This window comes from Rhipicephalus sanguineus, chromosome 1 (assembly GCF_013339695.2).
Source record: "Rhipicephalus sanguineus isolate Rsan-2018 chromosome 1, BIME_Rsan_1.4, whole genome shotgun sequence".
In the NCBI taxonomy this organism is placed as follows: Eukaryota; Metazoa; Arthropoda; class Arachnida; order Ixodida; family Ixodidae; genus Rhipicephalus; species Rhipicephalus sanguineus.
In genome coordinates, this window is record NC_051176.1 from 229,641,250 (window position 1) to 229,713,338 (window position 72,089).

Genomic DNA, 72,089 nt, shown 5'->3' on the forward strand with positions numbered 1-72,089 from the left:
CGGGGGCCCGACTTGCTCTTCCACATTACTCTCTCACTATATATATATATATATATATATATATATATATATATATATATATATATATATATATATATATATATATAGAGAGAGAGAGAGAGAGGAGAGAGAGAGAGAGAGAGAGGAGTCCAACTTCCAAATTAAAGAATCTAATGTAACTTTAGTCTCTTAGGTGCCCGCGATATCATAATGAAGATATGTAAGTGGAAGACCCTAGATTTATTTTTCAGTTTACACAAAGACATCGATCGTACCTCGTAACTCCTGGCTCGAAGCGAAAAAGGTCGCGTGAGCGACCTTTTTCGTTGACTCGTTGACTGCGTCGCATAAAATCGATTCACGAAATGCGTCGGCTTAGGCTTTACTTTGTTAAAACATGCGCCACACAGGAGAGAGTAGGCTAACGCTATCACGGGAAGCTTTAATTATATGCCAGTGAGTTCAATTCAAGATGGCCGAAAGTAATTCTGAGATGGTAGCAAATACCATTTGCTACCACTACACCTTGTGCGAAGCTGCGGTTATGAATCTGGACGAGTAATGGAGTTGCTCATTGGTGGCCGAACTTTTAGTAACACCCTTTTCTGGTAAATCAAAACTGCGTACAATCTTTTTCTCGGCACTTTTATAAGCAGGCATGTCGAAGGGTACCAATATGTAGGCAACCAAGAAATTACCCGTTTTTTTTATTGGCGAGTAAGTTTGTGCGAAAGCGTTCACTGACTGACTCTGTCGGGATTGCTTTGTATTCTCAGTATCATTTTTGTGTTCTCAAAACCATTCACTACGGGGTTAAAGACAATTATAGCGCAGCTCTTAGGCGTTCCTGCGTTGAGCGGCATCGCCGTTGGCTTCGGCGGCGTAACCGATAGCGCGAACGAGGACGAAAGTGAGCGAACGCGGAGTCTGTCGATATCACGAGATACTGGCCTCTAACCTCGCTTTCTTCCTCTGTCGCTCGTGCGCATGCAGGGCTGGCACGTGCACTGCGGCTGGCTTCGCTTATCGTAACGGGGCGGCGGCGTTTCACTTGGTTCGCGACAGCTGCAATGCACAGAGTACAGTGTGCGTAGCACTCGAGCGCTGGCAGTTTCTGTGGCAATATGTAACGAATGTTACATTGCTACAACTGCGGATAGTCAAAACACAGCTGGTGTTGCCCGAACACGAGGCTGCGCTCAGCGAATTAGGCAGTATCGTAATCGCCGGTGAATTTTTTAATTTGTCATAGCTTAAGTTGTCGCTTCAGTTGTTCATCAACACAACATATTCTGCACGCAAAAATCCGTTTGAGGGGCATTTTTCCATTGAATGTTTGACTTGTCACTGGCCCATGTGCCGAACTTTAAATGGCTGAAATGAAAAAGATGCGGGAATAAACAGCCTCCTGTGAAATAGTTGCCAGACAGGACGACCCGGGGACCTAAGCCAAGCTCTTAAAAAGTATCCTGGGCCGGCGCCAGGGGGGCTCTGCCCCCCCATGAGGCAGTCCGGTGGGGGGGGGGGGGCAAGCCCCCCAGCCCCCCCGTACTCTCCGCCTATGCGGACATATATATGCGTGGTATACTGTAGTACACCGCGCAATCATTCTTCGCACGCGACAAGGAGTGGCCGGCCACCATTTCATCAACCGACACCCTCTTGCATGTATGGCTAGTAAAAAAAAAAACAAAGCAACAAAAGAGGTTGGTAACCGTTGTACCTGTAGGAGAACTGAGAACAAAAAAGAAATGTATCTGTCGCTTTTGTTTGACGCAGAAATGAGGGAACAGTGGTTAGATGAGAGATTTTTTCCTTCACAGCTCCACGACGCCAGCTGCGTGAAGATACCTGACCTGGAGCGGGGAGCGTCCCGATAAATGAACTTCCGCTCTCGGGTCGTCATTCCGCGCTCGCCACCCGCACCCCTCCCAACCCACACCCCCGAGTTCCGAAGTTTTATTATTTCATGCTCTGGTCGTGAAAAAGTGCACCTGCGGCGCAGAAGCAACAGTTATTGTCTTTCGAAAACTTGCCCTCCGCACCTTCGTCCTCGGGGGGTCCTGCAGAGGGACGAGGAACAAAGAGGCGCTTAATTAAAACAGCACTCGTTCGTTTCTTTTGTCGGAGACGTGAGCTAAGTATATACGCTTGTGTGTGCGCCTGTGTGTGTGTATACATTTGGTATTTTTGCCGCGAACCGTGGCTGGAAAACTGCCGCAATCGGTGTGGGAGAGTCGCCGCTCAAGGACTCTGTTTTCTTTTTGTCTCATTGTTACGGGGCAGAAAAAACAAACAAACAAGAAACTAAACATTCTATTGTGCCTGCTTTCGCCTGTTGGAGTGAGGCGCCCGTCTTCCTCAGTTTAAGGAAGCCCACCGCAGCATGCAAGGTCGCGCGGGTATGAGCAGCGCAGTTTAAGATATTTAGCGACAACGTATAGCTAACCAGTAATCATGCTGATGCAACTGTGACATTCGCTGGTGGAGTATACGTGCACGATATACTTTAATGAGCAGCTTGCCCGCCTCTGCAGCTCATATTAAAGAAGTACGTTAAGTAACCTCAGGGAGTAAAATCTATTCCACAATCACCCAGTACACACGACATGCCTTGAGATCGTGGGTTAAGCGAAACCGTATAGTATACTTTCTTCTTAACAGCGGAGCTGTTTAAGCTCGGAGAAGCCCCGTTAGTCACGAACAGAAAGCTATCATAATCATGAACCGACACGCGCTCTCTTCGTCCTCTTCTGCTTCCCTCCCAGAACACGTGCGCCGGTCTGTCCGGAGTGAAATGCAATAACTTTGATGGGCGAGAGAACGAGTACAGAGACAGAAAGAAATAGAAAAATAGAGAGAACGAAAGAAAGATAAAGGGAGAAATTCTTGTCGAGGCGGGATTCGAACCCGCGTAGGCACGCTAGCCGAGCGTAGCATAGCCTTGTATAGTATAGCAAGGGGTTGGGAAAGGGAAGTGAGGGCAAGGAGGAGAGAAACGAGGAGGGGCACGCCACCAGCTCCGGCGTTACCTCAGCCTTCGCACATCTGGTGCCTATCTACCCCACTTCCTTTCTTTAACGCGCAGCGCGTTCACGGTTTAAATTTAGAGTAAACCTAAAACAAAACGAGAAGAGAGACGGAGTTGTGAAGTGTGTGGAACTTAATGCAAGCTTATAAAAAAAAAAAACGTTTGTATACCGCATCTTCGTGTTCGTCCGCCTTCGAGAAAGAGATGAAGGTCTGAAAGAACGACGCGTGTAAATACTACCGCACTTCCGAGGGCGTTCCTCGTTCTCCACGGCGGTGTGCAGCCCGTGCCTACTCCCGGGCTGCTATACGCCCGCCGCGAGAGTGTTTTCATTAGCGAGCTGCCTTAGCGTGGCCTAATGAACGGCGCCCTTAGCGACACCTGTCGCGGAGCCACTGCAAATAGGCGTCCACGCACCTCCGACAGCTCGGTACGCAGCCAGTGAGCGCTGTGTACATATAGTATGGGCACGCACGCACACTTGCTCTGCACTGGGCCAACTATGCGCTCGCCGCGGTCCGGCCAAAGCGGGCCTGCGTTCTCTCTTTTCGCGGCGACAGGGCGTGATTTACGGCGGGGCGAAAATACTTCGAGCGATACGAAAGTTTGCGAGCGTGGGCCCAGCGTGCACGAACAACGCGGCCCGTTCGAGCGCCGACGAATAGCCACGCTAAACTTTGCCGCCTCGATTATCGAGCCAGCGATGAGCTTGGCTGAAGCGGCGCTCGGTGGTGGCAGCTGTTGTGAGCGCAGGCACGTAGTATACACCCGAGCAGCTATATATCGAAGAGGCCTGCGCGATCGCGTTGCCCAAACGCTTGCGTGGAAAACTCCGGAGCCCAGTCCGAATTAAGACCGAGGACCTGCGCGAAAAGAGAGTGCGCGTCATTGTACGACGGCTGATACTTCGACAAAATCGCTCCAGAACCTTCTCGTCGTCCGAGTTCACCTATGTCCATTTACTGACTTTACATCCCTTTGCGTTCTCTCAGGTACTTCTTTTGAAACGTTATACACCAAATTGTATCTGTTTTATTTGATAACTGCTGCATTTATTACAGCCCGTATGCAAAACATATACTTAAGTCTCAATAGCCACTTCTACAGCGGACGGTCAAATCACTCCAGAATATACCAGCCCAGAATTCTTGTTCTTATTTTTTTTTTCATTCATTCTACGGTGTGCGACTTAATGAACGGGGATGGCAGTGAATTACAGATCTCCCCGTATCGCGGGAGGAATGCGAAAGACGAGTACTATTCGGCTTATTTGCCATATACCTTATCTGACATCATTATCTGTTTCTTCGTTAACCTATATACGGCTGAATGTGACAAACAAAAGTTGAATCCCTCAGTTATGTATATTCTTGTAGTCGCTAGCTGCACTTCTAGTAACGGTCGTGGGCAGTCGCTTTCACTGCAGTTATACAGCCCCCCCCCCCCCCCCCCATTTTTTTTTATTTTTTAGACACTGCAGAATTTTAAAACAAAAAGCCTATGACAGTCAGGCTCCTGTCGTTTGCACGCACAAACATGACGTCCAGGCGGAAATACTTTGCCGCAGCTAACTAATAAAAACTCAATAATTAACTTTTCAATTATTGTCTTGAGCGCAGTTCTTGTATTAGAAAGTTGTAGTATGTGACGATTTATGGCATATTCTTTTTTTTTTTTTTTGAAATCACAGAAGTTGCACTTCGTTTGGGATAATCATAACTGAAGTTTAATGGCGATATGGAAAATGACCGCTCCCGGCGCGCAGGGAACGCGGTTACTCTGTTACGCCAGAAAGCAACGTCCTGTGAGAAGGAAGTGACGAAATTTGAATCATGGCCAATCGAAGCATATTCTGGTCAGGAAAAACGGCGACTAGTCTGAAATAGACAAGTAGATCGCTTATTCTTTGCATGCGGTGTGTGGTACTTATCTGTTCTTTTCTTAAACTGTGCAAACGGATGCGAAAGCTCTTTCGCCTGATTGCGAGAACAAACGCCGCAACTGCTGCCCCTGAGTGTTATGCTGTACGGAGAGAGACAACGTGAATGTTGCAATTTTTTTTTTTTTTTTGCGCAGAGCCATAAAAAAACAGATAATCACCAAACATCACACGTAAAGGTAAGGTGACCCGCTGGTGCAAGTGAGATGACTTGAAGCCTTCAACGATAAGATACTGTCGCAACGCACCTTCATTCAAACAAAGCCAGGAACGCCACGAATGTCGCTTGATTGATGCATTTGGACAAGGGAGCTTGTCCTTGTCTAAACGTTTGCTCAAACTACGTACCTTCTTTGACAACTGTTGATCACTTTGTCTCCATCTTCCGATGAATCTGTTGTAAAAAGTGCTGCCATATACGTGATAGCCGACCGAAGGTTGAGCCGGATAGCTGGATTTACTCAAATGAATATCCAAAAAAATCTACTAAAATGAATATCGATTATGGGTCTCGCTCTGCTAAGAAGTTAGTACGAAGTTAGTGACGGACGGAGCCAACAAATGCAGCATGTTATGCATCGTTATAATTTTTATTTAAAGACTATACTCATGATTGTTTAGTAAATGTAAGGCGTGATTAAAAGTGTCCTGCAGCGACGCTCAATGTGGCATCGACGGGCCCGGCATATTACGTTTACGCACAGTAGACTGTTCCTTGAAGTTTGCTGCTCAGCGCGCCAAAACGCAATACTGCACGGTGAATGCTGAGGCAATCACCTTATAGTGTCAAAACTACGTTACGTTGGGCTCGTGTGCATGTTCCTGTGCGTCGTCTCGCTATAACGAGGCCAGGCATTTTGTGCACTTGGAATGAGCCGTTGCTTGCTCGCGCTGAACGTGTGATTATATCGGCTTCACGGCCATGCGTGGAACGACGGTGTTTTCAAGCTCATCGGTCATGCATGCGCCTGGATGGGCGACAGATTACGAGCTGTTTTTGCAGATAGATTATATCGACGCCCGTGTTCCTTGAATTCGGGCTGTACCTTCGGGAACAAACATAATGTGGCACTTCGGAACTTTCCGCATACCACCGGCATGTTGAATCACGCCTCGCCTTGCTGCCGCCGCTGTCGGTCTTTGTACGCAGAAAGCGCAGAGCTCATTTTCTTCCTTTATCATTACTTTAACGAGGCAAGATATCAGTGGTGATCTTCTCCTGCCGCTTGAGAATTTAATAGCGGATGCTTCGTGCATTCTAAGCGCGATGATGTCCACATACTTGTTATTGAGGCGCGCGTCGCTTTACAAGTGCCGCGAATAACAAAAGGGAGAAGACGTGTTATCAAGGAAGAAAAATGAGGGGAAAGAAAGTTGCGCGTGGAAGAAAGCAGCGAGACTTCCTCGAAAGTAAACCTGGTAAAGGCATCAACACCGTGACAGTGGCGCTTACGTAAAGGCTGCCTGGCAAGAATGAAATAAAAAGCGGATGAAAAGAAACAAAGGAAGCGGCGGCGGCGGCGGAGAGATTGAACAGGAGGGAGCCAACATAACAAGACGGCGTGGGCATGGGCGCGCGAGGGGGCGCAGGGGGTTAGACGGCGCAGCGTGGGAAACCCGAGCGTCATTCATCTTGTCGCGGGGGCCTCAAGGAGAAGGCTGGGCGAGCACGTAACGTGGCCCTTTGGGGCATCAGCAGGCTCCGGATGTCGCCGAGCGAGCAAGGCCATCGTCGTCGACAAGGCGCCGCGCTGGGGGCCCCGGCATGGCAGACGACGTGCCCACATCGCTGGGCTCACTCGCGTCGGCCTTGTTGGCTCGCGCTGTCCATGCTCGCTGCAGAGACCGTGCATGACGCGTCCGCCATGGGTTGCTTTATGTGGTTATAGTTTGTGCGGCTGCCTGTTGACTGAAACGAAGGATCGAACGTTGGTGGAAATGGCGACAAGGAAGGTCCATTGCTGTCCCTTCTTCTCCTTGCCTTTTTCTTTTTGTGTGCGTATGTCCAACGCTGAGATTATTCTCAGCTTGAAAATTGGCGTCAGAGCGAGTGAAGTAAGCATAACCGGATAGCTAGAGCCTGTAGCCCCTTTTTCTCAATGTAGGTATGGTAAGAGTTCAAGTGGGAACACGTGCCGCTTATTGCAGCATTGTTTTACCTGTCATGCCGCAATTATTAGTGCAACATTTGTACGGTACATACATAATGTGCTGTCTTTCTGGAGTGGCTCTGGTATAGCCGGTCATTTAACAGACTTTTGCGTTCTCTAGTACTCAAGTCACAAACTGTGCTAAATTTGTCCCGCGCAGCTCGCACGAAGTATGCTGAACACCTCGTTCAGCATTTTCGCTTGTTTCGCTTGGCAATAATTTTCGATAAATAACATGGTGCACGCTATAATTGCAGCTGACTGTTCCCAAGCACTGTAGAAAGATTAAGGCTATCTCTTTCTCCAATAACACGCACACCTATATCGCAGTCTTTGGATCGAACGTTTTTTGGTCAGGCTTTTGTGGTCTCGTCTGAACGCCCAACTTTCGTAAGGTTGCTTTTAGCGGTTTAACTTAATCTCGGTTACCTTCCACAACAGTTACGTTACGTCGCACTGATAAACCGACTACAGTTTCACCGTTGACTATCGCAAATGTCTACATACTAAGAATTTGAAACAGCGCAAGAGACGAGAGACCAGTAAACGAAGGACGCCGACAACAGCGCTGTTGTTCTGTCCTTTTTTTGCTGGTCTCTCGTCTCTTGCGCTGTTCTAAGTTCCATGTATATGTCGTACGAACTCGCTCAAGCATCCGCTTTAGAAATGTATACACGTAGTTGCGAGTTACATTTCCTTTGTAACTGCACGTACCTTCGCTCACGTCAAGCGCAGTTTAACTGCACAGAATTCCCGTGTAAGCGGGGATGTAAGACAAGCAGGAGCGTCGTTTCCTTTCACCGGCGAGAAACAGGTCAACCGGAGCTGCAATTTTCGTGACCCTGCTGTAAGGAGCGCTCTTGCCGACCGCGCTTTAAAAGAGGGGTGATGCCAACTATCTGAGCGTGCCACCGAGCAGAGCTTCACTTGCGCGGCTGTTGGTTGTGCGCCGAGACAGGTGGCCGCGGTGAGAAGCCGTCCTTCCCAGCGGCGGCAAGGGCGCATTGTGCGCGCCCCGCCAACCACGAGAGTGGCCCAAGGTCGGCTCGGAGAAACGCGTCGTTGCTGTGACCCTGATCCGACACGAAGTGATCGCCTGGGAAGGTTGCGCGCAGCAAGGACTGCCTCATGGCTGTGGCCGCCATAGCGCCGTTGCACGCGCCCGATGTGTACCCAGCGCATACACGCCCTGTGTCGTGAAGCGAATGCAGCGGTATGCCTAACGCGTATTCAATGTCGCTTTACAGACCCGCAACCTATTCCGCTAAGCGCACACTACTTCACTGCCAGACTAGTATATAGGTGCGACCTACATAAGCAAATGTTGGAGCCCTCGTGTTTTATTTCGGGCCTGGCACTTTCTAATACGCGGTGGGCTATTTGCATTGGCACTTCACTCCGTCATTGCATCTGCGGGCGTCGAAGTGCGCAGCCTATGTTCATGCATGAACGTGGCTTCCGAGCCAACTCTACGGTACGCCCATTGTATCACAAGGATGGCCACAACGAATGCATCATTTCGGGGGGGTCAGAGTTCGTGACGCGAGCCAACACCAAGCGGGGACGTCTTCCTCGTCACGGCCTTGGCAAAGACAAGGACGCTTGCAGCTCTCGAGGTCGGAGAGATGCGAGCGCTTGAGCGGAATGGGCGCTCACAGATGGAGGCGCGCGCGACATCAAGTATACGCTGGGCCAAGAAGGCTAGCGGCTGTGACAAATGTGCCGTGGCGGGTGGAAAAACAGCCTGCGCAAGTTGCAAAAGAGTTCGCCCGCACAGCTTTTGGCTGAGTTTATTCCCAATCTTCGCCCTTGCGACAGACATCGAAATGCGTGCGCATACTCGCGAGGTGATCATGGTGTTACACTGGCAGTTCTATCTGAGGAGCAACCGACGCGGCACTGTTTCAACAAAGAGTACATAAGTCACAACTTCGCGTCATCGAAGCCACTGATAATGGCCCATAACGCGCGCACGTGGAGGTAGATAGCGGCATCGGACAGCGGTATACCGTCTACATAAAGAAACAAAACTGCCGACGGAACTGAGCCGATCGCACAAAGAAGCGCGCGCAGTACTTGGCTCCTTGTGAGGCGAACTGAACCGGGCCAAAAGACGCTGACCTTGGAGCCGCCAGCGGTCCCACCCGTTCCCATGCGTAACGGTACATAAAGAGAGACCGTGCGAAGGAGAAGCGGTCTTTACATAACCCCGGTGGGCCTGCGCGGGACGCACTTGGCTCGCCCCCGTTTGCTCCGGCTTTTCTCCACTCGCTCCCTCCGCCTTGGGAGCGCTGTCATTTGAGACTACGCGCCGAGACGCTGAAGGGCAAAGAGGAAACGTGCATGAGGGGGGCTACAATGGTGCGCTTCTTTATCTGTCGTCAAAGGGCTGCGCGGCCTGCAAAAAGGCGACGCACGAAAACGCGTGCTCTGACCTCGCAACTCATCCGGACGTATCGCCTGTCCTTTTGGCTCGCGCGCCAGATATCCTCAAGACCGTCGCACTTTCTGTCATGCCGCCGTTTATGCCATCATATCGCTCAGGGAATATTACGGGCCTGTGCCCAAACAAGCAGCAACGACACTTTGCCAGAAGGGTGCTTTGAATGATACGCTTGTTGCACGCACGCGCGCGTATGGATCTCTGTATCAGTAAGAGCATGGCGAAGCCGTAAATTAGTAGAATGAAGCAACCAAACTGCAAATCGCTGAGAGAATACCCGTATTGTATATTGATTTCACAATATTTGTCGTTTCCTTCAGATCAATATCCATCCGATTCTTTTAGCACAAGAAACGTGTAGAAGGAAGAGGTGTCTATCGTCCGGGGAGACTTGCCTCGTCCACGTGTTCTCCTTGAACATTCTATGTGGACGACGTGGTGCGCCACGTCCGCATCGACGAGGGCGACGTCTGGCGGGGAGTGCCCTACGAAGGTCCCCATGGCTTCCGCCGAGCTTGGCATTGAGCGGGCGCGGCAACTTGATTCACGTTTGGCATGCGTACAACGGGCGCGCCGGCAGCGCGGGCCGAGGCTTGTGTGGGCGTCGCACGTCCTCCGCTCCCGACGCTGTTGACGTCCACGTGAGCAAGCTAAACGCTATGCGGCTTTCCGGCTTTCTCGAGGCGTTCACACATGACCACTCCGGCCGATGACGAAGCTGCGTGCGCGTTGCAAAGCCTTGGGCAAGTGACGAGGTCAGACGGTGTCGTGGCACCCTGCGCGGGGCTCAGCACGCAACTCCGTCATTGCCGCTTTTAAAAGATCAGCCGGACACTCAACCTCGCTCAAGAGTGCGTAGGCGTAGAAACGAAGCAGGTCAGTGGCGCTGCATATATATATATATATATATATATATATATATATATATATATATATATCGTTTCGAAAACGCAACAAAGTCGTGTAACCCGGTATTCCAGCTATACGAGCATAATCTGGCTCTAACCGTAACTGTCCGTCTTTAATTTTCGCATAGAAGCCTCGCAACCAAGCATATTTGATGCTTCACACGACCTTTGTGACACGTCCACGGTGCTCTGGAACGGCAGTTTCGAGCATATCGGGCAAGCCGCAACATCGAAACGCTGGAAGCGATCGAGAACATTGGTAAAGCGAAAGACTAGCATGAAGCGAGAAACTTAGCAAACATTTTCCCTACTAAGTAGCTGCTTGCAACTGGATGAGGCGCTTCGGTAAAGGTCTGTTCAACTCCGCACTTAGCAGGCATCTTCTATTGTGCGAGCAGCTACAGCGTGATAACCTTTCTGTGTGAATTCTGGCCCTGTATAGACTTCCTTTGGCTCTGAAGTATATGTGTCGGCTTCACTGAAGGGGCCTTACAAAGTGATTGTCTCTGCTGTGCCCATTACGAGGCATAGCTTGCCGGTTTAAGGAGTGCAGATTTCATTTATGATTGCCAGCACACGTCCACAAGATTGTCAAATTGTACTGTTGACGTAAGCTGTGTGACAGCAGTTGCGAATGTGTATATACCTTGTCAATGACAGAATATGCAGGAGTGTCGCGAAGCAGTCAAATACACGCTTTAGAGTGCGACGCCAAGTCACTGGGTAGATATGATAACAAAAAAGGGGGTGTGGGGAGGGGGTTGACAGGGCGGAAGCACGCTGGTACTACCAGCAGCCGTAACAAAGTGAAAACTATTCACAGTTTGGTTCACTGCAACTTTTATTGTCTTTTAGTACCACCGCAACGCGTGTAATGCGCGCGAGATGACGCACCTACCTGCAATCGCTTTCCTGAACCGTGTATGCCATTGGAGCTTTGACAAGTTAAGGTGTCCTTGACGCAAAATGTGCCCGAATAAGCCTAGACATTCTTTTTTTTTTTTTTTTTCTGGCTGACCACGTGGGCTATGACGGCTGCTGGCTGAAAGAGTGCTGCCTGCCCGGCAGGGAATGTGCGGTCACAGCTCAGCCTGCAGCATCGCAAAACCCCCGTCGCCAACGTCTCGCCGCGTGCAAGGCGTCTCACCGCCTCCTTGGCATCGTGAACGCTGGCATGCACGCTCTCGGCATGACATGCATGGCTGGCAGGATCTTATAGAGGTGGCATACGGGATGACTATAAGGCACGTCCATGCATCCCGTGCGCACAGCGACTCTCGCGCACGGCCCATGACTCGGTCTCGGATACCTAAGAAAAAATAAATGAACAGAAAGGAAGCAGACATATGCCGTCATTGTCGAATAAAGACAATAAAGAAGAGTGTATAAACAAAACAAATATGGATACGCACAGAGGTTACTATACACTGTGACCATATTTCTAAATATTTTCGATTGCTATATCTCCAGTACAAATGCAACAAAGGCAAGGCATTCTGGTCCGCCGCTTCGGGAGTAGCAGAAGCAGATGCTATACGCGGTCTGTGTACTCACTCACTCCGCCACATGTTCAACGAGCCTGGCATGCACACGAATAAAGCGAGATTGCTATACGTTTTATACCGACCGTTTTGATACAAAACAGGTGGCTATGAGCCACACGTAGAATGGGCAGGGAGGGAGAAGAAACGATGCGATGCTCTCTTGTGTAATACATTTCAGTCGCAACGAAAGTGCCGTGCGCAAACCACGTGACATGACTGTCAGTGATTCTCCGACAAATAAAGCTAGCGGATATACTCGGAGTCGTCGCGCTGCGCAGTGTATGCGCTCCATAAGCCCCGAGCGCTCTTTAACGTCTCTCGCACTGCAGGCGCGCAGCTGCGTTCCTCTTGATCAAGCATCATCTCTCACACGCGCCAAACACACACGTGCAGCGTATATGTGCACACAGCCCGTAGGTTCTCTTTTTTTTTCTTTTTTTTTTTCGTGACAAAGTTATGGGAGCGCTGTACAAAGCGTGAGTTGCGTGCTCGTGTGCCCTACTAACGTAATGCAAAAATACGACGCAAAGGCTATACCTACGAAACACGAAACCTCCATAAAACATTTTATAGAGGTTTATAGAGGTTTTAAACGTTTTAAAGAAGTTTTATAGGGGTTTTGTGTTTCGTGGGTTCCGCGATGGATCACCATCGCGGCGAAATTCCACGATGCTGGGCCGCTGCTGCGCGAAAGGACTTCGTCGCTCCGAAGCCGTCCGTTATCTGTCAAGATACGCCGCATGGCGCTCGAGGTTGTATACACACAGCGCGGCGTCTGCGGGAATAACACGAATATCTCATGGGCGCTTGCGTATAAAAGTACGCGCTTCGCGATACTATAGATAGGTCAAAACAGGGGTGGAATTTAACTTGCGCCTTACAGGCTGCGCCTAACACGTCAGGACTAAACGTTCAAGGTGTGTCAGAGCTGATACTGGAGAACATAACGATACCCGACTTACTCGCGCAGACGATGCTGTTTCACGCGCCATCAAAACAGAAAAAAAGAAACAATACTGCTGAAGCTAGTGTTGGACACATAAATAAGTCACGGTTTATGCTTCGCTGAAAACAGCGTTTCGAGGGAACGTTTGAACAGCCGAGCAGGAGGCACGCTAATATAAAACTAGACAGTTCTGCCTTAAATGTCACCGTAATAGTTATCTGTGTCTCCATAGCCATTTGTTTCGTGCAACGTACTTTTCGATGAGATTGAATTGAATGTCACGCATGATCTCTGCAACACTTGAACAAGCCTTCTTTGTTTCTTTCTCTTGTTTCCTTTTTGCAATATGGTTAAAAAAGAAAAGAAAGCACCAGCTGTGTCGACGGCTCGTGCTTCGTCGCGCATCTCTTTTCGGACTTGAATCCGAGGCTTTATAACAAGGACAGAGAAAGAAGCACACAGGCTTTATAACACCCGCGTTTCTTACCTGAACCAACGTATTTGTGTTTTGTTAGACACGCATGAGTGGTGACCTTACTGGTACACTCACTTCAGTCTTTTATTTACCCCAGCTGCCTTCAGCGCGCCGAAGGCACGGTATGGTCGAGCGCTGAAAGCAGCGACTAAACAATGGCCGAGACGTTGCTGCAGGAATCTGCAAGCTCAACTGGAGGCATGCGCAAACATTCCGAGGTAGCGGGTGCCAAATAACTGAGCCAACGGCGAGAACGGCTCATTTCTCCATATATAACGTTCGCGTCGTTACGTGCGCAGGAGGCATGCCGTGGTGGGGTCGATGTTTGTACAGCGCGGCCGATTCACTCAGCGGGCGGCCGCAAAAGCCAAGGACTGCTGGTCGCCCAAACACCTCCACCTCTGTCATCACTCAAAAGTACCCGCATGCACGCGTGCTCGCCGCGGACGGCGCAGCATTTTAGCTTCCGCCCGCGCACGCGTGTCCCACGGAGTCGGCGACTCGCTCCTTTGTTCTGGGCTGCCGGAGTCATTTGTTAGACGCCCCGGGCCAAGGCAGCCCGTTTCGAAGGCGCGGCACGTGCTCTGGTCGGCATGTCCACGAGCCGGACCAAGGCCGGCCCACGACGAGGCGGAAACCAGTCGGCTCTCGCCGTTTCCCGTGTATGTATGCCCGGGGCTGCGGAAGAACTGGTTCGTGTGGTACGTGCTTGCCGATCAGATGAGGTCGGACGGAGCCCACCCGTGTGATGGAAGCCCGCGATCGTTGCCAAAGCCGTATAGTGCGCGCGATTGAACAGTCGTCTTTCTTTTTCCTGTCCTACATCTCAAAGGGAGAAAGCCGGCGTTCGGGTGGGCACGTGGAGCGGGAGGTGCGAGCCACGCGCTGCGCACGAATCGAGCGCTCTCCCCTCACGAATGGCACCATTCACCCTGCGCTTGCGAGAAATTTGCGGAGAATTGGGTGAAATGCTGTGCACAGTCAATGAAATGGAATGTGAAATTTTACATTTCTTATGTATAAGCAGCGTCGTATACGGCAAGCTCCTCTCAACTTGAGGGGCATGCATCGCGTTCAAAGCCTCCCAAATGTCGCGCACAGATTGCCGCTCTGGCGCCTGATGTCAGCGGACTTTCACAATGGGCCGGGACACGGAAAGATCACGGGTGGAACGGAGAGCGACGCCGTGCATTCTTCGTTGCTCGCGAGAAGCGGACGCACACCTGCATGCCACATACGCGCAGCTGCCGAACGTATGTACAGGCACAGCAGCATGCGCGGCTCGTCGTCTGTGCACGGCGAGATGAGCGAGGAAAAACAGCAAAAATCATGCGACATCGTCGGAGGGATAAATAATGGCGACGCACAATGATGTATCTACGCAACGAAGAATCGACAGGTTGCCGTATCTCGGGGCAGCGAGCGTGCCGCTGTGCTTTCAGCCTCTGTAATGCAAGCGGTGCTGGCGCTGCCTCCCCCCCACCTCCTTTTTATTTTCTCTTCAATCTTCGTGAACGCGCTTTGTATATCAACGGAAGGTACGACGCAAGCTGCAGTATACGAGCAGGGGTTGTTGCATAACGCACGGCAACGTTGCTACTAGCAGTAAAGGTTGTATGACAGCCGCACCGAGACAGCACAAAAGTGCGGCAAAAGGGGATCAGTTTCAAAAATTCAGATGCGTTCAGTTTGGAAACAAAAAATAAGGGAAAGACAAGCTTGCCCTGCTTCCTCGGTATAGCTATCAAGCGACCGCTAAGACGGAAGTATCCCATCCTAAAGCAGGAGATCATGACAATATTTAGTTCTCGCGCGCGACGCAGAGGAAAGATGGGCGCTTATGGCCGAGGCCAGCCGACGCTTTGCTGTCTATATAAAGACGCAGCCGCTAGGTGTAAATACGCATCTCCGCCAAAGAGAATACCGCTAGGGGCACCTAAGAAAAAGTTTTGCTTCCTATCCCTCGTTCCCAAGCACTGCCAATAGCAGTGCTCGAGCACTGCCATTGTGCGCGGTAAGTGACACCAATGAACTATAGTACAATTAAATAAAATCAGGTCCCTTCAAAATGTTTGACGTCGTCAAACAGATTAAACAGATTGTCGCTCACGGTACTCATTGACCATCGGACACAAAACAATATAATTAAGTCTTTATCGGAGGCGCACCTTCCACTTCTGCATCGAGATACGGCTCTTTAAATTGCGGCATGGTTATGAATTAAATTGCGGCATGGCCAAGGAGAACCGGAGGTATAGACATCAGCAGAAAGGTGGACACCGGCCGGACAAAGCAATCCTTCCACAAGATGGCGCGTATGGTTCCAAGAGCTGCACGCTTTTGACGGGAGCAAACGACGTGCAGTCTTCGTTAGCAGAAAGGGTGACTGCACAACTAACACCCCGTCTCCGTTCACTGTGTGCGCCGATCAATATAAAGCGAAGCGTGAGGGAAATCAGCGGCTAAAAAGGGAGGCCTACGCTGACGCTATCGGTTTCTGCACACCTTTATATATGCCGGAGGAGCTGAGGCGTCTACACGCTATATAGCGAGCCTCATTGGCGCCAGAGGCGGTGTTTTTGACAGCGTCGGAGACGGGCTGTTTCGAGTGCGTCATCTGCTCGCACCTGCAGGCGGCGGGTAAGTTGGGCGCTATCAGCAGGCGCTAAGTTTTGCAGCGACGGTTTGCGTTCGATTACTCGCAGGGGGTGGGGGGGGGCACATTCACGACAGTGAACTCTGTCCTCCGCCTCTGTTCGTCCACCCTGCGCTGCTGCGAAAATACGAAACCCACTTGGTGCCCACACAACCACTGTCATTCATTAAACGGGTTGCCACGTCGGCGAGCGATCGAGATGTGCATGGCTCCACCTTTCGCAGTTTTCATTACACGTTGTGCTCGCTGCAATTTTAAGCAATTGACATTCCCTGTCCTGCAGGGCAGAAATGTCAACACCGGAATCGCACTGCCACGGCATGCAATGGCGTATGCGCCGCTCAGGATCGGGGGCCATGCAATTACGTCGTGAAACTTATTTGCGTTTAGATTTAAAGAGAGATAGAGAGAAAAGGAGAGCTAAAAAATTCAAGTAAACTTACGCGTATACTTCCTTTAGGTTTTCTGAGATCATATGGCTGACAAATGAACCCTTTACATAAAGAATCGTCGATAAAAACCTGTCTACTGCAGCCAACTACATCCGGGTAAGGTACTATAGCAAGTATCATGTTCAAGTAAGAACACTTAATGGTCCCCTGTTACATTCGGTACTCAGATAATCAGTTAGTGAGGCACTGTTACTATATATACTTAGTCGCATCGTGTCTAAACAGCGCAAAGCCGGCAACTATTGCATCCAAAGAAGACGCCAGTGTGAGCCGTCTGATATATGACCCGCAAAAGCAAGGCGCTGTCACGACCGTCGCACGAAGACATCGTCGGATTTTTGTAGCTCTTTATATCCGTGACGTGTCGCGAAATTCGGCGTCGATGCAGTACAAAGCGAACTATGTATATAGCTCCGCCTGCAGAGTGCTACCATGCACGCAGCACTAAATTGAAATTGCGTGGTGTAGTCACGTTGAGATAATGCAGTGCGGCCGTTGCGTTCACGGTTATGCCCGGCAAGGTGAAGCCGTATGTTAGGCCATATAACGCCGGTTTACATATGCGACCCGAGGCAAGCCGCCCTCAACCTAATCGCCGGCATTTTGGAATATGTACGGCTGTAAAAGTGCAATGCTTGCGCGCGGAAGCCTTCCGAATACGTATACGTGCGCCTTCTTAGCTTCTGATGTTACGCACAGCATTCAGTCGACAGAACTTGCAGTCTAATGAACTTTCAGTCACGGAAACGCGAAACGTGGATGATGATGAAAACATTCCTTTATTAAAGTTCAAAGAAAACGGGGAGTGTCCCTATTCCGGAACTCCTATGGCAACCTCTGCGATAGCCCGGGCCCGCTGGACGAGCGCCCGACAGACCTCGGGGGCGCCTTCGCGAAGGATGCCTTCCCACTGCTCTGGGGTATACGAACGTGGAAACGCGACAAAAGAGAAAGCATGTCGGAAAAATGCAGTGGGTGTTTTTCTGCAATAATTAGTTTTCTGTCTTTTTTTTTCTCTCTTTGTGCGCGTTTTTCTTCCTCTTTTATTTTACGCACGTCATAAACTTCTACACGGATATCTGTCCACGTGCAAGAACCACTCCTCAACCATGGACGAGAGAGAGAAATGTTTTAATGAAAGGCTATTCGCCTGACATGCACGCTACTCCAGGTGCTGGGTGATGATTACGATATATACACTGATAACCACATGGACGAAGCGCATGTGATGTCCTATACGATATCTCTCGTGGCAGGCGAGATGCCTTGGTTGCTGCTCTGCGGCAACCATAACAACCGCCGCATATAGAAAGTACCAAGTGCCGCCCGTAGAACGGCTTTCTGGTAACGCGTCAGAGATTAAAGCAGGATCGATGACTGCGCACGTGAACGGAGAGACCATGTTTTGTATCGCGCATCGGCTGTTGCGCGAGTTGCGGCAACAGAGAACTACAAGCTCTTTCTGACATTTTGCATTAGTTTTGCTACAGAATCCTGAAATGCTCATTGATCTCAAGACGCAACGGTCAACTTTTAATATCCGAATCAGGAACTACAGAACAGTTTAACTTTGCGCTAATAGACGATGCTATCGTTGTTCGCGTTTGTGCTGATCAAAACAGAAAATTAATATGAATATTTAAGCGGTCGCTTACTTCTGTGTACCTTGCATTGCATAACTGAACTGAAATTGTGGACATATGTGCACCTTACCTATGCGCGACACGACCAAGACAGGCCAAAACGAATCTGGGTCCCCGGCTGTATTCTCTCATGAAATGCACCGAAACCGCGTCTAATTCACCTGTCGTGTGCGAGATCGATAGCCTTGGCTGCGGTTCCTGATAGTTTGGGCTTCGCGGATCGCTTTACTGCTGTCACAAGTTGTCCCGCGCTTATACTATACGTGAGCATCGTCACTAGCAGTAATTTAGTGGTCCCACCAAGATAATATTGACGAAAACACCGAGTCAGGCTCCGATGCGCGCCTTGTGTTCGTTTGTGGCGACCGCAGGAGTGGCCCGCCTCAGTTCTTTATTTTAATTATTATGGTTTTCTTCGTGGGATTTCTTTTCAGACGTGAAAAGAGAGGTCTGTTGAAGGTACAGCACCACGAGAATTTAAGCTAATCTTTAGTGTAAAAAGAAAAAAAAAATACTTGGAAGACCTCGTATGGACATTTAAAACATGTATTTATTAAGTCGTAGTTGGTAACCCACATAAATAGTTCATTACGAAGAGTTCATGCAAAATTTAAAACCTCTTCAGGTGGCTGCTAAAAAAAAAAAAGAAAAAGCAGAAGTTGCTCTCTTTCGATCTCTTACACTTGGAATACATTAAATAGGACACCCTGTATATGACCAAAAGGCGTTTGCTTTACGCTTCTTTAGTGACTCCATAAGAAGCACTTAATCTCGGAATTAAATGGCAACTGAAAATGTAGCTTTAATGCGACGAAAGTTTTCGCCTACTGCCGCTCTAGCGTTACGGTTACTGTCCTGGTAAGGTTCTCGCTGGACGCACGCTAGCTCTACCGTGTCCCGTATGAGCGGCTGGCACCTGAAAGGGGCAGTGCTATAGTCACCTTTGAGCAGTAACGCCAAGTGAATACGCCCTTTTACTCCAATTCGCCGTCCGTGAACGATTCTGTCGCGTTGAGCTGGGCACTTAGCGCACGCTGATAAGTTGGCGCGCCGAAGTAGAGCCTTGAGCAACGCCAGCTTTAGCTTCGTAAGTTAATAGAATACCTCGAAACCTGAAGCGCCACTGTAAATGCTTAGCATGTCGCGAGAAACGTATAGGAAATGCCGAGCTTGTGCTCTCTCTGCTCAGTACCGCGAAGCGAGCTTCACTGCATAATGACGTTTGTGAAGGGGAAGCATCAAATTTTACGTGTTCTTCGCTTCAGTCAGATGTTTGATTTCGCCACGAAGAAGGAGAGCTAAGGCAAGCGCGTGAAACCGTTTGAACGATCATCTGAACATCCGGGGCCGACGGAACACCGTCGTTTTTCAGTGTGATCCATGTCAGAAAACCTGCCATGCACGGATACTACGAGTAGAAAACTGCTTGGCTTTCGCGGCTCATTCGTGAAGTTAATGCTGAGCGGAGCCAAGTATTTATCTTTATACGTTGTCAGTGGTGTTGTAGTGGCAATGCAAGCTTACTGGCGTTTATTTTAGCCACGGTGGGCAGAAATTAATGCCATAGGCAGGCTGTACCAGCGACAAGTAGTTAATGCTTCTCTAATGGAGGCGTGAAGAAGCGGGATTTCCCCATTCTCACTTCCCGGTCATTTTTTTTTTCCCTTCAGGTATTGACACTCTGTACATGCTGAAATTGACTCGATGCTATTCTGCACTGAAAAAAATAAATTAAGAACCTAACTTACGTGGTTTGTAAATATATATGTCCACAAAATGAAGCGTTCACGCCAGCTAAACTGGATTCTCCTTGTACGCCCATTAAGGAAGACAGCTATCCCGAGAGCAGGCGAACACTGCGTCAGGCACGTTCGCAAGCGCTCGGCCTTTCGAAGCTTTTGTGGAAGAAGCGCGCGTTGGCCGGCTTCATGCTGATGCGTGGCCTGCGACGATTTCGAGATGCGAAAAAGAAACGCCGACTGAAACTGGCGCCCTGTAAAGGGATACGGAAGGCCAGAGATAGCGCTATCACGGCGCTATCTCTGGCCTTCTATACATTCTTCCCTTGCGCGTTACACTCAAGAAGTTTTAACGCATATTTTCCACCAATCACTACTAGGCCGGAGAGAACACGCGCTGTGCGGGCACCTTTGAAGTTGCGTTCCAGAGATGCCTGCTCCCGGCCGCTACGCGTTTTATAATGTCTGCATAGTACGGTCACACCTAATTGTTAAGCCTTACAGGCTCGTTATTTTAGGGGGATGCTTTGCTTAATGATGCACTTGCAGATGATACTGAAACCTTGGCATCTTAGGTCAGGAAACAAAATAGCTAGGATAAGTCGTGTGGTTCCACCCCTCAGTGACGAGCACGCAAGAACTGTCGATGCATATAGTGATAAACGAAACGTTCATTCATTACTTTCCATTACGTTCCAGCGACAAAAAAAAAATGATATTGAGAATCTTGAAAGAATTTAGATGTAGTGCCTTGAGGAAAAGATCGACGTTGAGCCTTACTTCCTCTCTTAACTCTCACATCGAAGGAAACATAAATATGTTAAATTTTTATTGGTGCCATATTCTCCCTCAGCTTCCACATAGCTGTCCTATTTCTATGGGATGGTTTCGAATTTTGTGAGCCACTTCAACCGTGTTCATCATTAGGCCATTATTTCCTCAACGACTTAGCTCTAACGTATTTTTTTTTCTCGCCAACACGTTGCTTCTTTATAAACTGGCCTACCTTACTTCACTTTATCGACAGATCCAAATCAGCCTCTTGGCGGTATAGCTCTATGCTCGTTTAATACATGCCCGAACACGCTCGGCATTTACCTTATCAAAATTTTTGGCGATATCCACGACCATGACCATTCCTGGGTTGCAGCCCCGAACTCTGCCCTTTTACTTTAAGCAGTCACATCATATATCAGCGTTTCGTTCACTCAGGTATTTTTCCGTGTATTTATTTATTGTCCTTCGGAAGCTTACATCGACCCCGGTCGTCCTGATCCTAATCAGATACAAGTGGCAGGGCTGGTCCAATATTATGATTTCAATAGCGTATGGCATTTACATGTTAGTCACTCAAGTTGCCCAACAGTTTCACCAACTTTGTTCTTTATGTTGTTAAACAAAAAGCATAGTGGTCGCATGCATTCAGCATTATTTGACATGCACTCGACTAATTCCCGGTTGCTTTGCACATAGTCTTTAATACTAATGGCGCTCCTGGCATACCTTTTGTACTTTGTCATTTACGACAAATGGACGGTCCAATATGAGGAAAGTATTTTAGTGCAACGATTCTGGGACTTGAACGATCGATACCAGGGCAAACTATAGTACAAGGATGACTACAGCTCATTGTGAGGAAAGTGTTAACGTAGTATACAAATAAATACTAAATTGGCTGAGGTCAATATATTGCATATGTGAGAATATAGTAGCGAAAACATGACATTCGAGTCTATGATAAAGCATTACGTACAGTCTATTAAATTGCAGGGCATTTGTACGAGCTTGCCTTCGAAGTCTCCCAAGGAGGTATATCGGAATATATAGTTTTTTGGCAGTTAATTACATTCCTTCTGAATAGACCATGCGACTTCGCACAAAGAACACTGGCTCTTCGAGAGCCCTTTTTGTAACTTGTGCGCGCTTCCTGTGCTGGGCAATTCAAGTAACTACATATAATTTTGAAAGCTTGGCATTATAATATTTACAAAGCCCTTTAAAGTGTACGCATAACACTCCCAAGTCCTACTTCTAACATTACGCTTGGAAGAATGCTACATGCTCCGACATTTTTTTGTTGTTCATGTGGCTTTTCTCACTTTATTAGCGTTGTCTCCGACTGGCTGCCATGGATTTCAAATACCAACTCGTTCTAATTACGAACACGATATCTCTGTTTTCGTATATGTAGAGACTTCCCCTTTCGGTGCGCTTTACAAGAGGCGTCGTGCCACTCATAAGAGTGCGTAGGTAGTTGATAAATCGTGCGCAGTAACCGTGATGAGCTCCACAGTCGTCTATAGAGTCACCACATACACCTACGCTTCGACTTGGAACTTATCGAGCGTTTGAATCTGCGGGCTGCGCACGCACAGGCGGCAATGACGTACATACGTGATCCTTTGCCGCACTTCCTCAGACAGCGTTTGCGAAGAACATATCAACGTATAGGAAGATCACTGACTCGAGCGAATTCGCTCCAGCGCTCGTGCGGACAAGCGGGAAAACTCTCGACGTGTTGGGCACGCGCTAAGCTCTTTTCGCCCGCTCGCTTTCTCCTGCACGTGCTCGCCGAAATTGCGCGAGATTATATGGTTTTAGCCTGCCTGCTGCCTATTCGGCGTACAACTACTCGCCGCCATGCTATTTCCTTGTAGGACTCCGTCAACGGAAAATACAGCCCTCGTGTACTGTCTCTCTTTTGAACAAATGACACGGTCGTTCGAGTGTCGCGAAACTCGCAGTATGCAATCATCCCTTCCGAGGCGTCTTGCTCTGAAGTGCTGCGTTCTTAGTATGTATACGCGCCACAACATGCTTGGATCCTGAGTGTTGCGGTTGGTGCGGAATTTGAACAGCGAAGAAAGTACGGCGTCAAGGTAGGCACTCTGACAAGACTTGGAAACTGAAAAGAAAAGACGAGCTTGTCACGCAGTAACCAAAACGTTTAAGGCCATCGACTCCAAAGTGTAGTTCACTTTAGAGCTACCTTGTCTCTCGCAGTGTATCTGCACTTTAGCTTGCGGCCTATCTGGAATTCGCCTTGATTGAAAACTCTGTAGCCTATATTTAGTGACCTTTCTAATGATAGGAAAAGGTCCGTGCTGAATTCAGCTCTCACAATGTATGACACATGTGGCAGCTGGAGACGGCGAGTACAATTGACTGCGCGGAAAGGAGTATCTTACGGCAGCTGACGACTCATTGATGTGCGATACTGTTCGTTTACAGTGCACGCCATTGCACCGGGTGACCACAAGGAAAATTAGGGAGACTAGCCCTAACGCATTGCAGTTTCACGAGGCAGATTTGCCACTATCCACTGATTAGAAACGTCCAGCGCATTAATGAGTTACATCAGCGATATCCACGTAACTTACTGCCCCTTTGTCTAACAGTGAGGCAAAATTTGTCTGCGTTAATGCCGCTTCTATCTAGCGAACGGTTACGCTGGTATTACATGTGGAAGAGGTGTTTCGGGGCTGCCAGAGCTCATCTCATTCATATCTATATGAACGTATCTGCCGGGCTCACGACAAACGACAACAAAGAAAAAAAAATGAGTGAGACTCAGGGATTCATTGTACTATATCTGTATCTCAAACGTGTACCAAACCAGAGTGCATGAGAGCAATCGCATGTTATGGAAACACCACTCCGTGGTATAACCTTAGCAAGCGGCATCGCACATCTGCACATAGACGACGTAAGAACATCCAAGGCTTCGTACACCAAGGCACTATTTGAATAATCGTGGAAGCCATATTGCTTGTTTTGGTAGCGTAGTTCAATTGGCTAGAAACATATTTCGATGCACGAGACTTTCAGAAGTGCGTGCCAGGTGACAGAGATAAACTTGCAATTTCATTGTCTTGTGGTTAGCATGAGACAATAAACCTGCTCCTTGCAACGCTGTCTCCGCCCTGGAGCTGGTTTTAGTCCGTATGATGGGCGAAAACCGTTACCCACAATTACGTGCTTGGGATTAACGGACTGAAGTAACTCTGAAAGGAATATGAAAATATTATTTTCGCAGCTTAAACGCCGTTTTTTTTTTCTGTTGTTAGACTTAGCCTTAATCTTCAATATCAAGTAATGAAGCATTGCACTCAAACACAAAGGCAAGTGTATTCGGCGGAAGAAGATTTAGCGCAGAAATTTGTTGAAGACAACCCGATGCTGTTCGTCAACAGCATGCTGGTTAGAGCCAAGCATCATGCCCTGATCAACCAACTGAACGAGTGGCTTCACCATGCGTGAAATACAACCATTACTGCATGAACAGAAACTAACACACAATATCGTACTTCGTGGTGCCCAGCGGCTGTACATAACTGCCCGAGTTCATGTCCGGTGGCCATAAGATTCTCTGTTCATTAGGGAAAATGAACAGACAATTCCATGGCGCCGAGCTGCGGCAACGTGGTTGAGCGGCACGAAAAGGAAAGGGGGGGGGAGTTCAAATTGGCGCGCTGTTTGGTGCGAGGCACACGCGTGGCCCTCGACGCAGTGTGTGACACCGGGGGGCATCTGGCCACCAAACGAGGACGCGCGCCTTACACGGCCTCTTCATTTCGCGCAACGCTTTCCTGCTGTCGTGGTTGTTGCTCGGCCCCGACTGAGAAGGAAACACGTTTCGCGCGAGGTATTTTTTGCTTCCTCCGCCCTTGGTCGGCGAGCGTGCGCCCCCTCGCCCGGCCAAGAAGCTGTTTCCTGTCCCTACAGCGGCCTCCGATTAATCTAGCGAGATGCAAGACGGGGGCCCCTTTCGCAACGCACTTTTCCCCCTCGGTTGCCTTGAAGCGTGCTTCACCGTGCGGCGGCGGCGTCGCTAGGCCTAGCAGCGCTGCAGCGGCAGCGCGGCGCCGCTCTGCCTCGTGCGCATTTTTGGCGCGGCCCGTGCTTTGGCAGCGGGACAGGAACGGCGAGTCGTGCTCGTGATTCCTGCGGCCCTCCGACCGGCCAGTCAGCATAGTGCCGGGACAAAAATCGCTCCGGCCTCGGAGCGCCCGTTGTACGTACAACCCAAAAGCCAAGTACGTTGGAAGTGCGGTGACTCACCTTAGCGTCGACATCGCTGGCGTCTGGCGCTGACGTTGTGCGATGAATGGGTTGCATTCCATCGCGAGCATGGTATGAAGTTCCTACCTGGGTTTGACTCACAGTAAGAACTCCATACCTCGCTCGCGATAAACCAACGCCCTTGCAGGGAAGCCCTCTAGGCGTCTTCCGTAGAGCTAGCGGGGGAGTTGTCATCACCAACCAGGACAGTATCCTCTTCGGCGCCAACGGGGGGAGAAAAGCATCCGAGCGCGGACACTTCGCGTGAGCTGACTGTTTTCCGCGAGGTGCCCGAGAGGCACGCATGAGGCAGACGACCACGATGACGACGCTAGCGCCCGTAGCGCCGTGTCACGAGCGTCGGGAGCGGGAGGTTGAGCGCTTGCTGCGCGGACTGCGGCGTCAACACTGACGTAACGCGCCGCCGGGACTGTTGGGTCGTTAGGGCGGCCGCCGGCACGCCCTCTGGTTGCCACGCGCGCCCAATGGCTGCCTCCGCCCGGGCGACGTCACGCGCCCCCTCGCCCCTTCATGGGACAACCGCGGGGAGAAGCAAAGGGTTGCCAACCTGTGCGCGGTTCGACTGCGAGGGAAACTCATTGAAATTCCGGCGCCGTCCGCAGATCGCCCCCTCAAGCGCGGGGCGCCGCTTTTCGGTGTCGCCTGTCGTCCCCGCCGCGCCAATGGGGCTCCGGGGCCTCTTTGTGCCGCCTCGGCCGCCGCTTCCTGTCCGGCGCGCTCACCTGCCTCGTTCCACGCGGCTCTACCAACGGCCGGCCGCACGATATTTCCCTACAATGGCAGTGGGAACGATTTAGTTTTCTCAATGTGAGCACTTTTACGCGCATCTATTGCCTCTCCTCGTTCTCTTCTTTCTTACGCGGTGCAAGCTTCGAATCCAACGCGGGAATCTTAGGAACGTCGTGACATCCACAAAAGTTGGGAGGAAGTCCTGATCAACAATGAGTATTGTTTTCTGTAAGTGACGTATATGCGGGAATGGCCTTGTTCGTAATAACGGAAGCAGCAATGCCGTCGGGAAATGATAACACTTCCTCATTTCAAGTAATGCTATCCTAGAGCACGTAGTCTATGACTCCTGAGAACCTTAAGTTACGTACAACTTACTCGACATGCATGTGCATTTCACAAATTAACTTGGTTGGTGACAACTTTATTGCTAGTCCAATTCATATAAAAATTATTGCAGAGGTTAAGCTACTTTATTTTGCCGCATTTTTTTATCAATGAAAATCTATCCTGCAAGTTTTTTTTTTTTTTTTTGGTTTGAATGCTAAGCCCAAGGGCAAGAGTACTTCTAGGTTGGAGGAGGGTAGCATTCACTTCTCTTGGGCGAATGCGACTCATCCCCTGAGACTTGGGCTCAAGCATTTCACTTGCATGGTTGTGTGCTCTGAGCGGAATCTGTTCATGTTTGCCGTTTGTATCGATGTTAACCTGAGTGAGGCGTTGCACACGAGGTATAATGGAAACTATCGGGGTGCAAAGGTTGGTCCACCTCATGTTTGTCCGGAGCTGAATCCAGTCTCATTATGGCAAGATGAGATAAGTACGCAAATTAGGTGCCGGATTGTATATTTATGCGCACTATAGCTGCACAAGTCTTATATGGCTTATATATATCCATGGCTGCACCAGCCATATAAGTAAGGCCAACAAACGCGACCGCTCACGAAGTGCGATGATTCACTTCGTGAAGCGTCTCGCGACGCGTCATTCGCTGTCCTTAGTAGCCAAGACAGGCGAAATTGACTGGCAGGTATAATGGAAGTTATACAATATAGTGTTGAAACTCTTAAAAAGCACTTTAACTTCGTTGTACAGTTTAGCGGTTCTGAATAACACCACGAATTTTCTTGCGTTTTGGCCCTCGTTGTGATATCCTCATCAGCAACGGCAGCTGTGGCGGAATTCGGGGACACGTTCACCCACCCGCTTACAGTGAAAAATGAAGGGACTCAGAACAAAGAAACAGCGTGACCACTCCCACCCCATCATCGTTCTCGTAGCAGTATACAGTCAGAGGTCGTCGAATGTTGCGCACCCACCCAAGGAAGCTGCATGTCGTGGATAACTCGAGGCTTCCGGGCCGAAAAGTGTGAGCGTCGTGCCGCTACCGGAGCCTGCATGCCCCTCTTAGGGAAGAACTTGAGGCTTTTCTGCGCATGACCGCGTGGGGCCAATTTTCGACTTTACGATCTCGCTCGATCCCCGCTTTTTATACGATGACTGGTATTTATTCTCAAAGCAGCTCGGACCTATTTACACCACGTGATCGTATCGTCTTCTTATTCTTTCTTGAACCACGTGACTGCAATACCCGCGGCCCGTAAATTTGTGCATTGTGCTTGTCTCTGTCACATGATGTGTCGCTATAACCGACAGGTTCAAGGTATTTGGACATGACTCTGGATACGCTGCCTGCCTTGTCACCGCTCTCTTCGCATAGTCAACTTGGTACCGTGGACACCTGATTATATTGCTACATGCATATTGCCGGCCTCTTGAACCATGCGCGTGTGCGCCGGACGAAGAGAAGGAAGATCTCTCTCCGCTCGGGCTCTGAGCTGAAACGGTCAGCGCTGCAACCGCTACTGTAAATATATCGTGTAAATAGTCTACGGACTACAGTCTACTAAGTCCTTCGTGCGGTTACCCCTGTAACTTATGAAATCGCTCCTGTCGCCTCGTCGCCTTCATCTTCCACACAGGCTAGCGATATCGTACATGTCGCACGCTTGAAGCCCTATCACTCTCCCAGTGACGTTGACATCTGATGCGCCGAGACGGCGCTTGTGCCGCAGGGGATTATGCTACGTGCACATTGCCGGCCCGCTTGAACCATGTGCGTGTGCGCCGGACGAAGAGAAGGAAGATCTCTTTCCGCTCGGGCTCTGAGCTGAAACGGTCAGCGCTGCAACCGCTACTGTGAATATATCTTGTCAATAGCCTACGGACTACAGTCTACCGAGTCGTCATTCACGTAACAATACGTACGCATGAATAAAATCATTTTGCCGAAATATATTGAAACGGGTATGAGCCGAGCGAGAAGAAGAAGAAGAGGACGTGAACTGGTCGAGCCTACTGACGCCATCATTACCTGACCATCAACCTCGCCCTGTAAATAAACGTAATTCAACCTTCTTACACTGTCTTCCACGCTTCCAGTGTGACGTATATACAGGAGCACCGCCTCCGACTGTTCGGCAATGCTCGCGTAGTTTTTCCCCAAAGAGGAGCCATATCGCTCCCAGAGCGGTTACCCCTGTAACCCCTATACCCTATACCCTATATATTACCCCTATATATATATATATATATATATGGGTCATTTCATATCAAGTGCACCTGGTAAATTTTCGACCATTTCCGATCATGCCGAAATAAATTGGGCTGGTGTGTGTGAATGTCAGAAGTAGTAATTGAGGCGTTATATTTCGGGAAAAAAAATTGTGTTGCCTAGAGGGCGCTTCCAACTTGGGATACGGAAGTGAAACTGTGTCGTACATAACAATTTATATAAAATTACTGGTTTGAGCCATTACTGCGAAACAATTTTTTTCTTAATATCAACGCGCTGCTCTTTCATGACCATGATAGTTTATTCATTTTTGTTTCAACTTTTATTATTTTTGGCCTTGACGAAAAGTCGCAAGATGCTGTATGTTTAGCATTTCTTACAAAAAGCAACGATTTTTCTTCCAGTAATATATTTACATTGAGGGCTTTGTAGGTTCCTATAGTAAGTGATAAAAATACTGCGGGATCGAAAGAAGAAACGTTGCCACAATATTGTGACAGATTTGGGAAAAATAGCGTTTTGACCCATGTTGCGGCTTCATTTTCACAATGTAGCGGTCCAAGTGAAAATATGACTTTTACATCGTTGTGTAGTATGCTTTGTGGGTATGTCGTACAGGAAGTTTGAAACGAGTAGTTTTTGTTTTAAGCGAGAAAAAATTTTCAAACTTTGAAAGTTTTCCTTTGCCTGGCCTTCACTGCATAGCACGTCAGCGCAGGATTCCAGCGGAGGCCTTTTCGTAGCAAATAATGCAAGTCATACAACTGCTTGCCGCTTCTTTTAGTAATACTGCTGTATATACAACGTAAAAATGGCAATAGTGCTAAAATTATGGAATGGTACTATACCCCCCTGGAACATCAAAGGGCAGGTAATATTCAACCACTTCACCGTCCAATGGGGCAGAATTATAATGTAGTCAATGGCCTTCAGAGCTGTTCTAGGGCGTCGTGTTTGGCTTCTAGTAATTAACATACATGGTCGTACGTAATAATTAACGGCATCATTAAGCTAGAATTTGCTTAAGTTGTTTTTATGATCTTTCATGTATAGGGCACGCCGTTGGCTTATTCCTGAAACATCATAAAAACAACTTAAGCAAATGAATATATATATATATATATATATATATATATATATATATATATATATATATATATATATATATATATATATATATATATATATATATATATATATATATATATATATATATATATATATATATATATATTATAAAGATGTTTATTGGCGGACACTCGGCGAAGATGAACGACAGCGACAGTCAAGGCGGGGCCGACTCTGCGCGAGCTTCGCGCTGTCCGAAGAGGGCAACCCACTAGAAGGGGCCGGAGAGGACGACCCACTTCAGTGTTCCAATAAGCTTCGCTACAATTACTCCGGGTGCGAAAAGGGAGCCGCCTGGCGACCTAACAACTTGTCACAATGAGCGGGTCATGGTACGCCTTGAGGCGCTCCACGTTTACAATGTCGCGCCCTCGAAGGCGCATGTCCGAGGATGGATCGATTGGTTCGATCAGATCAGATTGAAATGGCACACGTGCCTGTGCTACCTCGACGACGTCGTCGTTTTCGCCCCGGACTTCTCCACGCATCTTCAACGCCTGCGACTTGTTTTGACGCGTTTGAGCGACGCCGGGCTACAACTGAACCTAAAGAAGTGCCGATTTGCAGCACGGCAGCTGACAATACTAGGCCACGTCGTGTCCAAGGACGGAATTCTCCCCGATCCAGCCAAGCTTCGGGCCGTGACAGAGTACCCCAAACCTACGTCCGTCAAAGAACTGCGCAGTTTTGTAGGACTATGCTCCTACTTTCGACGCTTTATACGAAACTTCGCGACTATCATATCGCCGCTGACAAAGCTCCTTGGCAGCAACGGGCTCTCAATACGTGGTCGTCAGAGTGCGACGCCGCTTTCGCGAAGCTCCGTCGTTTGTTGACGTCTCCTCCGATACTACGCCACTACGACCCTACGGCCCCTACAGAGGTACACACGGACGCCAGCGGTGTTGGCCTCGGCGCTGTCCGAAGAGGGCAACCCACTAGAAGGGGCCGGAGAGGACGACCCACTTCAGAGTTCCAATAAGCTTTGCTACAAATATATATATATATATATATATATATATATATATATATATATATATATATAATATATATATATATATATATATATATATATATATATATATATATATATATATATATATATATATATATATATATATATATAAGCCACAGAAAAAATCAACAACAATCGGGGCGAGGAGTCGAGAGAACACCCTATTCGGTCGTAAAGGGTACGCTAGTCGGACACATGCAGAGGCAATTTTGTTTTCACGGTAGCGAAGATCAGTAAAAACTACCCGCGGAAATTTACAGGCTGTACCAGCCTGTACACGAAGGCTTGTACTGATACCACCCCTAACAAATCGAAGGGACAAGGTATACGAGCTTTCGTCACACTCCAATTTCGTTCATTGTTGAGGTTTTGCGTCCCAAAACCGCGACATGATCATGAGGGACGCCGTAATGGAGGGCTCCGGAAATTTCGACCACCTGGTGTTATTTAACGCGCACTTAAAGGCTAAGTACATGGGCCTCAAGCATTTCGCCTCCGTCGAAATGCGGCCATGCCACGGACGGAATTCGATCCCGCGACCTTCGGGTCAGCAGTCGAGCACCATAACCACTAGACCACCGAGGCGGCCGGGTCGTCAGACTCCAAGTTGATATTTTTGTATGTCTTCTCTGGACCCAAGTAAAGTTTGCATCATCATCATCATCATCGTCATCATCATCATCATCCCTGGAATATGTACATCTTGTGATTTAGCTGCCAGCGTACAGGCGCAAAGCACACTTGTAAATTTAGCGATTGCATAACCCGCCATGAGTTCAATGACAAGAGGCATGTTCGTCTTCTTGTTTCACTCTATAGATCACTTCCAGAAGGCGCAGATGACGATCCCTTTCTTACGAGCCCCTTTATTACGTAATCTATCTCTCTCTCTGCGGCCGAGAGGTGCTCCGCTGTCTCCTTCAGGTGCAGTGCTGCCAGGCTGGCCCGGAAAAGGCCACAAAGGGTGCGCCGCGCATGCTCCAGAAGCCAAGCCGACCGTGGCCGTGGGAACGTAGGTCTCCTCCACTCGCGCCCCTCGCAGCGATGGTGCTGCTCACGACTCGCTCGCTGCTCAGCTCTTCACGCTGGCTCCGTCTGGCTCGGTTAACTATACGCTTGGTTGCCTGCTTCGACGCGTAGTAGACCTTCCATTTCTGCCTTTTTACGCAACACCACTCGCTTCGTTTCCTCCTCCCTCGAAAGCTTATATCGGAGATTCGCGTCTCATGTTTGGCTTCGTTTCCCTGTTGTTAATAATGCTGGTCCTTTTTTTTTTTTTTCTATGGCGTACAAATGCATCTTCTCTTGTCTTCGCGGTGAAAGTGTTCTTTCTTGCCGAGTATTCGTGTATCATCAAGTATGTATTCTTTTCTTTCTGTCTCTTTAATTTACACTGCGTAAAGTTCTGTTAGTCGATCATCGTGGGCTTCTTCACTGAGCGGTTCTTCATAGCAGGTGTTTGAATAATTTTATAGCTTTAGGAGCCCACTGCGCGCTAGCTGCGTCTCTCAGGACAGTTTAATAAAGTTTGACCAGCCAACCAACCAAGGCCCTTCAGATGCGTGATGCGACTCCCCGTAGCAATACCGAAAACCAGGTAACTTCCCTTAGGATAGCTGAAAGATTAGTATTATTATTACATCACGCATAATTTTTTTTTTTGGCTTCGTGTCTTCCTCCATTATAGTGCATCGTCAGCTCTCGCGTTGTTGTGATGGCAGTTTCATCTTTCTGCTTTTCATCATTTGAGGCACAACCAGTTTACACTCTCCCATTGAACCAAGCAAGGGGAGTTCAGGAAAAAGAATTACAAAAAAAAAGGAAGAGGAGGGGGGGGGGAGGCTCTTCTTAGACGCCCAAGAAGCCGTTGTATGTGAGGGCTCGAACCAAGGTTAAGGTCTAGGCGTCTCGAAGGAGAAAGCAGATCGGCTTTCATTGTTGCGCCGTCTCTTCGACCCGCGCAACGCCGCTCTTCTTTTCAAGACAGCGGCCAGTGTTTACCCTTACCTGCTTTTCCGTCCGTGTTCCTGATTTCCTTCTCGCTTTTATGGCTCTCCTTCCCGAGAAGGGGATGTCGGGCGATGTCGGGCGATCCCCGGCTGGGAAAGGGTTGGGAGCTCGGGCGCGGTGCTGTAGCGCCGAGTCGGCGGCGTGTTGCATCACCACCACCTGCCCCCGTCTTGCTCGACGGGGGAGGGGAGCACATCCTCCCGTGTCCCACCAGCGCCGTCTTCTTCCCCCAAGCTTAGCGACGTAAGACGTCGCTGAACTATCCCCTCCGCTGCTTCCCGAGGGCTTAAGAAAGCGGTCGCATTGAGGCAACCTATTCCGCCTCCGTGATGCTCACAAGCCCCCAGGAAACCTTCTTTTATGAGAGGGGGGGGAGGTGGTCCTTGGAAGCCTTTATCTCTTCCGGGGGTTGGGGCGGGGGGAGGGTGTAGCGGGAGGGGAGGAGGCCTACTGCATACGTGCCGCCAGAGCCGAGGGGCCTGTTTGTGTCGCTTCTTGCGTGTGTTCCTTGTGTAAATCATATACGGGAAGATTTTTTTGCCTCTTTCTTTTTTCTCCGCCGTACTTTGGGTCGTTTTCTGAAGCCCTTTAGATCAACGTTTATAGAACCAGGTCAGTTGCAAAACTGAGCGATGTTGCGCGGCGCCGCCGCCATCAGCGACAGATGTGGCGCTGCTGTCGCAACAGGATTCACTCCACTCTCTTCAGCCGGCGTTGCGGCGCGTCAGTATCCGTGGAGGCTGCTTTCTGCGTGAACAGTTTCGCGCTTTCTATTGTGCTTCGGATGTGCGTGTCTTCACCATGCCGACATATGCTGTGTTCTCAGCTGTACGAGCAGTTACAGGAAATCTGAGACGCCTTTCTTTAGTGCCTAGGGTTATCAACTCTTCAATGAAGGGAGTCGGGACGGGGGTCATTGTTTCTTTATTGTTTCGGCCTCTTCAGCTGGTTACGTGCTGTTCGCAACACTTCCTCTTGCTGGGAATGTACCCGTAAAAGTTGTCGCGCTTCGCCCAGAAGTTCAGTTAAAGTAACTAAAGCGCCCTTCGCAGCCACCGCTAGCCACCGCAACATTGCTTCGTGCATGCTATGCGTGAGAACTTCGTGTTCTGGAGCGTGACGCGCGTTGTCGGGCGTGCGTTGGATCACATAAAAATTTCTAATTGGGCGGTCCGGAATAAACCCGGGACATATAGCTGTCCCGACCGGAAGGCTCGCGACGCTGTATGAAAAGTCGGGAGAGTCCCGCGAAATCCGAGACGTAATTGGTAACCTATTTATGCCCCGAGTGACCCTGACCAGCGAGCGGCGTGGGATCGCGCTATTCCTCGTGAGGACAAGAAACTGTCCGACGTATCACGTGTATGTGATATGCACTTTCATGAGGAAGACATCCTGAAGACTTTCACTCACATGGTCAAAGGTTGAAATCGTCAGCGGAAAGGAGACTCGACCATCGAAGGATGCGCCCCAAAGATATTCCGGAACTTGCCTTGATTCGAGTGAGTCTAAAAATTGTGCTGAAAATAATTTTTTACAGTTAACTAGAGCTGTTTTGACAAAGTTTTATACCTGAGACTAAATAAGTTGTGCCGTTTGTGGGCATCACACCATACATGTAATATCGGAAAAGTTGTTTCTCTGCATTGCGTGCGTGAAATAAATACAATTTTTCTTTCTGTAGCAGGACTGAAATTGTGGCGTGCAGTGCACACACGGCAATTTTACCACTCCATAATTGCAAGTAACGACAGCCGCGGTACAAAGTGAAAACTCCTTACTTAAAAAAGTTATAGTGAAGAATTATCGGAAAGAAAACAACGAAAAAAAAAAAAAAGACGGAGCACCAGATAAAGGATTACACAAACAAGCAGCGCTGACTTACAACAAATATTTATTCGTTGACATCGCGCAATACCCGCACAGTCCACAACGAAAAGGAATAAGTACCAACACGCCCAAGTATCCACTTTATCTAAATAATTACGGACAGACTCGCAAGTTATGTTATCAAGCATGAGTTACCGTGGACAGTCTAGAAAGTCAAAGCTTTAGTGACTTTGTCTACCGCTGCTAAATATTACTCAGTTTTAAGTTGCAGCGACAGCGCAACCAAAAATCTCGATAATATACAGTCGGAGCGTAAACAACGGAGCCCTTTCTGAACGGCTGCCCCGGCGTCTTGCTATCTTGCCACGCAGACTACGCATTTTTCGTCTGCTAGCGGAAGCTTGTTGCGCCGCCAGCGCCACCAAACCGGAAGCTGCCTCGGCGCCGCGCGACGGGTTGGCTGACGCAGGGAGTTTTGCAACTTACCTGGTTCTATAAACGTTGCTTTAGATCTAGCGCACCGATTGTGCGTCGGTGCACACGAATGCTTGTTCCTGACGGCGTGCTCTGTGCACATCGCGGAGTAACGACATAGCGTCGTCACTGCAACGGGGTACGAAGCAGTATGGCAGAGGGCAGAGGGGGTGCATTCGCTTATGCGCATCTTACATAACGTCTCCTGTATTTGAATTGATCTTCGTTTGTTTGCAAGCTTAGAGCTTACGCCGTGGGGGAACGTCAGGTTCCGGGGACCCTGGAAGCACAAAGGATTGAAGGGCACCTCTATTTTTTTCTTCTCATACCTCTCTCCCCCCCCCCCCCTCTCTTTCTCTCAACCGCGAGCTTGAGACCAAGTAGTGTTCTGAAGGTATGCGCAGGCGTACACCCGCTGCATCTTGTATACGTGTACTGGCCTTCCTTCTCTTGGCTGTCGAGAGAAGCCTGTAAGGTTCTGCTATTGCCATAGATTTGTCGGGCTTCAACCGCATACCTACCATTCGAGCTTTCATTTCTTCCATATTTCTCCAAGGCAAACAAAAAAAAAGAGGCCCGGTGTCGCCTCAGATTTGCCTTGTGCAAAATGTGTCGGCGCCAGGGTTGCCACTGACTTTCGAGAAAATGTCGCCAAACGACGAGCAAAAAGTCGCCAAAAGTCGCCATTTTTTTACAAATTTCGCCAAAAAAGTCGCCATCCTAGATATGTGCGGCATACATAGTAATAAAACTTTCCACTCACGTATAGCTCGGTAGAATACAGTACCATCCAAGACCCTTCAATTATATTGACCTTTCTCAATGCCAGTTGTATCGCCCGCTTCACCATGGGAGTGCATGGTGCTGCTTCTCCGACTAGCCGCAAGATGTGCGTGGTGGCGCAAGGGTGAATGAATGAAGCGCTCATGATATCCTTCCATCCCTGTCGGCTCGTTTCAAAGGTAAAGGTGTGGTAAACCTTGGGCGAAAACCGTGAAAGCGCTGTTTGTAGAATAATAATATCTGGGGTTTTACGTCCCAAAACCACGATATGATTATGAGAGACGCCGTAGTGGAGGGCTCCGGAAATTTCGACCGTCTGGTGTTCTTTAACGTGCACCTAAATCTAAGTACACGGGCCTCTACCATTTCGCCTCCATCGAAATGCGACCGCCGCGGCCGGGATCGAACCCGCGACCTTCGGGTCAGCAGCCGAGCACCGTAACCGCTATACCACCGCGGCGGACGCTGTTTGTAGACAGCTTTACGTACCCTTATATGAATTAAAATGATTAAAAGGTTCATTGACGGTAACACGACAGAATTCTTGCAGGAACCGATCATTAGTGAGACTTACACTTTTTAAGTGTGAACTGATATGATAAAGGACGCCACCGACCCTTTCTTATAGTCACTTACATCTACACGTGTCAATCCGATGCGTTAATAATGAACAGGTAGACAATGTAGAATGTTTATAGCAATTGTTTTCATTGCACACGCTCACCGAGAACAGTGGAAAATGCCTCGATAAATAAGCTAAATTGGGGGTACTGCAACAGTGAATAAGTCGCCAAGCTATTCAGAACAGTTGGAGCTTTGGCGGAACAAATGGTCGGAACACGCGGCCAACCCCGTCGTCTAGCCCCTTCAGAAGCGAAACTTTAGAGAAGCTTAAACCACCTAAAGCTATATACTTATTAGGGTGCCTGAATGGTTTTCCCTCGCCGGCGGGCGAGGGAAAACCATTCAGGCACCCTATTACTTATAGTCAAACACTGCCCCCTCGCGGTTTGCGAGGCAGTCCGCTGACTTACATTTTGCTAAAATGTCGCTGGGGGACATTCGAGTACCTGCTGCATTTAGATGAATTGAGGAGATACACACGAGTTACAGGACGGACATACCGAATGACGCGTAATGTGCACGTTCTACTCGTGGCTCTAAAACCAAGAAAAATACAGAGAATGTTGCCGCTCATTCATTGGAAAGACACTGAACTTAGGATGCATTACTCAGCGGAGACCTAAGCCGAAAATTGCCAAAAATTCGCCATGTCGCCATTCATAATTTTAGGTCGCCCCGGGCCTCTCAAATTCGCCAATTTGGCGAAAAGTAGCCACCATTGGCAACCCTGGTCGGCGCTCTATAGATTAGGTTCAAAATCAGATTACCTCCCCAAAGTTTCGCAAATGGCGGTGAGATTGACTAAATTCGTCTTTATGGCTTCTTACTGGACGCCAAATTTCGAAGTCGCACTCTGCTTAAAGTGTACAATCTGCTTTACACTCGGTAGCTATGACAAAATAAGTAATGACAGAAAAATAGGTGTTGTTTGCTGTCATGGAGGACATGACATTACATGGTTATAACTACATATGACGGAATTCGATGACAGATAGTTGAAACCAACGGTGTACGGGAGCTACAGCGTTCTCAAATACATTGTTATGTCCAAAGTAAAAAAATAAATTATAGCTTTGAAATGAGGGAAATGGCTATCGGCAGACTGAAGCTTTGCATGAACATGTTGACAGTATACGACAAGAGATGCAATCCAGTTGGGTAACCAGCACTTGTGGCACTAGAGGCAAAAAAAAAAAATTTAAAGCCTGTTCCACGCGTGTGAAATCTGAGTAAACAGCAGAGCTGGCAATTTTTTAAAGGAAAGGGGGGGGGGGGGTCTGACTTCTTTTATGAATCTTCGTGCATGTGCATGCGTCCTTAATATATATATATATATATATATATATATATATATATATATATATATATATATATATATATATATATATATTATATATATATATATATATATATATATATATATATATATATATATATATATATATATATATATATATATATATATACACGCAGAAATGTTAAAATATTCAGGGGAGGGGGGATTAGGAAGACGAAGTGGAGAATCGCTGGGCGTGAGCTCTCTTGCGCTGCAGTTTTTCGCTAATTTTGTGAGTTTTCTTGCTCGTCTTCTGTGTCTTGCTGTCAAGATTCGGCCACCACCTTCGCGGTGCGCCAGGCACCACGTCTCTCAGGCGTCGAAGCCTTACCTTCGGCTGTCCCGACGTCCGAAAGCTTCGGCTACGGGTGGCGGCCATTCCTCCCAGCGCTCATCTGATGAGAACGAAGTGATGAATGCGTCGGGACAAGAGAAGCCTGTGCGTCGCGGATCTGATGACAAGTGTGACGACCCCTCGACGACGCCCAACGCCGATGATGAGTGTGTTACCCCGAAGAAGGCGCGAACTGACGATCATGAAGATTACAGCGATGCAACGATTATCGACTCCGCAGAAATGCACAGTGACATGGAAGCAGACGACAGGCCCTTCACAACAGTTACGTACAAGAAAGCGAGACCAGCGGGGATACCCGTAATTTTCAAGCTAACTGACCCAGGCGCCTCATTCTGGAAGGTCAATCCGAACAAACTGGCCAGTGAAGTGGTAACCGCTGCTAAAGAGAAAGTGCAGTCGTTCCGCGTCAACAGAGATGGCAACTTCTCCGTAAGTGTTTCTACAGTTACTGCATCCTCCAGACTCCTCGAGTTGACGCATGTTGCTGGTCTTGAAGTGGCACCGTATATACCGCAATCGTATGTGAAGAACCTCGGAAAGATTAGACAAGTGCCCATACAATACAGTGAGGATCAACTGCTTGAATATTTAAGAGACAGCGGTGTAATCTCAGTCAAGAGACAAACTAAGTGGCTCCGTCGTGAAGATGGTTCAGCAGAGCCACATTTACTCGGCAGTGTCATCCTCGAGTTCTCGCCCGACAAGCCATTGCCACCTCGCATTCTGTTAGGGTTCACAAGTCATCCAGTGGAAGAGTACCTACAGCCCGCTACTCGATGTTACAACTGCCAGCGATATGGCCCTGTCGCCAAATCATGCCATGGACAACTTCGTTGCAAGATCTGTGCCGGAGCGCATGATTACAGAGACTGCACTTCGAGGAATCATCCAAAATGTGCAAACTGCAATGGAGACCACGTAGCGTCGTATGCTGGTTGTCCAAAACATCAGGCGGCTACTAGGCTTAAGCGACAAGAAATTTTGCTTGGAAGAACTCCGAAAAAGGGTGAACCCACTCCCCGTGACTTCAACATCACAGAAGAATACGTCATCGTTATCATATGCGATGATAGCCAAACGTGCCTCAGCTCAGAAAAACAAGAGTGGAACCAAAGTGGACCGTAGAGGACGATCACCAAGTGCTCAAAGGCAGACAAGCGACAACAGGACAGCGAAACCTTCAGCAAGTCAGGATCACCACGAGTCTACAGCTTTCTCCTCTTCAAAGCCAAGGACACAAGAATTACGCGCACCGAAAACAAGCGATGCCGATATGGTTATGTCGATGCTCTTCATTGCTTTGAAGGCAATTCTGCGAGTATTTCCACAGGCCAATAGTCTTCCAGAGGTGAGCGCCGTTCTTTCATTAGAACCTCTAGTGGTACAACAAAAAATTGTTGTATAGCACAATGGCTCTTCAAATGGACAACTGTTTCCGCAACACTGCTGTGTTTCAGTGGAATGCTAATGGCCTCAGGTCTAAAAGCGCAGACTTTAGGAAGCTGGTTGCGCAATACAGCTTCCCCATCTTGTGCCTAAATGAAACCAATGTAGGCCCTGACTTTAGAATTTCTAATTATGTGACATATGCATCAACAAGAAATTCAGGCTTGAGCCGGGCATTGTTATGTGTACGGCGCGACATACCTTCTTGTCTTTTATACTCGTCGGACTCGGACGTGCCTGAATTTGTAGGCTGCAAAATTCAATTCAGAAAACTCATCGTGACAGTAATTTGTGTTTATCTGCAACCATCGACACGCATCACAGAATCATCTCTCGTTCGCTTTTTAGGAAAAGTCCAGGGGCCAGTACTCATCTGTGGAGATTTTAATGCCCACAATACCACATGGGGCAGCACTCACACTGATTCCCGTGGGCGGTCACTTGAAAACGCAATTGATAGATGTGGTCTTGTTGTACTGAATGATGGATCAGTGACGTTTTTAAGGGGTTATAACTATGCCAGCTGTCTAGACTTAGCTATAGCCTCTCCTGACATTGCACGAGATATGAGCTGGTGTACAGACCTCGAAACACGAGGGAGCGACCATTATCCAGTTCTCATGCAACACCCACGAATGCGAGTGCCAACAAAAACATTTACCTCAAACTAACAAACTGGCAACTATTTCGTGAATGTGTCGGACGTGACTTGGAAGGAGTTAATGAATTGGACACATTTATGTCCTACATTCGAAGCAGCTACTCCCGTGCGACAAGGTTTACAGCCGTCCCAGAGGGTCACTCCAGTGTAGATGCAGACTATGAGCGCCTTCGAGCAATTAGACGACGAGCGGAACGTCGTTATCGCCGCACTGGAAGGCTGGAAGATTACAAAGAGAGTCAGGCCACACACGTCAAATCTAACCGGCACATGCAGAAATTGGGTAAAAAAAAATGGCGTGATTTCTGCACCTCATTGACTCCATTTACCCCGCTTCCGAAAATCTGGCAAATAGTCACTGCTTTAAGCCATCCAGTATCCCAGCGGAGCCCATTCAGAGCATTGGCCATATCCCTTGGATTATCCGAACGTGATGTTGCTAATGAGTTTTGTTCAATTCTTACTGGAAGTGGACAACTTGCTCAGAGTATTACTGCACTGCCTAATTCTGTAGAGAAGCAAATCCAAGATGCTTGTGCATTACCACATGCCCAACTGGATAACCCGTATTCTCTACTAGAACTACGAACTGCTTTATCACTAACCCGTGTAAGGACAGCAGCTGGTCCAGACAACGTGTCCGTACAGCGTTCTGAAAAATCTTGGCCCCAAAGGCACGACAGTTCTTCTAGGGATATATAACAACATGTGGACAGAGGCGCACGTTCCGTCGTGTTGGAAGATCGCGAAAATTGTGCCACTGCTAAAGCCCGGTAAATCACCGCTATCCCTTGACTCATTTCGCCCAGTCAGCCTCACTAGCTGCATATCTAAAGTCATGGAAAAAATGATTGACATAAGGTTGCAGTGGTGGATTGAAGCTAACAACACTCTTCCAGAACAGATGGCTGGCTTCAGACGACGACGATGCACTATGGACTGCGTCTTTGACCTAGTCACATTTGTGGAACACGAAATGAACTGTGGGAACATCGCTGTTGCGGTGTTCATAGATATAAGAAAAGCATTTGACTCTGTCAGCCACCTATCTGTGCTGTACGGGCTTACCTCACTTGGGGTACATGGCCGTATTCTTAAATGGATCGCCAACTTCCTGCATGACAGGCAGATATACATTTCTACCAATGATGGCGAAAGCGATCTGTTCAACGTGAACAGAGGTGTACCCCAAGGAAGCGTTCTCAGTCCGCTTCTTTTCAACGCTGCAATGGCAGGTCTTCCAAAAGTGCTGCCAGAAGCCTTGAACATATCCATGTACGCAGACGACATATGCATATGGACGTCTCACAAATCTCTGGAAATCATCCAGCATCGACTTCAACAAGCACTAAATCTAACAAGCGATTACCTCAAGGAGCGAGGCATGCAGATTTCTCACGCCAAATCAGTAGTTCTACCGTTCACGAGAAAGAAAGTGAAGAACTTGAAACTTTTTGTGGACGGCCAAAGAATCGAAATCGCACGAAAGCATCGATTCCTTGGTGTTACTTTAGACAGCCAACTCAGATGGAGTCAACATATAGCCGATCTCGAAAACCAAGTGAACGGCACCATAAATGTTCTTCGTCGCATTGCGGGGACAAAATGGGGCGGAACATCGGCGTCACTACTACACGTCCATTGCGCTCTTATCCGACAGAAGATTGCCTACTCTGCGCCAGTTCTCCACAACATATCCCAGACGTCTCTACAGCGACTTCAACTGCTACAAGCACGAAGCCTGCGCGTATGTCTGGGGGTTCCACAGGCAACATCAAGTTCTTTGACATTAGCAGAGGCACGGGAACCCAACTTTATAGTGATTCGAAATGTGGAGACCTGTCGGCACCTCTTTCGCCTAGTCACACAACACCCTTCACATCCACTCATATCACAAATTGAGAACCGTCCCGGCACGCAAATACACCGTGTGTACCAACAGTACATTTCACGGCTTCCTGCGTCGACACATTGGCCGCCGGACTTGAACTATCCGCCCTGGTTGCTAGAGCTACCAACTATTGAAACGTCAATAGAAGGACTGCGTAGTAAACATGACGTACCAGCCATTGCCGCTCTGCAGTTGGCCTCACATCACCTGTTTGACAGATACCAAGGCTACACTCACGTGTACACTGATGGCTCGGTCAACAAAGAGACTGCGACATCAGCATTCATCATTCCGGAGTTACATGAGGAACATGCATGTCGGCTGAGTCATCTTTCCTCTTCAACAACATCGGAGCTTGTAGCTATTTTGCTAGCCATCGGCTTTATTAAACTGTCAACGAGGCCCAGAAGGTGGGTCGTAATCACGGATTCCCTGGCGGCTCTTGCGTGTGTGGAAAATGCCACTTCAGGAAAAATAGATATACGTATAGTATACGCGATCTTGAAAGAGCTTTCAGAAGCTACGGAGTCAGGTCATCACGTGGCATTTCAGTGGGTTCCCAGTCACTGCGGAATCAAGGGAAATGAAATGGCAGATGAGTTGGCAAAAGCCGCTCATAATTACACACAAACCCACCTCATTCCTGCATCCCAATGTGATATAAACCGAATTTTACGAAGAACAAAACGTGAATTATGTTTATCCACCTGGTTCCCAGACAGCACAAAGGAATCGATTCTGTACGCTGTTGACCCTAACCTTGAGTGCCAATTAGACCCCCAGCTCCCAAGACGTATCGACACACTCATTCATCGCCTAAGACTCGGAACCGCTTACACAAAGCACTTCTTATTTCGGATTCATCGTGCATCATCGTCAACATGTTCATGCGGCCACGACGACGAGGATGTGCATCATCTGTTGCTCGACTGTCCGAAGTACGACACGCATAGACAGCGACTCGAACAAGAACTTCACACGCTGGACTCTGAGCGAACGTTTTCCTTAGCGAAAATACTAGGCCCATGGCCGACTAGGATAAACCGTAAAGCAATGAAAGTGCTCCAGCGTTATTTTGAAGACACTAATATTTGCGATGGCTACTGAGTTCTTGAACTTATACGACTGTAGATATGTACATATGTATATATATTTTTTATTTATTCTGTTATGTTAACAACTATGTGGAAAGGGGTAGCCGTCACCAAGCAATGGTGACAACAACTCCTTCATTTATTTTCTATTTCAATAAAAAAAAAAAAAAAGACCTCCCGCACCGCCTCTCTGGCTACGCTATTGAAAACGGAGCAGAAAAAAACCGTCACAAAAATACTGCACACACCAGATCTTTAACGCAATGAATGAACAGTCAGCGCATGAACACAAAGTTTGCTACATCAGTTCAGAAAAGATACCGACTTGCACAGGTGCATATACAGACACAAGTATTTTAAGTGTCCTATAATGCATGGAAAAACAAAAAAATGAAGTACTGTAGGTAAATACACAAAACGTAAGTACGTCATCAAAGCATATTATGGGAGATAACTTCCAGAAAACATTTATCTATTTAAGGCATAAGCTGCCGGCGTCATCTGTATACAGGCCAGGGAAGCCGGTGAGAAGAAAATTAACACCATGTCAATGAACGAACACCTAGAAACGACGTAGAAAACAAAGTTAATCAATCAAGAAGCTATCAACAATTCCTGCACCAGTAATCACACTCAGATAAACGTAGGGAAAAAGAACGAGAATAAAATAAAGCCGTGTGCAACTTGATTACAATGGGAACGGGGTAAAGTTGTGCTATCGTTGTGCGAATATCAATAAAGAGCCACAAGTGTACGAAAAAGAATGTTAGCTAAATGTACACAGTAAAAATTAAATGAGCACCCAAGAACGTTGCAAAATGCAGACGTCAATAAGTAAATAGAAAGAAGTGATTCAACACGGCACGTCCAGCTGATACGACGTCAGCTGGAAGCAATTGTTTGTGTCTGCGATACGATGGAAACAAAAACGCCTTTTTCAGCACTGTCTTGCTGCTCGAATATTCACCAAACACCTTGACGTGTTTACTTTTATCCTAGTTCGTTTATTCACATCAGCATTGACGTATTCACGTTGAGGCCAGTTTAGCCTAAAGAGAAAGGCCAAAACCTAAGTCCACTGACCTTTGTTCGAGCGGTCGTGGAAGTGAAGATAAACGATAAAGTTCAGGAATGCAAGAACGTGAGTTATATGTATTGCAAATAAAGCAGAGTGGCTTCCTTTTGAACATTTCACAAACCATTGATACCGTTTCGATACATATATAGGATACCATACCACGTCGTCATACTCAAGCATACGGGCTGAATCAGACTTTTTTAAGCGGTAAGAATAGTCGCTGAACTGCATTACCACGAGTTGCTACGCAGGAACCACGATTTATTTGAAGCTATTGACGCTATACTTTACAAAAATTGGTGCAGGGACTATGTTGCGCTTTTATTGTGCTTTCTTGAACTAGCTTAGTAGTCTTTTTGCTGATAAGTAACTGAGTGTCATGTGTAAGGGTATATTCTTAACGTGTGTCTTCCAACTCAGGTTTGATGAAAGTAGAGCGTCCAGATACTTGCCACTCGTCAACTTTTAAGGAGCACGCCGTTAATGGGGTATGAGAAATTACGTATACTTTTGCCTCTTTTTAGCGTTACTGGATCAACACTTGAGGGGTGTTGTGCACCATGTCTGCAGCGCCGCATTCTTGTTCCCATATATACTCCACAGAAATTACTAAATAATTTCATGCGATTGTTCCACACAATGTAATTCAGCTTGGCGAGGTGTGAAAAGATACGCGAAGGGTGCATTATATACACACTGAAGATAACATTCAGAAATACTTTGTGAAAATTAGAACGAGCAGTAAAACGTCAAATGGTCTCCTATGCATTTGCCTAAGACGACTCGAAGGCGAAAGTAACTTTCTTCTAAGTTCGTGACGCTAATTAATAAGTAAGGGAAGAGGAGTAGCCGGAGCCATGTATAGGCACCAACCTCTCCTTAAGCACATTTAATAAAAAAAAAACTTTCTTCTTTATATTCTCAGTCGATTGTATCGATGGCGTGATGACGCCATAGTGTGACGTCATGTTGACGTCATAGGGCGATGTCATCACATGATGACGAATTTTTGCATCGCTCTTGTTGACGCCGACGGTCACTATTCGCGTTTGATGAGGCATCTAAGGCTTTCGCCTTAATAATTACTGAAGTTTACGCAAATGTCTAACGAGCGACCTGCTATAGCATATATGTATCTAAGTGACCACTGCAAACACTGGAACAAAGGTATCGCGTGCAAGCTTTTCACATACACCTATATGAGCCTTCGTGAGTTTTGATGCGCGTATTCGAAAACGCCTCCTACAATTCTGTGTAATTATTTGAAAGCAGAAAATATAGCGAGGTACGCGCAGGCAGGTCTCAGGGAAGGCCCAGCGTGTCGTATGCATGTGACGTCAAAGGCTAACAAGAATAAAAGCGCACAGAAGGCTCAGCGACCGAGCTTCGGAAAAATTCAACACAGACCACGTGCCTTGGAGCGCTTGTTATATATACTATAGTTGGATGGCCGCTGCGCCGAAACGGTGGCCAGGCAGGCGCAAAATAGAATTTACGTGCATGCGCTATAGACTTTCATTATGTGAATTGTCATTCGCGCGCGCGCGCGCGTCGTGTGTGTGTGTGTGTGTGTGTGTGTGTGTGTGTGTGTGTGTGTGTGTGTGTGTGTGTGTGTGTGTGTGTGTGTGTGTGTGTGTGTGTGTGTGTGTGTGTGTGTGTGTGTGTGTGTGTGTGTGTGTGTCCGTCCATGCAAGTGGTGAACTGGGCCATTTCGTGAAGGTATTAAAAAAAAAGCCAGAAAAACATCAAAACAAGACGAATAAAGCGACAGCACAAACTAAAATGGAGCTTGTTCCGCAGTTTCTTATTGCAACGTGTGTATACTAAACATTCCGTATGCATATGCCGTCAAATGTAGACGGAGCACGTTCTCAGTGATTTGTGGCGTCCAAAAGTGATGGAATATGCTTTCACGTGATCTCATGTGCTGACAGCATGCTCCCTATGAGGCCTATATATATGTTCAGCTTAGTTGGAGACTTTAACGGATACCTCCACGGAAGCGCTACTATAAACGCAGCGTGATGACAAATTTTGTTGATATTGATCGTGATCACCCATTGATCGTGCTTTTCACGTCGTAAACTTGGCACGCTTTGAAGGGCTGCCTTAGAGCCGCAGAATATTATCCATTTACTAGGGGATCCTTGTAAATTCCACTGCGGCTCGAAGAGCGGTGAGTTCGAAGCCCGTAGATGCCGTGACGTGTGAAGTCTTGGACTTGACGGCGATCAATCGAGATGGTGCAACAAAGGCGCCCGTCGAACTTCCGGAGACCGAACCATCCGTGTAAGCATGCATTCTGTTAGCATACGACGTGTGTAAAAGGTCGAATGATATCTGCGTGAGAGCTACAGCTATCGCATTGGTATGGCGGATTCACCCTTGTGAGATAACTGCGAAAATGCGACGAGACTTTATATCACCTCTTGTACCGCTGTTCCCAATTTGACCTACATCGCCGGAATCTCCAGTCTTCCTTGATAAAACTTGATGATTGACCTTTAACTGAAGAAAATGTCAGAGCCTGGCCTGACAGCTCGTCATCCCAGAAAGCCATACGAGCCCTCTTAGTTCTTTAAGGCAACATAGTTAAGTGATGGCCTGTACACACGCTGCACTGTAGACCTACACGTGTATTACAACGTGTGTACACTCATGTTTTCTCTCTCTCTCGGTCCTAAACCCTCATTTCCCTCCCCACGGGTAGGTATGGGTAGCACATTGGACATTGTCTAGTTAACCTCCCTGCAGGGATCCGTGCTGACCGCACAATAAAACACTATAGTATGCGATCCAACACGAACGTAATTTCTCAAGTAGTCTTCAATGCAGCACTCATTAAAATTATACACAATAATTTACAAATGAAGTGAAAACTCAATTAGCTTTTCGTCCACAAGAAAATTCCGAACGTCTCAAAGCTGTGTCTCAGCCAATCACTGTTCAGTAGGATATAACCATGCATCGTTAAAGAATCATCACGTCTTATTCATGGGGCTGAAGTTATCGCGCAAATAAAGATGCTTATTATGATCATCCGACCAGTTCAAGAGCAACTGTATACTCCACAGCAGCGCCTGGGGTTTCACATTACGTGTCGTCTTTTTCTCACGCAGTGCAACACGCCAGGTGCATGAGCCATGTCCAGTCGCTGTGTATAATATAGTGAGCGCCTGACATAAATGTACATACGGTCTTCCGATGTCTCTCCGTCGTATTTATTACGACAACCGTATCGACCTATCGTTTGTCTCAAGGGAGGTTAACGTCTCCGCATGCTGGGGTTCGACATGAAAAAATATGGATCGCTCTGCATGGATTTGTTTCTTCCCTTTTCGAGTGACTTTTCTTACAGAAATAGGAGATAGTATTGCTTCAGCCCTGAATAACACAACTCGGGAAGTTAATGTCCGTAAAATCGATTGACGTACAATACCAATCTACTCGGAAATGCGATACAGAACAAAATCACTCTCCCAGCTTTCAGAAAATGCAACCTCAGCGACATGTTCTTTCGCTTCTATAAGCTTGACAAACATATATTTGGAAGTGTGGATCTTTAAAACCAGTGCATAACTTATCTAAAATATGGACGATTATACGTAGTTATACGGTTATATACGTATACGTCCTCAAGAAAGGCACCCTGTCCGTGTCGTGTACAGTTGTGCGAAGGAACATTGTATTAACCATATAGTGGATCTCTCTAATTCAATGCTTCCATACTTGTGCATACAGCCGCCCTTCCATACTTTGAGCAGCTTGATGAGCCCTTCAAGATGCGCGAAGGAGATGCTGCGATGCCTCAGTTTCCAAATACCGGTGTTCATCAGCGTCAGGATCTGACAAAGCCACGAGCGCCTTGTTTTTACATCGTGACACTGAAGAAGAGTAAGGTCTGTTACCCTTATATCAACACGCGAGATCCGTGGAAGTGCCCAGACGAGGTTTACAAGCCAATCACCTCAGCTTACGGCACGTATACGTATACGAGGTATTGGCGAGATTAGAATGAATCCTTGAGGGGAAGTATTGGTTTCAATTTTTTTACGAATATCGAAGAGGAAGGTCATCTAAAGAGGAGGGGAAGCAAAGGAGGAGAAGGCATTGTTGTCGACTTGCGTCTGTATAATGTAGCGATTGTTTTCGCTCGATTCTGTATGAAACCTTTCTTAGTATCGATCCGATCCTGGTGATATCGAGGATGAACTTCACTCGAACTATTACGAAACCGGGAGAAGAAAAGTTACCGCACGGAATAGAATAAAGAGCTACATTATCCTTGGTCTGCACTGCTGAAAAGGAAAGATGAGGCTATCCAGCATAACGTACTATGTTAGACGATCGATCCCAGATCCGCTTGTAGATTCGGGCGACCGTGGATGAGTGGTATCCGCAAGAGGCGTATGCATGGATTATCAGATAAATAAGTGGCCGCACGAAGAAGCCTATACATGTCGACTACAGTCCATACATGTGTACTCGGCGATGGCGGTGCAGCCAACATCTCATAGCGGCGTCCCATAAGAGGGAGTTCTCTTGTGCGGTTATGGGCGCCTCCTCCTCCTACCTCTATATGCAGGTTCTCTCCTCGAAACTTGTCGAGTGCCATGGCCGGGTTGTGGAGCAACTTTTTCTGATAAGCTGCGCCTTCGAGCCCCTCACACCCTTTATACGGACCTGCACCGCCCAGTACGCGAAACTCTGCGCATGGCCATCGTCTTAAACGTTACTAAGACCCGCTGGTACTGACCGCCCCATAGGGCGCTTATGTGTATCACACAGCGAAAATGCACGTGCCGAAGCGGCATCGCCAAGGATATATACGCAATAGGCCCTAATGCACGCCAAGGATATATGCGCAAGAGGTCCGAGCTGCACTTCTTTTCGGCAAAGCCTCGACTATCACGTCGTCCGGCTTGTGCTTGTCCTCATATATACGACGAATTCTCTGAACTTTCCTATTTTCAATGCTTCATTGATTGTCCTTGCAACCTAAATCCTCTACACGGTGAGTTCGTTGCATATGCGGACCTAAGCATGCATATGGGTATTCGGAACGCTCCGCACTCTGAACCCTCCGTGGTGGTTCGGTGGCCGTGACTACTGCTGCTGAGCACGAGGTGAAGTGGTTCTTTGACAGCCGCATTCACATTGAGGTTGAAAAAAAGAAACACTCGTGAACTGCAAAGAAATAAATACATAAATAAATTATATGGCTCTCATATAGTGATATGTCAGTGACTCAGTTCTGAGAATGATTGGAACATTGCATAAATATCCCCAGGGGCAAAACATGAAAATATCCCAACATGAGCTTTTCCCGTAGTGTGCATAGAAAAAAAAATATCTCTTGTTCCCTAATAACGTCATCATAAGAAAAACTGAATGCTTGCACGGTGATTTCTTCAGCAATGCAGCGTTTTGGGCGTGCAGTATATGACTTCGCCTGTGTGTCCCACGTCTCTGTGTCCTCGTCATTTCGTGCGCTGAAAGCTACATCGCCGTGATTTCTTTGCTTTCGCTTCTGCATTTGAATATCGTGCAAAAGCGCCTTCCAAGCGTGCTGTCCAATAGTATTACAAAGGTCTAATGGGCAAAAGTTTTGCCCACAAGACCGGATATCCCCTTTGAAATGAGGGGCACCGATCAGGACCTGCGTATACGATACAGACGGGACGAGCGCTCACCGTAACTCCTGCGTATGGGCATTGATTATTGAGAAACGAACTGATTATTAACGCCATAGCGTTAAAGAGGTCGTTTCGCAGAAATTACGGTGTCGGTGTCGGCGTCGTTGGTTGTGAGCGAAAAATTATCATCTTGTCCGGGACCGAAAAATCGAGAAAGGTGCATATAAAATAAATAATAAAAATCTTAGGTTCGAGTGAGAATCTAACCCAGGCCGTCTGCGTGGCAAGCAGGAGTTCTACCACAGAGCCGTGTTAATGCTTGATAGTGCTTCAGAAAAAAAAAAAACACTATATGAATGTCATGTAGTGGAAGGAGTCTCCTTAACGCATGTAATATTGCGTGGCAGAAGCGTAGAATCGCGCCAGGCGTCAAAACATGTGAATTGCGCAACGAGTGGCTCACCCATTACAAAGCGCTCAGACATATTTAATGATCGTGACTTCGTGGAGGTGTTCGGAGAGCGTTTGATGGCTTCTGTTATGGCATGGCGTCGTCTAACATGATTATTCCGATTAATCGGAAACATTTATTCAATTATTTTTTGTCGATAAATAGGTTTTTAAATTTACGTATACATAAGCCGCAAAGAAAACTTCGTTTACGGCACTAAACTTTTACTATAGGAGGGAGTATTTTTACTTCAACAGTCATGCCAGCCGCATTGAAGTGGCGCTCGCATGGCGCCGGATGCGTGCATGAGTGTGTTCAGTCCTGAGAGAACCAAAGACGCCGCCTCACTCACAACGTTGCAGTTCACTTCAATGTTCCGAGTTCTATGCTGCGCGCATAGCGGGGTAGTCAACGCCGACGTTTGTGATTTTGCTCGCGAGACGTGAACAGATTACATTGCGACGAACAAAATCGGTAGCGATAAAAGCAGTTACAATTAATTAACCCGAGTGGTTGATCGATCAATCGCCCAGCCCCATATATATTCGCAGGTTCGGTCCCTGCCGGCGGCAAGTTATCTTTTCGTCCACTTTACTTTCTTCACATTTATATCCTAATTACTACAAATAAGATCCACTATACTTTCCTTGACATTATCGTCTGTTAGTTCTCATTAATATTGTGTCTAACAAAGAAAAACGAGCCCTTGAAAAGCCATCTTCTTTCCTTCACACACACACACACACACACACACACACACACACACACACACACACACACACACACACACACACACACACACACACACACACACACACACACACACACACACACACACACACACACACTCACTCACTCACTCACTCACTCACTCACTCACTCACTCACTCACTCACTCACTCACTCACTCACTCACTCACTCACTCACTCACTCACTCACTCACTCACTCACTCACTCACTCACTCACTCACTCTCTTTCTCTCTCTCTCTCGCAGGCGCGCACAGTTTTGTGAGTCTTCTACACCACTATAAAAAGAAAGGGCGTATTCGGGCGTCGTGTTGTTCCACAACGAGAATCGTCAGCTACCTCGCATGCCTTTCCTTGCATTCAATCGCAGCGCGCCCGGTTCTTGAACAGGCAACGAGCGGAGCGTGCGCTAGCAGAGTAACATATTGTTACGTATGCATACTACACGGCGAAGCACGAAGTGACTGGGCATGCGCCTTTCTTCTTGCTCTACGCTCGCCATCCCCAAAGCTTTATCGACACGATACTTCCCTGGTCTCCACGCGAATGCTTTTCAATAGCCCGGACTTTATGTCGCGTTGAGGAAGCTCGTCGATTGGTCTGCCTCAGGACTATTTCGTCAAAAGACCGCGTCAAAGCTCGTTGTGACGTTCGACCCATGTCCGCCACATTTGCCCCTGGGGACTCTGTTTCGCTTTGGACGGCTGTGTGGAAAAAAGGACGATACACGACGTTTTTGTCCAGGTATACCGGACCATACGCTATATTGAAATGTTTGAGTGACGTCACGTTCGTCATCGCCAAAATGACCTCTGACAACCGGTGGTCACGTAAAACCCAACCAGTGCATGTTACCACAATCAGGCTACGTAACTCGCTCGGAGAGCTTCGTCTGCAGCCGGGGAAATTGTCACGCTGCAGGAGTTCGCCGGAGCCAAGAAGAGTATAGGCAGAGGAGCGTGCGAGCAGCGGGCCGGTGTGTGGGCTGACCACCCTGTCCCTTGCGCTGCACTACGCATCTCTCACCTTCCTCACCTTGTAAATCAATCCATTCCATCGTTACAATATCATTATTGATAGGACGGTGTCGAGCGCCGAGCTTTTAAGAAAGGAAACGCAAGCGAGCCAGACTGCGATTTTTGTTGTACGACAAAAAGCCTCTCCAAAGGTGCAAACTGTTTTTAGAGTGAACTTCTTAGCGGTTTCTTTAAACAGTGTGTTGACGCCGAGTTTCCGGCGTTGTGCATTTTTTGATCGATTTTTTTTTGTATGGGTTATTTCTGACTAGAAGAGGTGACTTTTACATTGAAGGTTAGGTTCGAAGAAAGAACTAGCTCATGGCATGGCATAATTTCCCGGCAAATAATATATATATATATATATATATATATATATATATATATATATATATATATATATATATATATATATATATATATATATATATATATATATATATATATATATATATATATATTCTGGATCTTGCTGCTTTCCACGACGAGATCGATGGCAAGCGAGAGCTGCAGACAGTCCCAGCGGCGGTTATTAAGTTCGCGCATAGCATATGCGCTGAAGGATGAAGCAATGACGTCATTAAAGCCATGAGCAGACTGTGCGGCCTCATTTCAGCTGCCATAAGGCCTTGAGTCCTCGGGCCGTAACTACGAGAAGCTGCGCGATGTGAATATGTCTTGCAGCACTGTGCGCGCATTGCCCATTCAGGCAGCGCGCTACAAAAACGGAGAGCGCCGGACATTTCTTGCAGATGAAATGCAGTGGAGGTCGAGCAACTCTCCAGGTGGAACAAACCTGCTGCCACAATTTATTCAAGCGGTTTTGTTTTTCTTTTTTCAAAAATTTCGAATGCGACATTGGTACTACTGCAGACGAGGCTGCCTCTTTAGCGCGGTTTTATCTTGTCACGTGAATCGCATGCATGCATTTTTGCAATACAAAACTCACCGGGGCCTTTATCTATCGTTGTTGGCAATGTGGGGACTACTTCTACGTGTTTAGAATGTTCTCCTTGGAAGTACTCGCACCGCGAATTGCCGTTGAGCAAAACGGGGCCAGTGGTAGAGAGCAATAAATGAAGCGATGTGTTCGGCGTTTCATATTAGATTTGTTCACTACAGGTAAGTTCATGCACACGCCAGCATCTGGCGAAATGGCCCAGACTGCAGTTTTCATTGCAGTGCTCACAACCACATCATTGGTGTCGCGAGTGTGTCCGTATACATGACACCCGCATGGTCACAGAATAGCAACGAGGACAACAGCTGCTACTATCTATCTATATATCTGCGGATCAAAGGGCAGCGGGAGAGCGTAATACGAATGACGACAATCGCAACGTGCGAACAGCAAATACGTCGTGGCGATGTTGCAACCTCAGAACTATTAGAAATGCGTTCATTCATATAGAAAACGCGTACTTGCAAGCGAGTCGTTGCTATAAAAGCTTATATATTGTGTATACGCTGCTTTCTTGTATATTCAGAGCCATATCTCCTTCTGCATTTTTTTTGTCTCCCTCAACCTCTCTTATTCACTATTCCCATAGATGAGCATTGTTAACACCATTAGTAAATCAAGATCTAAGAAAGTTGACTCACAGGGCTCACGTCCGTTGCGAAAAAATGTCCATCCGTTCGTGTTAACGGCGCTTGTATGCACATACGGAATTGTCTACTGCGGTTGAAGCCGCGATTTCACCATTCCTGGCAAGCTTTCCTTGGATGATCTTATCGTGTTCCCCTTAAAAAATTTTGGGGTGGAACTCTAACGTTAATTTTTTTTGTCACTCTGCCTTCAAATGTCTTTATGACTGCAAAGTGACAATTTTCAACAAAATGTTTATAAATGCAACAATCAGCAATGACTCGTCACGTGGTCAGACAGGCTGCCTCGCTTTATCTAGAGATCTGTGAGTGCTTTGAAATTTAGAAAAATAAAGAGGAAGGAATGACGTCACTGTCGGGTAGCATAAAAGCACGCACATACATGTATAAGCTATTCGGCAAAGTGTGCGTGGTTACACCGTAAGTGTAGGTGACTTGCGTCCTCGATACATGAAATAGTCACAAGAACGCTTGAAGGCACAAGCACGCGCACTACCGATCCTACCGGTAACTGAGCGATCGCAGCGCCAGCGCTCTGTAAGTTTTGTAGAGAACTGCATAGTGGGGACTCCTTCATGCGTGTCCCCGGCGTCGTGTATCCGACGAGCGGCCGCAAGAGACTCGGTCAAGATGCTCGTCCAAGGAGTGGCCCCCGATGAGGGGCGACCTTGGCTTCCTCGGCGCGGGGTCGGCCGTTGACAGAGCTCGGGGCGCTTGATCCATTAGGGCGAGCAGGGCGCGCCGGATTAATGATAAGCGTCCGGCTGGCGCCTTCCTCGGCCGCATCACCTCGCTGCGGGCCACGAAAGGGGATCGGCCGCCGAGCCCACGTGGCTAATCATCCCCCCTTCTCTGTCTTGGACGTGGCTCCAAATGGATGGCGTCGTGATTACGGCTAAGTGGCGATGTCCCCCTCTTCCCAGCAGCGGCAGCAGCATCAACAACAGGGCCGACGGGCGCCATTTCACTCCTTCCATACAAAGGAGGCACCGTTCCTTCGTATAGAAGCCGTGCCCGTATAGCATCCTTCCGGGTCCCAGACGGGCCATGCCAGTGGCCACTCTGGGCTTGACCGCTTTTGCAGTGCTTCTGCAGACCACTACGTGGCAGTATACAGGGAGAGGAACGCGCTTTAGGGGCTACCAAGCACCGTAGGAGGCAGTGCTGATTATCATAGCCGCCTTCGGTTGCGGTAATCGACCTCGTGTCATTTTGTACCACTCACTTAATGCTCATATCGTAACGCAGCTTTATTTAGTATTTAATTAGGTATTCAAATGACTGTAAGAGCAAAGGCTGCAATCCTCGATCGGGCCACTCTCATCCCCTCCGGGCTTCCCTATGGGCCGACCTTCGAGGTTCAGTGCATGGCAAGAACCATGGACGATGTCCTTCCGCTGCATTTGTTATCGCGGAGGGTGTTCCCGCTAGTTTTGTTCATGACCGCGAGATCGCGCGGAGTCACCACCTGGCGTACACTGGCTCAACCATGTATATAGCGTCGCTAGACCACTCCGCGCGCGCGCACTCTTGAACGATCGTGCTTGCGTGCTCCATGTAGTTCCGCCGTAAGTGGGGATGGCGCCTCACATCGTCTGAGAGCCACTACGTGTACACGTGTTCACGTGTGCGCGCACGGCGTCCATACCGAGACGAAGGCGTGATAAGGCCGCTTCACATTTCTTGCTTTAGGGTGTGCGAGTTTCCGACGCTGTAGAGGGGACCACCATCCGTAGAGAGGACCACAAGGGCACTGCGGCGCTTCTTCTCTGTGACCGCGTTTGATCGTGTGTTTCCGTTTGTTGTGTGTGCACACGCATAACTTGTGATCCCTTTCGCTCTTTATTGCCGGCGTCAGAAGCCATCATGTGAAGAACTCGTGAAAACTCGAGGGCACTTTCACGTACCGCTGGTTACCGAAGATGGTTTAAGCGTCAGAAATCATCATCTGAAGAACTCGTGAAAACTCGAGGGCACTTTCACGTGCCGCTAGTTATGGGGTTGCCGAAGATGGTTTAAGCGTCAGAAATCATCATCTGAAGAACTCGTGAAAACTCGAGGGCACTTTCACGTGCCGCTAGTTATGGGGTTGCCGAAGATGGTTTAAGCGTCAGAATTCATCATGTGAAGAACTCCTGATAACTCGAGGGCACTTTCACGTACCGCTAGTTATGGGGTTGCCGGAGATGGTTTAAGCCTCAAAATAAGTGTGCACGCCATATCATGCAAACATAAAATGTGCTGGCGGAAACAAGAACAAAAAAAAGGCGTTTCATTTAACTCTATATTGTTAAATAATTGTCCGTGACTCCACTTGTACTATTGTCAGTCCAGATCGCGCTTCGACGTAAAGACGAATGTCACTACAGAACTTGTCGCATTTATAGCCATCCTCACTCTCTCACAAATTCTACATCTAAAAAAAGAAGTACAATCACGAATTTAGAAACTTCAATTTCTGTTACATTACAGCCGATTAATTACTCCATTTAACTTATTAACAATCACCTTATTGTTTAGGTGACACAATGGAGCATAAGCAACCACCTTTTTTCTTTTTTTGTTGACTGAATAAACAATGCGGAAAGTAAAACAACAGACGGCGAGATAGTTTATATGGCCGATTTTCGCTTCACCTTTATGCCACGTTCATAGAACCGCGTCTCCCTAATACTTTTATTTTATTTTTTGGACCAGCTACATAGAGCAGGGGAGGTAACGCCTTCAAGTTCGTTACTTCGGTTAAACGGGGTGAGTGATCGCGACCGGTGAATGCAACGTTCGGTCGCAGGACGCGGTTGCATTCAATGCCTGGAAGAAAGAAAGCCGGCTGTAAAGCATTTAGAAATAGATAAAGGAAATATGAAGGTGGAGAGGGAAAGGGTAAATTGAGCGAGGAGGAAGTGTTCGGCAGAAAGCCCGATGTCATTGACCCCCTAGGGGTGTCATTGGCAGTCCGGAGTTGTCTTTGGATGCATCTGCGCCTTTAGGTGCGCAAGCGTTTCCCCATCGGGATCTGAGCGCTCCTTTTGTCTGACCGGTCGCAATTTTTTCACATCAACCCTATCCTCCGACCCCGTCGGGCCTTTCTGTGCACCCCCTTTCCCTCTACCCCTTTCGCCATTCTTGTTGTTCTCGGTCTTTTATGGGCGTTTGTTTAGGGGCTTCCTGCTCTGGTGGCGAAAAAAGAAAGAAAGAAAGGAGTGGAGGAGGGTCTGTAGGGAAGAAAGAAGGCGCGTACCCCGGACCGGAGACGGGTGCGCGATCGCGGCCCTCGGCAAGACCCGGCGTCATTTGCGGCTCTTTGTTTCCTACGGCCTTAGCTCTTTCTTTTTTTTTCCCTCCCACTCGCCGCCTGCAGTCTGCACGGGTATTCAGAAGGCGCCCATCGCACGTATACACCCCGTGCTGTTCGTTCACCGCAGAGAGCGCGCTGGTGCCGCAACCCCCGAGTCCCGAAATCGCTCTCTGGATGTGGATGGATGCCTTAAGTGGTGTAAGGGCACGCCTGCGGCGGTCGGCGCTCGGCTATGCGCGATATTGCCAGAGAATCCGCAGGCAGCCCTTAATTTCGGGCCTGCTGCATACTGTCAGGCGCGCCTGATTATATACCGCGTTATTTACGCTCGGTGACGTCACTTTAGGTTTCGCGTACCTGTATGAGACCTCGGACACAAAGTAAAGACAAGTTCGAATCAATGGTACGCAACTCTCGGTACTATAATGCCCTTCTGATTACGTTGTTCCGAACTGACTTCCTCTGTGTTGTATTTAACAATTGAAGATATATTTGGTCTTTATTTGAAGAGGACTGCAGTGTGGGGGGGGGGGGGTGCGTTATTTGTAGTTTCTAATTGAAGTGTAGTAATTATTACATAAAGAGAAACGAAAGTGGGCGAAAAAACTTGCCTCCGGCGGGGCCCGAACCCACAGCCTTTGCTTACGTTATCCGTGTATATGTATCCCATATGTATCGCACAGCGCGAAGTGCTATCCGGCACATCGCGAAGTGCCCCTGTTTCTTTCCTCCCATTCGTGTCTGTACGTGGTGGGTGATGATAATGATGCTGATCATAATCATTAGCATACGCCCGTTGTATACGACGAATGCCTGTCTTTTGCGCCAAATGTCACCATTTTCGCACCTGCAAATTTCCTAATTTCATTATTGCACCGATTTATCTGCCGTCCCTAACCAGACTTCCCTTTCCTTATTTGGCTCCGATTTTATGAACCTGATAGAACATCAGCCTTCTAGCTTACGCATTACACGTTCTGCCCGATTCCGCCTCTTCCCGTTAATGTCAGCAAAAAGATCGGCTGCTCCGTTTGGTGTCTAATCCACCCCGCTGTCTTCCTGTCTAACGTTGCGTATAACATATTTTGTTGCATTCTTCGTTTGTAGGACCGTAACTTCTTCTCAAACTATCTTGACAGCCTCTAATTTTCTGACCCATACAAGTTAGAGGTGGCAGGATGGAGTGACTGCGTATTTTCATTCCAGGGATCATGACATGGTAATGCCTGTTGTATGGACTTCAATCCAATTTATTTCTGCAAATTTTTTTTTCGTGATCACTGACTGATTGTTCGGGATAAACATGTTCTCTCAGAGATTCTAGAAGCTTGCTTCCTGTCACAAATTCTCGTTCTCTTGCCAGACTAAGTTGAAACTCGAACCAGGGACAACAAACGAGCACCGCCCTTAGCGCAATTTGGTGCGTAAAAGCACCGTCAATTGAGTCTTTTGTTCCGTGCATAGACGCGGCGTACAGCTTCGTCAAAAGAAAACTGTGGTCGTCACTAGGGCGGATATGTGTTTCAACGCGATTATTAACTTACAGTGAACGCCACCCCCCCCCCCCCCCCCCAAAAAAAAAAAAAACCGTCTGTGTCAAAGTGAGAAAGAAATCGTTGCATTTTCACTCATTTATCCCTCACAAAACTTCGTTAAATTGGGTTTAGTGCCATCCATGGTCGCCTCGTTAATTCAAGTTGATGGCGACAGTGAACCCTATGGACATAGGCTGGGAAATTGATATTTATTCGTTAGATCGGGAAATTCGTATAAAATCGGGTTTCGTTAGATAGAGAACTGTATTGAAAATAACTTTAACTGTCTTCTGCAGTACATCTTGTCGACCAAGGCCGTCAGTCGTTAGTTGCGAGTCATCACCATCTTTGCTGAATAGGACAATGTCATTTGCATATCACAGGTTTATTAGATGCTCCCTGTCGATACTGTAGTCATTAGTAGTCTTACTGGAATACTTCTGCTAAACATTCAGTCAACACTATCAGGAACATGTCGCCTTGCTTGATATGCATTTGGCTATATTCCTGTGGAGAGCTGAGCTCGGTGTGGAATGTTTATAGACATTTGAAACCATATATTCACACATAGTTTTCTGTGCTCCATGACTACGCATTCGTAATTTATTAAAGGCACGAAGAGGGGCTGTACTCTGCAGATTTCTCAGTTACCTGATTGATGATATGGATGTGATCCATAGCTAAAAACCCCTTTCTGAAGCCGGCCTGATCACTTCTTTGACTGAGGTCAAGTGTTGCGATTTTAACGCGATAGCGTTAAAGAGCTCGTATCGCAGAAATTCCGCCATCGGCGTCGGTGCCGTTGGTTGTGAGCGAAAAATCATCATCTTGTCCGTGACCGAAAAATTGAAAAAGCTGCAAACAAAATAAATAATAAAAATGTTGGGTCTGAGTGAGAATCGAACCCAGGCCGACGGCGTGGCAAGCAGGTGTTCTGCCACACAGCCACGCCTCTGCTTGGAGCGGCAGTGAAAGTAACTTTCATGCTTCCCAAAAATACGCGTCCTGTATACAGGTGTCACAGTCCGAGATGTAATATCGCAGTAATATTGCGTGGTACAAGCGTACATTGCCATCGGGCGTCACACCATGTCAATATTATAACGACTTGGTGGTTTAAAGACAGCCACCCATTACAAAAGGCACACACATTACTGCGCGTATACTCTTAAGACCACGTATTGGGTGCATCGCAACTTCGCAAAAGTTTCTCGCGCATAATTGCTCCTGGTTTAAAGCATGCTACCCACTACATAAGGCACACACCTTAGTGCACGCATTCTGTTAAATACTCGTAGTGCGCACTAGGGGCAGGATATCGCTATCGCGTTCAACTCTTAAAGGCGAAGCTTAAGCGTCCCCCAATTTTTATTGGGAAATACCTTGGTGTATATTTTGTGCAATACCAAAAGCAAGCCTTCCAATTCTCACGTACACTTGAAGTATTGATAATTACGTGTCGCAGGTCTCTCGAGGTAACATTCTTTTCATCATTGTCCAAATCGACTGTCAGTCCATCTTGTCCTGGCGTTTTAAATGCGAAGCATTTCTTAGCGATCCATCTTACCAACGTACCAACGAGCTCGTATCCAAACTCTTCTAGATTTCTTAGCGAACCTTTGGCACTTTGAGCATTTCTATCTATCTATCTATCTATCTATCTATCTATCTATCTATCTATCTATCTATCTATCTATCTATCTATCTATCTATCTATCTATCTATCTATCTATCTATCTATCTATCTATCCGCCTACGTCTGGGTGCTCTCATGATCGCCTTCTTAACTTGGTGTAGACCAAAATTGGCATGGAAGGGTAAGTGGATTTGACGAATACGACTGTCGGGTCATAACATGAATAACGTGAAAATCCTGTCGCGTACGTTGTCAAACCCTTTCCTCGAGATACGTGTGGCACATGCCCGTTTACCACGGGCCGCGGTGTACGGGTATGCGCCGTAGGTGATAGACAGTATATATCTACCCAGGAACGGCGAGAGCAGACATTGGTAATTCAAGTGCGAGAGCGTTAAGAAAAACCGACATCAGCAACGTTGACCCGACGTATGGAACGAATAGGAATTGGGATGCCAGCAGGAATCGAACCTAAGCATTTTGCGTGGCAATCAGGTATTCTACCACAGAGCCACACCATGCAGGGCTACAAACTCGTTCGGAAAAACAGGCTATGCAGGCGTGATGTTGGTGCAACGTCAATTGTGGTTGTGGTGCTGGGTATCTAATTTTACACTGCTACTACACTTACAAAAACACGACGATGCACACCGCGACGCTTGGCTCAAAGCCGTAAAATACAGCATAAAAGTACTCGCTTACTGCTTCGCATGAAACCGATTCCCACAACACGTGGGATCTGCCGAATTTTTAAAGACGATAGTCTTTCTTGGGGAACTTAAACGCAGAAATTTTGGTCTGTCTGTCTGTCTGTCTGTCTTTCTGTTTGTCGGCACGTCCCTCGATTCAGCAACTCGGCCAAAGTTGAACCACTTGCCCAAAGGCCAGCCATCGTGAACGGCTGACTAGGTTCATACTTGTGTACATTGCTGATCAAAAAGCAAACATTACGCATATCTCAGGCGCAACATCACTAGGTAAGTATTAGGTGGTGTGTTCCTTTAATAGAAAATACATAGATACGTAATTCTAGAGACCCTAGTTTCTTAAGCTGCGCTGAAAACTTGGCTTCCTCCGTTCCCTCTGCACGAGCTCATTGTTGTGTTTCGGTTTCGGTTCAGTATTGCACTGTACGAATGCCATGGGGCGCCGCTCTGGCATTCCTGCTTTACCCAGGCGACGTGAATATAAAAGAGTGTGTGGAGAGTACTCGTTGAGTGCGGACGTTTCTTCTGCTTCGGCGCTTCGCGCCAAACCGCGTGTTCGGGCTGGCTGGCGTCCCCGGCGGTCGCGTTGGTCACCGCCGGTCTTCGCCTGTTGCTGCGCCGGGACTACCAGCCCGCAACACAGCATTCACGTTTCCCGATGTATTGCCAGATGGCGTTCATATCTCACGCAGCGCCTCTTCTATCGTCTTTAGACGAGATTTGCAGCGAAGCACGCAGATACGCGGCCAATTTTTACGCTTGACATGTCTTGCAAAGCCCTTGTAACTTCATTGGTAGTCACATACACGGAAACTCTGCATCTTGCTCGTAACTCCGTTCGGTCAAGGTTGCGTGGATGCTCGGAGTCGTGCACGGGTCAGTATACACAGAAGCCATCTGCAGCCTTATCATCTTAATCATGGTTGAGATTGCTCGTACGTCTTGTTCTTTCCAATGTCAAGTTATCAAACAAATAGCATTGTTCAACACTATTGCTAAATAAAACGAAATTATATTACATTAAAAGAAGCACAAGAAACAAGGTCAATACTTACTAGTGTAGCTATATATACGGTATACACACCTAAACCACTCATAGATACTGGTGAATACTTCGAATGATAGAAAAAGGAAAAAAATTAATAATAAATAAAAATGCTTTAACAATACAACGTTTTTCAACGTAAACAGATCACTTGCAGTTATGCGGTATTATTTATTATCGATTTCATGCGCCACCTCTTTGGACTCACGGTGTAAATGAAACGCTGCGCTCTCTCTGAGGAGCAAAGAAAATCCAAGGAATAAAGAAGTATGGTTGCATGGCTTACGTGGGTGTAGGCTTACAAAGCGGAGGCTGAAGGACGAAAGGCGACGACGAAATTAGAGTTAGTAAGACTCGAGACAGGTCAAGTGGAGAGTGTCGACCTCTGAATGAATTATTTGTGTAAGAGACCTAGTATTCATTTTGACGAAACAAAACTTCCATAACTTCCTGATTGTATTGCGCTTAGTATTACGAGATCATTGAAAGACTCTGATATTACACTGACATAAATGTCAGCCTCAGTGTTTATGTAATACTAAGCGCAATAAAATCGTGAACGTCCTTACTGTAATTTACCATCATGAAAAACGCCTTATCTGGTTCCTAAATAAAGATCTTGTCGTTGTTTAGGCGAGAACTCGATGTACAGTTTGAAGAAAAGAAGAACGCTACAACGCAAAAAAAAAAAAAAAGATGAAGAACTATTCGCTTGGAACTTTTTATGTGACAAGAAACAACTCAGTATGTTCCGCTCCACTGACCGCGGGAAAACACCCGATAAGAAAACCGTAAGGACCGTGCCGATACGATATGGGAAACATGTGATACGCGCGTACACAGTGTGTGTGTATGCGCGTGATACTCCTGTGTACTGTTTAATGATGCCCGGGGCAAACACTGAGCCCTGTGCGCTATCAGCGTCCCCCTCATTTGCAACACTGATGTGCCGCGAAAGAATAGCGCCTAGTCTCGGCCTTCGAGAAGACTTGGTCTTCCCGCTAGAACGCTCACGTCGCTGCGTTGCTTGCGACTGCACTGCACGCACGACTGAGTGGCACGGCCACCTAGCCCGACTCCGGTGTCGCGGCCACTTAAGCTCCTCTCACATGACGACGAATAATGTGCCAGTGTTTCTGGCCAACGGAGCTTGGCTTCGCGACTGGCGTGAGCGGTGCGTGCAAATTTTTAGCGCAACTGTTTGCATCCCAGTTACAATGGGGAGGGGGGAGCGTCGCCTCGCCGTCGACGTTAGCAGGAGGCTGCGCACATGTGCCACTGGTGGCGTCATCCTTGGCCCGAAACGTGAACGTTCCGTGCAACGAGAAATGTGCAGCGTTGCATAGGCTATACAGCAGGCTGCAGCACATAGGCCCAGCCCGGCTTCACTGGGAGAAACCGTCCAAAAATGTATTTTAATCTGTACGTTCATATATATACGTTGATATAGCAACTCGGTAAACTCCAAAATCAAGGGACGATTGACAATGGTTTTAAAATGAAATTTGGCTATACGCAAGCACTTCAACCAATCGGGGGCTCAGTGTCGTACACTGTTTATCGGTAAGACAGATGCGCTAGCGACGTAACACTTCGATGGCACCGCCCTTCATTATTGCGTAGCATATGGATCCGACCAAAAACGAGTGGACTTTCTTTTCAGTAGTCCACCAGCGCAAACAGACTGCTAACACCCTCAGGCCAGCTCAAACTTGTACAGCGTTGCACAGTTTTAGTGAGGCAGTGCGTCGGCGAAGAATAGAAGAAGGTGGAGGGGAATTGGGAAGACAGGCAGCGGGTATTATTTGCCGTAGCCCTGCAAGCGCTGCTACACGGGCGAAATTGGCATGACCCCCTTTGTTTCGTGCGCGTGACTGCAGCCAGAGACCGCGGCGAGAAGCGAGTGGCGGTAAACGCGAGACCCGTTTTACGGAATAGAGGCGGAGCGATAAGTCGGTACAATGGTGAGAAAGGCAACGAGGTCGGCCCCGCGGCAAAGTCGTGCCAGCTCGGGACTTCGCAAGGGAGCGCTGACTACGTGCAAATGGCTGGGTTGTTTGGGGGACGCTGCCCGACAAAATAGTATACCTGGAGGCGATATGAACCACCGGGTCTGCACATTAAATGTCCTGGCCGATTTCACCCTTTCTGCTTAGTTTCAATTGTAGACTATCATCTGCTCCAATTCATAGTGCCATCTTCCTGCCTCTCATAATGTCGCGCAAAACCACTTTTTGTTCCATATCTCGTTGCAGTTTGTACAGTTTCTCTGTTCAAAGTTTCTGCACATACTGGTAATGTCATTAGTGACAAACTTCTTTTCAGCTATAACAGTAAGATTACGATCCTGACATAGCTTTATAGTGACTGTCATATACGACTCAATTCTTGTTCGACTGCAAGATTTCCTCCTCTGATGCATGTGACTAAAAGCAAAAATGTACTCTTATACAACTTCTAAAGTCTGCGCAAGAGTAATCATGAAATTGCTGTGCTATGTTACGTATGGAACATAGCCTACCTAAGCGTTTTGGATGTTCGTACGCAAGCCTGTACCTTTCGACGTTGCTGTTTAAATTCCTCATTCATTGGTTGGAAGTAATTTCCATCGCCACGATGCAATAGGCAACGTGCGAGTTGCTGAAATATATACAGCCTCGTCGATTCTAACGGCAACTCCATCCCAGTCTCGCATCTTCAATACTTTTTTCAACACTCAGTGAATAATACGAAAGAAAATGTGTACTCTTGTCTGAAATATTTTCTAATCGGTATTTGGCTTTGTTTTCTTGGCTTTGTTTTCTATTATTTCTTTAGCGGACGAAGTTCTGGTGCAACTGGTGCAATGTACACAATTTCTAAGATTGTCACATATGGACTGCCTGCTCACTGACTGTGAAGTGCCTCCATGAAGCTATCACTACCGAATCCAAACGCCTTTTCGTAGTATATGAAGATCATAGCTAGTCGAATTTTGCTGACTTCTCAATTAGTTGATTAATGGTACGTATGTGATCCATTGTTGAATATCCATTGCACGCACTAACAAAAGCCCTCGTTTCTCGCTACCAAATTTGTATATGCATGAGTCAAGAGACAGAGAGAGATGAAAAAAGGAAGGCCGGGAGGTTAACCAGATATTAGCATCTGGTTTGCTACCCAGCACTGGGGTGGGGGGATATAGGGGCAAGAAAGGGGGTGTATGGGGAGAGAGAGGGGAAAAAAAGAGGAGAAAAAAAATACGCACGTACACACACAAGATAAAAAACAACAGCACACACAGGGACGGCGTTCTGCTTACAATCGTTCAAAAAGGCCGGTCGATCGCAAAAAGCGCAGTAGCGCTTGCATGGCCTTCTTCTGCGATGTTGCGTCTTGTTGATGGCGTAGAATTCTTTCCTCCGACAAAGGTCGATCATCTAACTTGTTCAGCGCGTTGCAAAGTGATAGTCGCTGTGCACTGTACAGTGAGCAGTCGCAAAAAAATATGTCCAATTGTTTCTGCATTTCCACAGTGGTCACAGGCTGCGGTGTCGGCCATCCCAATGCGGAAAGCATAGGCGTTGGTAAACGCAACGCCCAACCACAGCCTACACAAAAGGGTCGCGTCTGAGTCAAATTGTGTTCGTGAGCAATGTCGCTGGATTCCGTGAAGATCCTATATATAGCGGACACATACATATCTTTCTAAAGGAATCGGCCAGCTCGCGGCCCTATCGCCAGCGCACTTGTGCACTTTTACTTCCTTCTTGGAAGTTCTCAGTCTGTCCTTTTATCACTATCCGTTATAGAAATAAAAGGCAGCACAAGAACTCCCGCGCCAACATTTATTTTACGCTACGGCCCATGTCGTTTTGAATGGTGTCAGTCTTCAGCGTAACGTGTACACTGAAAACTCTATGACGACACAGTCGTGTTGTACCAGCGTGGGTTTATTCAACACGCTTCAGTACCTTCCGCGAAGTTGAGCCACAGGACACTTCTCCCATCACTACCACGGAGCTTCAAATTACAATCTAAAATAGTTACTCAGCTACTACGCAGCAAGAAAAAAAAAAGAAAAGAAAAGAAAACCTTAAGGGTGCCGGTTTGTCCAATGGCTAGGGCCGCCCTTCAATCATTCACAGACCTCACACACGGAGATGTGCATGTCCCAGTGAGTGATTAGGCGGTAACGCTAGTCATTGGTCAGACCAGCACACGCACTTATCTCTGTGATTGTGCGTCACTCCCTGAAAGATATTATGCGCAACACTTAGTTACATTGATTCATCACCTTTTAAGTGATATGGCTAACGATTTTTCTATTAATGCATTTACGAGCAATGATGACGCCACTGGGCTGCGTACGTAAATCGCCGGTTCCGTCATCATGCATGTGTCTGCTCCCTCATTATTTCTCTCATCGGATGGAAAGGAGCCGTTTCGTGGGCCCTCACTTCTTTCGCACTTCCAAGCAAAAATGCCCCCACCTCTCCCCAGAAAAAAAAAAAAAACAAATCATAAAGAAGAAGAATTATACGGGCCCACACTGGTGCAGTCAGGAAGGCGAGGCCATATACCATACACGCGCCAAGCCGATTGCTATACCGAGCCGCTATGCGCTGCGTCTTACATCCCCTTCGTTTCTTTATGGGCAAAGAAGAAAGAAATGTATCCGGAAGGACGCCGGAAATGGCCGGTTCGGCCGAAACTTTCTGGCCAAGGCGCCATTCCGAGGAGGAGCTCTAATCCAGGTCCTTCCTTGGACCGCAGCAGGCTGGCCCGGCCAGAGGAGGACACGGTCGGCGACCACGCATTCCGAGGGTGGGTTTTACGCTTTTACTGTCTGCCGACCGCTAGCCCACATTTAACGAGGCGATGGAGATTAAAGGGCGAGAGGGGGACACTTTTCTGTCGCTGGAACCGGCGGCCCGGAGGAGGAATTAAGAGAAGGCGGCCAATTTCAAGGGGAGCTGGCCGAGCGAGGCCGGGCCGCAAGGCTGGCCGCTTTGGGGCTCCGAGGTTCGTTGACCCGCTCGCACGGCGGACACCAGCGGCGGCGCCGTATAAATGAGCCCTAATCTGAGGCTGAGGCCAAGACAGCCCCGAAAAAAGTGAGCATTCTCCCCCTTCGCCCTTTCTTACCGGAGTGGCGACCATATATATGCGACTCTGGCGGAGGAAGCCGCGCGGTGGTGCGCCCGCGAATAGAGCACTTTGTCTCGGGCTGCACGCACGGGGAAGGGTCGAGAGAGGAAGGGAGCCGCGAGATGAACTCGCTCCGGTGTCTCCTCCTGTCGGGGCTTCGAAATGGTGGTCGCGGTGGCGTCTGTAGATCAGCCAGCGTTCGAGACTCGCCCGATCACTTCCAGACCCCCTTTCCTCTTCTTTACGGTCGCGGCAGGAACCCCGCTCTGGCGAAATCGCTTCCAAAAAGCAGAAAGAAGAAAAGTAAACTCGTTTGTCTTAGCCTTTGCACTCTCGTGTATCGTATAATATGTTTCACTTCCTGGTCCCCTTCTCGAGAAAATATCGCCTCGTTCGTATACGGCTGTAAAACGGATCGGGCGCTGTGGTGGCCCTCTCGTATACAGACAGACTGAGCGCGCGTCGACGTCTTGAAGCCTGTGCCCGAGATGTTTCTAGCTGGCGAGTGAGTCGCGCAAGAGCGGCCGTCGAGTGCAGCCCGGTAAGAAGCGGCATGTAGCGGGATGCCGCTGCTTTATAGCATTACGCCGAGGTTGTGTAAGAAGGGCGAACTTTCTTGAATTTCCAGATCAGAGCAAACCTTTTTCTCACGTGGAAAACAGAGCGAGGACGCAATTTCCCGAACAATGACTTCCATTCAAAGCCCCGGTGCTTTTCCAGCATCGACAGGATATCGAGGCAGCGCATATCTGTGCTAGGACTGCATGCTAATGAAGTTGCACATGCTTTCTTGTATGATACTGTAACAGCATTTCACATTCAAAGGAATTCAATCATGTTTTTCACTCCTAGTTCTATTAGCATAAACGTGTCTCATCTGCAAAGAATTTCTCCGACAGAACGTTCGATCAGAACTTGTAACATGTTACGAAAGGAATAAAGCGCAACGAGGCGAACGCAATGAGTGACACGGACAAGCGCTTGTCCGTGTCTCTTCGTGTGTCACTTGTTGTGTCCGTCTCCTTGGCGCTTTATTCCTTTGGTGAGGAAGTTCAGTTTTGCGCATCTGTGATTTGCCATAGAGGTGAAGAAGTGCCTCAAAAATTCGTGTTTTGGTTGCAGATTTTTGTACACCTCAGTCACCGGAGTGATGTAAGCTCTGTTTTTCACACTGGGTACAGTAGCCAGTGGATGGTTTTTGTGTTGCACTTAAACGGGCGAAAAAGCGCCGACATCTATAGGTTTCTATACCGGTCTCGTAAATAGGACATCGCCGGTGACGTGCATCGTTAAAAACGAAGTAATTCGACGTTGCTCGAGACACTCTAGGACTCCTATACTAATAATCTCTGAAGCTGTTTTTCCTATGAACGGCGTAAAACGCCAATGTGGAACAGGTGAAGCTTATACAATATGTTGCTTTATAAGTACACTCTAAATTTAATGCCTTATATATGCGCAATGATGCGCTATAGATGCACTTTCATGGCAACACTAACTCTCCCCATGCCATGTCTGCAATACGTCGCGAGAGGGCTATAGCTACTACCTGTCTAAGTTTTGGGAATGCAGTGCTAAAATAATAGGGACAGAGACGTATAGTAGGCGCATGATAGACATGTAATAGACACATATAGACACCTTTCCCATAAATTAAAAAAAAAAGAAAGCCTTTCCCATAAACGAAAAAAAGGTGATTCTTGCCTCAGTGTTCCATCGGTATCACGTCACAAGAGCGAATAGAAATTTTCAGATTTGGCTTACACTAGTTCCCCTGGCTTGTGTAGTCCTTTCAGTCTTTGTCAGTATTCCTGCACGTGCGGTGAGTGCACTGGCTGTGGGTATGTATGTTCTGTATATGGGCACCATGGTACCCGTATACACTGAGTGCATATGGAAATAAGCTTAGCTGCGAGTTTGGCGCTATGTCTGTATAGACTCTTACTACGATTTTAACCTTTAACCACTTCCTTCGTAAAATTAAGCGCCAACTAGTCCGAAACAATAATTTGTTGAACGTATTACTTGTGACCTCTGCCATATTGCTTGTCAACCTGTCTCTTACACTGGCTCAGGTTCTCAATAATCTCCAGCGTTGCTAAAAACCACAGTTTTTGAGATATCCGCCGTTGATCCCCCCTCATAATCTCTCCCAGACTAAAATCTTGAATACCTTATCTAAGCATGCAGTTAATAGCATTTGAAAGATTGTGTCTCCTTGCTATGACTCTTTTCTTGACTGGCATTTTTTCCGTTCTACTGGCGAAAAAGCATGGAGAAAAAGAAAGGAAGGAGGTGGTTTACACGCTCGCTTTAGAGTTTGCAGTATACATCCTCTGACCCCGCTTTCTGTCCCGCTCCTATATATATATACGCAGAGTATACGCAGAGTATACGCCGCTTTGCAGCAAAGCAGCCGAAACGCAACTGTCGGAAGGACGCCTTCTTTTCGTCAGCAACCCGATCTCGGACAAGAAAGCAGCCGCTGCTGCTGCTGCTGCTCGAGCTCGTCTGTGCTTCACGCATTGCCGCTTGGACGAGCACTTTATTACGCACGCTGCTTAGCGCGCGTGGCCGGTCGAGGATGCGATGAGCAACCACGCACACGCGCAGCGCCTCCGCGCGCGTTATCGTGGGCTGCGCGGGATCCACGGACGCTTATCGTGGGAAGATACTGCTCGCCTTTTCGCGTTTTGCCGCTGCAGGGCCTTCTCGATATAGCCTTTCCCGAGGCACACATCGAGGTCGGACCGTGCGTGTTTAGTCTGTGCATCCGCTCCCGTTCGCGCTCCAAATATACACGCGCGAGTGCGGCGTCTTTCGCGCGCGCCGAGAACGGAGAGAGGATCCATCGCTCGGCGCAACAAGAGACGCGCCGCGCTTCCTCGCTGCCACAACACGGCTCGATTTTGAAGAAAAACAATAAATGTCGTCGGTAAAAGGGTTCTGTTTGAGTGGTTATAACTGTCAACAGAGAAACACGCCGCGTGGGCATCTTGCCGTCGGGCTCGGCAGCACATCGTTAGCTATAGCTGCTACGCTGGTGCCGGCGGCGGAGCAAGATCCTTAACCCTCGTAACACGTGAGCGTCGTTCGAATCCGCCGATAATCCCCGAACGTTCGCGCTCTTAGTATACAAGCAATAGCAGTTCTTTAAACTATACTGTTTACTTTATATATTTCGGTAATACCAGAAACTGCCCCCAGGGAAGACGTTAAATAAGGCGGGGTGTGTACAATCGGGCGGTGTCACAAGTAGCATAATAGACAGTAATATTTATCGTAATTAAAACGTAACACTAAAATAAAGGGTGTTGTTCAGACAGTTAGTATGTAACCGAAATAAAAGTTTGCGAATAAGAAATGGCACACCATGAGTAAAGCACAAAATAAATAAAAGAATTGGATATAAAACATGTGCACTGACTACAAGGCTCTAAAAGCAGAAATGAAATGTATATGCTGGATATGCGGTTAATTCATGCAGACCGCATGTGATGGCAATGATCACAAAGCGGGGGAAAAAAAAGAAAAATATAGTTCGTTGTAAATATTGTCACAGTCCGCAGACTTATGGGCACACGGAAATGTTGAATATTTTCTGCAGAAAAGCTACACCTCGTGACAGTGAAACAGAGATTTATAGTGACGTTTTACTTCGTAGAAGCGGGTTATACGCGCGTACGTGTTGTTGCTATTCCCCCTTTGTGCATTGCGCGTAGAATGCCATTCTGTCAGGCCTCTTCCGGGCTTGCGCAAAACACTGCAATGGCGTTCCCAATGGTCTTCATGTTCCGGAGTTTCTGATCTCTGCCTTCTTTCTTGCCTGACACACCCGCATTGTCGCAAGCTTCCCAGCATGGTCTTCGGGAATCTCCTGAGCACGCCTAGCGCGCGTTTAGCCCGTGTTGCGCAGCTCGTGCCCGGCGTTTGGCGACAACTTCGTGGCCGGTCGGCGCGCGCTTTACCTGCTGCCGCTTGCGTTGCCGCTCCGTCATTCTCACTCGGTGCTCGGCCTCTCGATCGCCAGATGAACCCGATAAGTTCACAGCGCACACAGAGTCCCAAGAGAGGAAGTCAACCCTGCGCGCCTACGCCGACCTTTCTGCACCCTCGCCTCGCCGCACGCTCCTCCGTATACGTTCCCCTGCGCGAGCTCCTCTCCGCGTCCTGGCGCCCTTTCACGCCCGGCGCTCGCTTCCCTCGCGGCCTCCGACATAATCGCGCCGATTTCACAGACGGGGAATGTAGTACGCCTGCGCGTAAAAATCTACACAATGGCTAAGTAGAGCCGTATACGATTCCATACAGAGTGTGGAATTCTATCGAGGAATGCATGGCGGAGGTTGTTCGAGACGGCCTTGTAAATTGCAGCTCGCGAGTTGATAATGAAGCAGTTGCCAGGGCTTCCTAGTTTAGGTTATTCTTTGCACGCTGATCTGGTGCACAGCCAGCTAATAATGCTCAGCGGTACTTTCGGTATCGGCAACTTTTACGCTTGTAACACTTAACCCACAAGCGTTTGAACTGCACGTTGAGACCTGTGAAGCCAAAGATGAAATTGATGCGCGCCACTGCAAGGCGATGCGGGGAAGAAACAGCGCTGATTCTTCATTATACTGCGATGTGACAGTGCCCTCCAGTTGGGTACGAGTCTAGAGCCGTCACGCATTTTTGTTTGATCCTCTTCTCCAGTATGTACCTATAAATAGAACTTTAAGGCACGCGAGCGAAGCGTAAATGTGTGCATATATCATGAGCAGTGTATTTACACACGTACATTACGGCATAGGTAAGCGCTAAAGTGACCCACGATGTAATAGGGGATTCTATGGAGACTGCGTTCTAGCTCACGCCCCGACAGACTGGAATAAAGTTTTTTTTTCCATTTCATTCCATTCCAGAATACGATTTGCAACGCAAAACGCTGGCTACATTTCACTCTTACCGGCGACCATGGTCCCGAGACGATTTTGTACAGCCTTACATATACGGCTCAACTGCGAAAAAGCAGGCAATCAGGGTCGTGATCGAAAGACTTCCACTGGCACATGATTGGTTTCGCGGTCTCGGAAAAAACCGTTGCTTTGTGCTGGTATATACACGCAGTTTCTTTCTGTCCTCATTATATCATCCCATATCGCCGTTGTTTCTCTATTTTTTTTATATCCTCGATGAAGGCTGAAATTCTATAGTGCATGCACTCTACTACGATCTATTGCACTAACGTCTTGTGAC